Source organism: Magnolia sinica, chromosome 1 (genome assembly GCF_029962835.1).
Source record: "Magnolia sinica isolate HGM2019 chromosome 1, MsV1, whole genome shotgun sequence".
Taxonomy (NCBI): Eukaryota; Viridiplantae; Streptophyta; class Magnoliopsida; order Magnoliales; family Magnoliaceae; genus Magnolia; species Magnolia sinica.
In genome coordinates, this window is record NC_080573.1 from 121,758,693 (window position 1) to 121,830,781 (window position 72,089).

At 40.6% G+C, this 72,089-nt stretch overlaps 3 protein-coding genes across 3 annotated transcripts in view; all 3 read left to right on the forward strand.

Moving 5' to 3' along the window:
• Positions 1-41,004: 41,004 nt before the first annotated feature.
• On the forward strand, positions 41,005-51,295 carry LOC131256387 (phospholipase D alpha 1-like). The gene is made up of 3 exons (XM_058257314.1): positions 41,005-41,482; positions 47,574-49,470; positions 50,541-51,295. Exons 1-3 carry the CDS (start codon positions 41,375-41,377, stop codon positions 50,972-50,974), a joined length of 2,439 nt encoding a protein of 812 aa, XP_058113297.1. The 5' UTR covers positions 41,005-41,374; the 3' UTR covers positions 50,975-51,295.
• A 15,054-nt stretch (positions 51,296-66,349) lies between these two features.
• On the forward strand, positions 66,350-67,061 carry LOC131248857 (uncharacterized). Its single transcript, XM_058249344.1, has 3 exons — positions 66,350-66,543; positions 66,640-66,791; positions 67,035-67,061. The coding sequence occupies exons 1-3, from the start codon at positions 66,354-66,356 to the stop codon at positions 67,059-67,061; spliced, it is 369 nt and encodes a 122-aa protein (XP_058105327.1). The 5' UTR covers positions 66,350-66,353.
• Positions 67,047-72,089, forward strand: part of LOC131256401 (inactive protein kinase SELMODRAFT_444075-like) — a 7,614-nt gene continuing 2,571 nt past the window's right edge. The window contains exons 1-5 of the mRNA XM_058257317.1: positions 67,047-67,140; positions 67,948-68,699; positions 69,565-70,200; positions 70,618-70,781; positions 71,055-71,131. Of these exons, the coding sequence (XP_058113300.1) occupies positions 67,082-67,140; positions 67,948-68,699; positions 69,565-70,200; positions 70,618-70,781; positions 71,055-71,131 (1,688 nt within the window). The 5' untranslated portion in view covers positions 67,047-67,081. The remainder of the gene's footprint in view (positions 67,141-67,947; positions 68,700-69,564; positions 70,201-70,617; positions 70,782-71,054; positions 71,132-72,089) is intronic.

Below are 72,089 nucleotides of genomic sequence, written 5' to 3' on the forward strand. Positions count from 1 at the left end.
AAATCAATCCATGACTAAAAGGAAAAATATTAGCAATGGAGTTCGTTTGATTTCCAGCCATGCTCCATTCACACTAGGACCCACGATCAAGATGGTTCTGAATTAGCGTACATGTATGCCATGTCACGATGAATCAAGCTTTCATTAAAGTGTGGCAACTGCATGCAGGAGCCATCATTTTCAGGTCCATGAAATGTCACGTAAACCTGCCTATAATGCAACCGATCGCAGGGCCCATGCTCTCTCTGTGATCGTTCAGATACCAGGTAGACTGCCTGCCCCAAAGGACATGCTGATCAACAGATAAGGTGGTCCACACATGCATATTGAATGTGGACCGTGATAAGTATGTATCTCTTGCAACCGTTGTTTTTCGTGCTTTTACATCACACCTTATGAGTGAGGAGACATGATATTGATTAGGCTCTTCAACTACAGGTCTGGGATAATGAAAGGCCTAGGTCTCCAAAACATACCATGTTTTCATGGTTTGGCTACTTGCCTTTTCTATTTGCAGCCACCACACGGAGCATTCTTCAAACTGGTCATTTGAATGCTATCATGTTGCAGAAAAATACCCACACATGACAGATGCAAGTAAAGCAAATTATAAAATGGAACTAATGTTAAAAAGTTTAGAAAAAGTTTACAAGTGGCACGAAGATTTACATGATTTGCTAATATGCATCCCTAAAACAGTTATATAAAACTTTCTACTTCAATTCACCCAAATAAGAATAATCTCTCTTCCACCATTCTATCATCTAAGATATCTCTTATTGTGGAATAGCCCAAAGGTGACTCCATCTCTCAGCCTGTTCTTCTCCTTATATAGACAGACATCATATAAAAAGAGCATTAACCAAAGCCTGAAAAAAACTAGACTTCCTGCATATACATACATACATAGGTACAAATGCAAAGAGGAGAGGCAGGAGTTGTTTCCTCTTTCCTCTTCTAGAAAGAGGAAACACTTCCACCCCCCACTGATTATCCAAAGCAATTAATATTTAATAAATATCGTAAGAGGAAGCACTTCAACGCCTCAACTGACCATCCAAAGCAATTGTTATTTTATTAAAGTGAGGAAGAGGAAACACCTCCACACCTCAATTTATTCTCCAAAGCAATTGATATTTTAATAAAAGTTATTTATGGAAATCAACCTATCTTTTAATCTATTTTTCGAAAAGAAATGCCTACTTTAGCCCTATTTTGTGTCGGCTGCCTACCTTTCTTGCGCTGTTATTATATTACCGTCTACCGTTTACAACCGTGTAGTTAGTTCTCATACGGTATGAGGACCATATTTTCCAAAAGACCAAACTACCCCCACATATAAATACAGAAGAAATTAGATTTTTACCATCCTATCCTCCCTCACTAAGCGTTCTCAAAGCCCTCTCTCGGATCGTCTCTCTTGGATCATCTCAGATCCTCTCTCTCGGATTGTCTCAGCTCTCGGATCATCCCAGTTCTTGAATCATCTAGTTCTCGGATCATCTCTTTTATATCATCTCGACTTTCGGATCATCTCTCTCTCTATCTCTCTCTCTACTCAGAGATCTAAACCTCGATTAACCTCAAACCCCCCCTCTCGTTCTCTTTCTCTCACCTCGAAAGGTAAAAATCCTGGCCCATGTGCTTTTCAGCATCTATCGCTATATTTATAGAGTCAGTGTGTAACTGCAGAGCCCGTGTGCTTTTAAGCATCTATCACTTTCGAGATTTAGAATTTTTTTACTACTTTTGCAGGGGTCTTAGGACTTCCTATTTCTTTACATCGTAATATGCCAGGTGCGTGGGACATGATGACCTGAGCACGCACTGACAAAAGGAACGTGACCCCTTTACATACGAAAACTTTTTTTTTTCTAATTTGGTACCATAATCCCATCTCGAATTTAGGGTTTTGAACTTGGGAATTTTTGTGCCCAAATCCCAAATCAAATTTAGGAGTTTTGAAATTGGAGATTTTGGTGGCTTACTCCCACTTCAAATTTTAGGATTTTTAAATTTGGGGATTTTGGTACCTGAATCTCATAATTGAATTTGGGAGATTTTAAAATTGGGGCTTTGGTACCCGAATCTTAAAATTGAATTGGGAGGTGTTTGAATTTAGGAGTTTTTTAAATTGGAAATTTTGGTACACTTGCTCCCTCTTCGAATTTGTGGATTGTTGAATTTTGGAGTTTTTTAATTTGTGATTTTGGTACCCTAACCTCAAATTGAATTTGGGGGGGTTTCAAATTTAGATGCATGCAATCTAGTGGATTCTTATATATGTATGCAGTCCATATCTACCTCTTGTAACTGATATCTGGTATAGATATGTCATAGGTGCCTCTTGTAATGCATACCTAATATGCCATCTATAGTTGTCTCTTGTAACTGATACGTGGTATGTGGTTCATATCTACCTCTTCCAACTGATAGTATGCAGTTCATATCTGGTTCTTGTAACTAATACTTAGTACTATGCAGTCTATATCTGCCTCTTGCAAATGATACCTGGTATATACATTTGTAACTATATAAACTGTCAGTCTATGTAACCGTATGTAACATGTGTAACTGTTATGACTATTTTAACTGTAGTAACTGCTGCAACTGTTGTATTGTTTGCATCTTAAGTGACCCAAATTTATTTTTGTATTCAACATGTGTAATTAACTATTATAAATGTTGTAACTGTTGTACTATTTGCATCTTATGTGACCCAAAATCATTCAAGTTTGTATGCAACATGTGTGACTGTTATAACTGTTGTACTGTTTGCATCTTATGTGACCCAAATACATGAGGTTTTGTAAGATGACTTCACCTGAAGACATTGTTGTGACCCAAATACACTATGGCAGAAAGTTTGCATCGACACCATCGAAATTGGAGTGTGTTAATGGTCATATGGAAGAATTTGATTTAGACATTGAGCAAATATCTTTTATAGACCTAAATTGTTAAGCACGTAATCTAGTGAACTGTGCAAAAAATGAGACAATTGAAATGAAATACATGTTGACAGGAAAAGGTCTTGAATCAGGAAGAGTATGCCGATCTAATCCTGAGATGATTCAGATGTTCCATCTCTATAAGAACAGGAATATAACACTATATTTGTACGTTGCAGTATTAGGTGCAACATCAGAAGCATGTGGAGAAGGATCAAGTACAAGAGGAGTATGTGAATAGGAAAATGCACAGCAAGTACTTGAAGCTGACCAAGATAGTGATGAAGATCGAAATGATGCAGAAGACAATGTTGAAGACTTGGAGGATAATGCATATCTTCCAAATTGGGAGGATCTATCTAAGCTCGATAGTTCGCACTACAGATGAAGAGCTAGTTGATGATCTACCTTACAATAATGAGGAAGGTGATGAGAATTCAGAACTTCATGGGTTCACTAGTGATGATCCAAACTTCTACATTATGCAAGAGTTTGATGATGTGTGAGCCTTCCGTGCTGCATTTCGACACTATTGCATTGTACGTGGGATTGAAGTGACATACATAAATAACGATCCAAAGCCTGTTACCATAAAATGCAAGAAAGAGAAGAGCCCGTGGAGAGTATATGCTAGCCTTCATTAGAACGGTAGGAATTTTATTGTCAAAACACATATGGATCAATATATGTGTACATCCATCAATGATACAGGAAATCAGATGCCTACATCAGCTTGGGTCTGTACACAGATTGAAAACATGGTACGCGAAGACTTGAATATCAATGTACGTAATTTGATTGCACATTTAAAGAAACAATTTGGGGTTTAGTTACCTTATCAAAGAGTGTATTACAGGAGAGAATTGGCCTATAAAAAGATTGTTGGATCTACAGAAGGTTCTAATAAACTATTACCAAGATTCGCTTATGCTTTATTGGAGTACAACCCAAACATTATTATACAGTATCATTTTAATTAAGAGTTGTGATGATCAAAGATTCAAAAGATTCTTTTTGTCTTTCTGAGTGTGTCTCAATAGTTTTGTTACCGTAGGTAGGCCGTTCTTCGGCCTTGATGAACATCCTCTTAGGCCGTACAGATTTGAGGTTTACACATGTCTGTTCAGATAATTTATATTTATTTGGATGATCATTTTATGATTCAAGTTGGGTTTTAGATTTGTGTGGCTGCTAGTTTCATGTTTGAATGTTAAATCATTATTTGGATTCTCATTTCAGATTTTGGTTTGTATCAGTATACAAGTTTGAAACGATTGTTTTGGTTGTTCATTACAGGTTTCACATTTACATATGTATGTTGAATTTATTTATTTATTATTTATTTTTATTTTTGCTACTCATTTCAGGTTACGGTTTGTAACATCTTATAAGTTTGAGTTCAAACGATGGTTGTTTATTTTGCCAGCTCATTTTAAGTTTTGGTTTGAAATATCTTACAGGTTTAGCTTGATCATCACAGGTTCAGTTTTATATTTGTAACTTCTTCACGTTTCACTTTATAAGCAATTTTTGTTCCTTTCCAAGACAAGTTGCACATATTGAGTTGAGTGATGAGTAGGATGCATGAGCGAAGTAATTGCCATTTTTTTTAATTTCCTATTGTTGTACATCATGTAATAGAAGAAAAAATAAGTTATACTTTTTTGTTCTTGTTATTGATTACCTGCACAACTACTTTTAATGTATTTATTCTCGTTATCAACAAAAAAGTGTTTTCTTGATATATATTTATGTCCGTGAACTACTTATCGAGTGGTCCCATCATTGTGTATGTGCATGATCTTAGTCGTTCATTTATTTTCGCATCTTATATCGGGCCATCATGTATAAATTCGTTACATCAGAGCCATACATGACTCAGAATAGCTAAATTATGTTAGGCAGGCCCTTGCCCTTTTGGTTGGCCCCACCTTTATGTATATGTAATCCACCGCATCCATTTATTTTGGCAACTCATATTGGCCTCACGCAAGACATAAAACCAAATATGAATGATGCACAACATTGGAACCTTCCTAAGACACATGTGATCAGTCTATGAAATGGACTTATAAAACAAATGGACAACATGGATCACTTTGTATGTTAAAGGTAAGCTATAAACTCTCCCATGAAAGTAAGCACAGAAAATTGAGGTCCAACTGTAAACATGACAGGTATCAGGGGAAAATGGTATTTTGGAGCCTTAACAGCGCCTTTATGTCAGGAATGGTTAGTCAAAGTCGAACATGCTGTTTTTCATCATAATTTTAAATGCAAGGTGTGTATTGATAAATATTTCTAAATAAGTAATATTAAAAAAGAGAAAAACCAAAATAAAGGTATGTTTATATAAATAATTATTTTAATATATAGCATTGCGTAGCATAGGATTCTTTTTCAGAAAAGGAAAATTATGATACTTTGAAAGAGTATTAGGATGATGCACATGCACTCAGAAATTGTAATATGAAATATCCATCAATCAAATCGTTCACATGGCTGTCCTCAATTTAGATGGTTTCTAGAAAAAACAAATACCAAAACAAGACAAAACACAACATTTATATTGAAATGTTGTCTAACAGGTCGATCATCCTGGGCTAGGAAAGTGCACTGATAGTTCACCCAGACAACGTAATGACGTATGGTCTTCCACGGGAGATCATATCTTTCTGATGCAAGCCAATTGCGTGGTGTGCCACACACCACTGAACTTTGTAGTGAGTTGACATCACTAATTTTTATGGGCCATCATGATGTATATATTATATCGACGCCATTAATTCATTTTGCTAGATCATTATAGGATATGGGCCCAAAAATGAAGCATCTCCAAAGCTCGAACAGACCAGACTACAAAAAGCGACGAGGATCCAGCATCTACCGTTGAAAACTAATTTAGAGCCACAAAAGTTTTGGATAAGCGTATATTTCTGTTCTCCCTTCATCCATGTCTTTATTACCTTATGAACAGGTTGGAAGGAAAATAAACATCAAAGTCGGCCTCAGGAAACTTTCATTGGTGAGCGTCATTGTTCCCGCTACTTTCCATAGTGTGGTCCACTTAAAATTTGGATCTGCTTTATTTTTGTTCAATACCATAAAATGATCTCGTAAAATAAATCAACGGTGTGGATATAACACATACATCATGATGGGCCCACAGAACTTGGTGACATCAACACACCACATGTTGGTGGTGTGTGGCCCACCACGAATTTCGCTTCCATTTCTAATCGATAGACAGATCAAACCACAAAACTGTAAATGATATCTTTCCGATCCATGGACAGATCAAATAATAAAACTGTAATGATTTACATTCAAATTCATTTCAATGGTTACGTTGAGAAAATCAGTCACTATCTCCTACTAATGGCCTACTTCGGAATAAGTCAAATCCTACCAGCCGGCAATAATGCAAAACGTAATAAAGAGAATGGCCCAGTTGTTTTAATAGATCTGTTCAACCACCAACACGTGTCATCTTAACAATAGTCATTTTGACGTGAGACCATAGTTCCCCCACATCTCAACTTTTCGGGCGCGGATTGGATCCTGACAAGTTCAGTATCCAAATCCCCACTGAAGTGACGTCACCAAGCTCAGTGGACCCCACCATGATGCATGTGTTGTATCCATACCGTCCAACCATTTGTAGAAATCGTTTTATGGCATTACAAAGAGAATGAGGTAAATTTAAATTTCAAGTGGACCCACTATGGAAAACTGTGGGAGCAGTCACACCCACCGTTGAAACATTTATAGGGCCCACCATGATGTATTTTTGAAATACGACCTATTCATAAGTTAACAGAGATAGATGAAGTGAAAATAAAAATTATCAGCTCCATCGGAAAATATTGTAGCCCCTAAGAAGTTTTGAACAGTGGATGTATGTCACTGTCCCCACTATTTTCTATGGTGGGGTCCATTTGAACTTTAGATTTGTCTCATTCTCTTTGTAATGCTATAAAACAATGCCATAAAACGATCTCTCAAAATGGTTGGATGGTACGGATACAACACATGCACATGGTGGGGTCCACAGAGCTTGGTGATGCCACTTCACTAGCGATTTGGCTACTGTCCTTGTCAGCATCCAATCCGCGCTCCAACTTTTCTCGTTCCTGACCTTCTAGTTTCAGCAACGTTGCAGTCGGACGCGGATTTCCGGCGAAAGCTTTTCGCAGGAAGTTCCTGCGCTGGAAACCTAGGTGGGGTCCACTGTGATGTTTGTGAGAAATCCACTCCGTCCATCCGTTTTCTGAGATATTTTTAGGATAAGAGGACAAAAATAAACCGTATCCAATACTCAAGTGGGCCTAAAATGTGAGTATTGAACGTACACAGTTGAAATATTCGTGGAGCCACAGAAGTTTTGAATCAGGCTAATATTTATGTTTTCAGTTCATCCCAGTAGGAATGACGTTATTAACAGTATGGATGGCATGTAAACATCACTTTCTACCCCAGAGAATCTTCAATGGTAGGAATTTTCTTACCCACCTTTTATTCTTGTGCGGCCCACTTGAGTCTTGGATCCTTCTCACTTTTGGTTTCAAGTCTAAAATGTTCTCAGAAAATAGATTTACAGTGTGGATTGCTCAAAAACATTATGTTGGGTCCCACCTAAGTTTCCAGCGCAGGAACTTCCTGCGAAAGGCTTTCGCAGGAAATCCGCGTCCGTTGCAGTCTAGTTTCAATGGACACATGTAGATGTGGCAATGGGCCGTGAAAGCCCATGGGTCATGAACCTGACCCAACACGGCGGGGTATGGACAGCCCGCATCTAATTAAAATATAGGAAATTTTACAAAATAGTAGCTTATTAGTATGGTATTTATATTTTGGTACTTTTTTAAATTAATTTTCCATTAAGCTACATGGCTAATCAAGTTATTTTAAATGGGTTCCTTCTGCTAGTTTTTAAAATAGTTTAAAGTAAGATTTTTCCTAAAATGATGAAAAAATACCTATCAATTAATGAGGTTGCTTAAAAAGAATTAAATAAATTTTTCGATGTTATTTTAAAATTTTTCTTAAAGCTGGAAAAATAAAAATAAAAATCAAGAGTTAAGGAAATGGATACTGGTTAGTGGTATGTGAGACTAACCATGATGTGTGTGTTTTATATGCGCTGTTCATCCATTTTACCGGATCATTGTAGGGCATGAGCCCAAAAAAGTAGATCCAAGTCTCAAGTGCACCACACCATAGGAAACAATAGTGATTGAATGTCCACCATTAAAAACTTCCTAGGGCCCACTATAATGTTTATTTTCCATCCAACCTGTTGATTAGGTCACACAAACTTGATTAGAGGAAAAAATATCAGTTCGATCCAAAACTTTTGTAGCCAGAGAAGTTTTTAACGGTGGGTATTCAACCCTATTGTTTCCTGCGGTGTGGTCCACCTGAGAATTGGATTTGCCTCATTTTTGGGCTCATTCCATAAAATAATATGAAAAAATAGATAAACAGCTTAGATCAAACACATAATCATGTTTTTAGTGTCTCTAGCGTCTTTGCCAGAGGGAGATTGTTACTATAGTAAGAAACTGTGTGGGGCCCACAGATATGAGCGTAACAAATCCACTCTGACCATCAGTTTTGTAAGACCACAATAGCAGAGGAGTCTAAATATCAAGTAGATCCAAAACTCATGTGGGCCACCCCACACAAAACAGCAAGGATTTGAACACCAACAGTAGGAAACTGTGGGGCCACGTAAGATATGTAACAAGATGTTATTTGTGCCTACAATTTATCTGAGTGGTATTCACCGTATGAACGGTTTGTACGGACTATAAGCGTCACAGTCGACTCCAAGGAGGTTTCTACTTATTGCATACAGTGCTCTTTAGGCTCCACTCTTATGGATGCGTTTAATCAACACCGTCCATCCAAATTTTCAGATAATTTTAGGGCATTATCCCAAAAAATGAGTCGGATCCAAGTCTCAGGTAAGCCACACTGCAGGAAACAGTGGTGATGAACGCCCACCATTAAAAACTTCCCATGGGCTACAAAAGTTTTGGATCAAGCTGGTGTTTGGTTTTTCCCTTCATCCAGGTCAGTATGTCCTTATCAACCGTTTGGATGAAAAATAAACATGGACATTACGGTGGGCCCTAAGAATTTTTTAACGGTGAGCGTTTGATCAGCACCATTTCCTATGGTATGGTCCATCTGAGATTTGGATATGCTTAATTTTTGGGTTCATACACTAAAAGAATCAACAAAAATGGATGGACGGAATAGATATGCAATATATACATCAAGGTAGGCCCCCACACGGACGTGGATTGCCTGTGCCCTGGGACTTCATGTAGTGGGAAGCTGTGTGGACCACAGATTCCCGTAATAAATACAATCTGTTCATCAGTTTTTATGACAATAACAGGAGAGGAGTATAAAAATCAGGCAGATCCAAAACTAAAGTGGGCCACACAACACGAAATAGCAGGGATTAAACGCTCACTATTGGAAACCTTGGGGGAAGTTTTGTGCATACTGTTTAACTCGGTGGTAATAAATCTATGAACGGTTTGGATAGCCTATAACCACTACGGGAAGGTTTCAACGGTGGACGTTTCCATTCCCACTGTTTGGTATGGTGTAGCCCACATGAGGTTTGGATCTGCCTGATATTTAGGCTCATTACCTATTGTGGTCTTGCAAAACTAATGGACAGAGTGGATTTGTGAAGGGTATCTATGTGGGCCCCACGCAGTTCACCACAACAAGAACTGCGGTGTCCTGCAAAGACACCGAAGGAGTGCCTTTAACCGGATTGAATCCGATCCTATGTGGGTCCCATTATGTATGTGTTTAATCTTCTCCGTCCATACATTTTTTCAGATCATTTTAGGGCATGAGCCCATAAGGAAAGGCAAATCTAAATCTCAGGTGGACCACACCGTAGAAAATTGTGGTAATGAATGCCACCATTAAAAACTTCTCGTGGCGACCAAAGTTTTGGATCAAGCTTATATTTGTTTTATTTTTCCTTGGTCCAGGTCTATGTGACTTAATCACTGGGTTGGATGGAAAATAAAATATATGATGGGCATTATGATGGGCCCTAAGAAGTTTTTGAACGGCGGGCATTCAATCAGCACTATTTCCTACGGTGTTGAAGGGCTTTCAAGCTAGGATCTCGATTTCCCTACCTCTTTACACTTTAGGAACTTTTAATATCGATGACTCCATTGCTCCACTTATTTTTTTAGTAAATTCAATTTTCTAGAAGTTTATAAATGTGAAAAACATAATTTTCATAATATCACTCTTTTTTAATATTTCATATTCAACATTATTTTAATCTTCAAAATCAACTAATACCATGACTGCATAAATTCTTTTTCAACGGTCACTAGTAGATATAGACTTTCAATTCAAAGCGTGAAAGACCAAGATATTGACACTTATGATATTTCCATGCTACAACAAAATCTTTTTATCCATTATTCTACTCGAGCTCGAACTATTAACAAATCAATGGATTATGCATAACCAAAATCATGGTTGATATTTAGGTTATATACTATGCATCACATGTAAAGGACCAAATATAATTTATTGTTGACCCTTAACACTACTCCTAAATAGACGGTTTTAAAAGTGATTTAATGGTCCATTTTTATGCGATTTGTGGACTAATAGATGGTTCATACTTGGGTTTATACATCCATTTGGTTTATTTTCGGTTCACTTGTACACACCCAAGGTTGACTAATCTTGGTCCTATTTTGTACAATTTAACGGTTCATGATGGATAGCTTTGAGCCCTAATCTTGTGGTTCAAAATACTCGTTAGCCCAAATTTCACTGTTCAAAATAAGCAATTTCGAGAGCAAACTCATTCTCGAAATGGGACAGATTGGTGGCCCAATCTAGACAATTTCGTGGGTCCAAATATGGCCCAACTAGGACTGATTTGAGTGTGAAAATGTGGTCCAAGTAGCTTTCATAATTAAGTCCATACATGTCAAAAAATTGGACTGATTTGGGCCAAGACATTGCATAGTTTTGTGGGCACACATGCTATCCATTTTTGGACAGCTTTAGAATTCCAAAAGCTGGACCATGTTGGGTGCCAAATTTGCTTGTCAAGTTGGTTAGTATTGGGGTCCAACAGGCCCTAATTGGAAAGTTTTGAGACAATATGTTTTGTCCATAATAAATAATTTTGAGGGCTTGAAATGTTGTCCATGTTGGACCGTTCTGAGGCCCAGAAATGTGGCCCAATATGGACAATTTTAAGTGCATTCTAAGAAAAGAGACATGTAGAAATGTCCAATCGGTTTAAAAACAGTGAGGTTTAACCATTAAATAATAGTCCAAAAATTGAGAGATTTAAACACCCATTTGCTGGTCATTTTAGATAGTATTATTCATAAGATCAAGGGCTAAGTTTTAAAGAGTTTGGCTGTGCAAAACATCTTGTGGAAATTTGGACAGGTTGTGGTTGTACCTTTAATCGATGTTTAGTTTGGACATCCAACCTCTCCAAAATCTATGTATAAAAACCATAATTTTTTCGTAACAATTCATTTACCACAACAGTTATAAATAATAATAATAATAATAATAATAATAATAATAATAACAATGACTTTAAAAAAAATAAAGAAAATGAGTAATGGAAATCACCTGCAATTGGATTCCTCTCTCTCTCTCTCTCTCTCTCCCTCCCTCTCCAAGGGTTGGGTGTGCAAAGCTATGAAGAGAGGTATTGCGGAAAAAATACCGGTACAAGATCAATGTAGGTGAAGCCAAAACCACGAGGAAAAAAGTCAAATAAAAAGCCAAAAAATAGTCAAACCAAAATAAGAAACATGAGGCATAAGTATTTCCGTGGTTCAACAATATGCCTAATTCATGGCATAGCAACACGTAGCTTTCTTCTCTATTAAGATAAAAGATAGAAATATAAATCTCTCTCCCGCCCATACAAGAAATCTAACACCAAGGAATACTCGGAAGATGATCTAATGGAATATGATGTTTTCTCCACCCATACTCCTTATGTAGACAATACCACAAGGAAGAGAGAGCCAAAAAACTAAGGGAACTAAGGCTTCACCTATACGTACCTATGAACGTAAAAGGGAGGGGCATCTCCTAGTAGAACATAGTCATCAACTCCACTGACTCAATAAGAGGGGTCGTAGGTGATGGGGTTTTCCTCCTCAGTTTAGGGGAGAGACAGTGCAGCGGGTTGAAAATTCAGAGTGTTTCACTGCGCTGCTCGACCGGTCGAGTGGTCTGCTCGACCGATTGTGGGTGGGGCTCAACTTAAAGTCCAGTGACCAATTGATGATTTTTCTCCGAGGTGCTCGACCAGTCAAGGGAGGTACTCGACCGGTCGAAGACACTGCTCGACCAGTCGAGCTTACGCAAATTCGAGTCCGAATCTTATGCGGACTGCGGAAATCCAAGGCCTTTCATGATAGGGTGCAGAATGGAGTTTCCTAAACTATAAATAGGGGTGCCTAGGGCCTTTTTAGGCAATGCAATAGGGTTTCCTAAAGCTTTATAAGGGTTTGTTAAAGGGTTTAAGGCTATCAAAGGTGTGTGTGTGTGTGTGTGTGTGTGAGAGAGAGAAAGAGAGAGATGAAGCTTGTGGAATGGAGGTTCTGCTTGTAGAAGTGATCTACGGTGCAATCAACATCTCAGCGCTTCTACGTCCTCATGATCGGTGAGATCTCTCCGTTTTTCTTTTATTTTCTTATTGTTTATCCACTCATGCGTGAGTGAAGAAGGTTGTAATGTTGCACATCATAGTAGATTGTTGATCTAGACGAGGTCCCGTGGTTTTTACCTCTTTGAGGGTTTTTCATATAAAAATCTCTTATGTGTTGTGGTTTATGCTTTGATTTATTTCATTACTTTATTATTTAATAATTCTGGTTTGATTTAGGAGGCTAGATTCTAAAGTTTTGTGCAAGGCCCTCCAACAAAGTGGTATCAAAGCTAAGTTCATTGAACAGAGTGAGATCGATTCTGCATTATGGAAGGTGGCTTATCAAGAATGATCAGCCTCAATGGTTCTAACTAGACCATATGGAAAGCTAAGATGGAGGACTTACTTTATTGTAAGGACTTATATTCTCTAATTTTAGTCATATCAGCAAAATTCAAGGACATGTCTGATGATGATTAGAAGAAGATGGACCGGAAGGCGGTGGGGTTTATCAGACAATGGTTGGATGATTTTGTATTCTACCATGTGTCTACAGAGATCTCAGCCGCTAGCCTATGACTGAAATTACAAGGGTTGTATGAAAGGAAGACAGCCGGCAATAAGATTTTCTTGATACGACAACTTGTAAATCTCATGTTCAAATATGGTAGTTCTGTGGCTGAGCACATGAATGAGGTCAGTAATATAGTGAACCAACTCTCCGCTATGAAGATGGTCCTAGATGATGAATTGCAGACTTTGCTATTGCTTAGTTCATTGCCTAATAGTTGGGAGACATTGGTGGTGTATCTAAGTAACTCCGCCCCAGACGGAAAGGTATCCATAGAACAGGTAACTAGCTGTCTCTTCAATGAGGAGACAAGGAGGAAGTCTCAGGGGTCTACTCAGCAAGAGGCCCTTATGACACAAGAACGGGAGAGAGGAAAGAACAGAAAGGGCGGGAAGGCCCGAGATAAATCAAGAGGTAAGTCGAGTAGCAGGAAGGATGTTGAATGCTGGAATTGTGGCAAGAAAGGCCACTATAAGCATGAATGTTGTAAGAATAAGAACGAAAAGAAAAGAAAAGGAAAGGAGAAGGAAGATGAATCAAATTCCACTGCGGTCGCTTTAGATGGCGACGTTGTAGTTATTCTTTCAGCAGAATACGATATGTCTCACGGCTACGAGTCAGGACACCGGCTGGGTGATTGACTCAGGAGCTTCTTTTCATGCGACTCCACAAAGGGACTTCTTCACAAGCTACAAGTCAAGTGACTTTGGGACCGTGAAGATGGGAAATTCTGGCATATCGAAGATCGTAGGGGTCGGTGATATTTGTGTGAAGACCGATGTGGGCTGCACATTAGTTCTCAGGGATGTGAGGCATATCCCAGACCTTCGCCTCAACTTCATGTCGACGGGAAGGCTGGATAATGATGGCTATGAAAGCTGATTTGTTGGTGGGCGCTGGAAGCTCATCAAGGGTTCATTGATCGTGCCCAGAGGAAAGAAGTGTTGCACCCTGTACAAGGCAAGTGTCAGTGTGTACAAGGGTGGGTTGAATGCAGCGAAAGATTCAACTATTGACATGTGGCACGGGCGTCTAGGCCACATGAGTGAAAAATGGCTTCAGATACTAACAAAGAAGCGACTCCTTCCAGATGTGATATGTATACCTCTTAAAACCTGTATTGATTGTTTATCAGGAAAATAGCATAGAGTTTCATTTGTTAAAACTACTTCTCATGTTAATAAAGTACATGTATTAGATTTGGTTTATTCTGATGTCTGTGGTCCTATGAGGACAAAACCCTTGGGTGGGGCATTGTATTTTATCACTTTTATAGATGATGCATCTAGTAGGGTTTGGGTTTATGCTTTGAAATCCAAGAACGAGATCTTTGGTGTGTTTAAATTGTTTTATGTTATGGTCAAGAGAGAGACAGGTAGATCATTGAAGTACATCCACACTAACAATGGTGGTGAATACATCGGTGACTTTCATGAGTATTGTAAGTCCCTAGGTATACGGCATGAACAGATAGTTCCCAAGACCCCCCAGCATAATGGTGTTTCTGAGCGAATGAATCGCACAATTGTAGAGAGAATCAGATGCATATTATCCCATGCGAAATTGTCCAAGATGTTCTGGGGAGAAGCAATGCACACAGCAGTGTATCTGATAAACAGGTCTCCATTAACCCCGTTGAATGGAGAAGTGCCTGAGAAGGTGTGGATTGGACAGGATCCATCGTACAGTCATCTCAGGGTGTTTGGATGCAGGGCATCCGTTCATGTACCAAAGGACGAGAGGTCCAAGCTAGATATGAAGATCAAGCAGTGTGTGTTCTTGGGGTACAATGATGAAATATTCGATTACAGATTATGGGTTTCGACCGAGAAGAAGCTCGTCAGGAGCAGAGATGTGGTTTTCTTTGAAGATCAGTGTATAAAAGACATTGGTAAGCCAGAGAAAAACTAGCCTAGTTCAGGTGAGCTCGAGGACATGAATCCGATTATTCCTCCGTGGTGCCTGATGACGGGGGAGTACAGCAAGGTGCAGAGGACGAGGGATTTTCTTCAGAAGATGGACCAGGGGAGCAGTCTCACTTGATCCACCTGTTGAGCCACATGTGAGGAGGTCATCTAAGGACAGACAGTCGTCGAAGAGGTACTCATCGCATGAGTACATTATTACTAACTGATGGGGGAGAGCCAGAAGATTATTCTAAGGCCCTAGATGATGAGCATAAAGGGGACTGGTTGAAAGCTATGCAAGAGGAGATGAAATCCTTGCATAAGAACAACACCTATGATATGGTGAAATTGCCAAAGGGCAAGAAAGCTTTGAGCAATAAGTAGGTGTTTAGAAAGAAGGTTGAGCAGAAGAATTCACAGACGATGTTCAAGGCCAGACTTGTGGTGAATGGGTTTGGTCAGAGGAAAGGTATAGACTTCGAGGAGATATTCTCACCAGTGGTGAAGATGACATCCATACGAGTATTGCTTGGGTTGGCGGTTAGCATAGATCTGGAGATAAAACAGTTAGATGTTAAAACTCCCTTCCTCCATGGTGACCTGGAAGAAGAGATCTACATGCACCAACCAGAGGAGTTCGAGATCAAGGGCAATGAGCATATGGTGTGTAGGCTAAGGAAGAACGTGTATGGGCTAAAACAAGCTTTACGGCAATGGTACAAGAAGTTTGACTCGTTTATGTTGAAGCATGGTTATGACAGAACGGAGTTAGACCACTGTGTGTTCACTTGCAAGTTCTCAAATGGTGATTTCTTAGTTCTGTTATTATACGTTGATAACATGTTCATCATGGAAAAAGACATCAAGAAGATCAACATGTTGAAACAGGAGTCGGGCAAGTCGTTTGCGATGAAAGACTTGGGCCCAGCTAAACAGATCCTAGGAATGGAGATAACCCGTGACAGAAGCAGTAGGAAGCCTTGACTATCACGAGAGCGGTATATTGAGAAAGTCTTATAGCGGTTCAATATGAAGGCAGCGAAGCCGGTCAGTACTCCACTGGATAGTCACTTCAAATTAAGTGACAGGCAGTGTCCCAAGACGAAGGCAGATGTGGAAGAGATGTAGAAGATACCCTACGCATCAGCTATAGGAAATTTGATGTATGCTATGGTGTGTACACGCCTAGACATAGCATATGCAGTTGGTGTTGTCAACCGGTATCTTGTCAATCCTGGCAAAGAGCATTGGGCAGCGGTGAAATAGATACTACAGTATCTAAGAGGCTCATCCAGGTTGAGTCTATGCTATGGTGACGAAAAATATGTATTAGAGGACTACACAGATGCAGATATGGCAAGCGATATAGACTCCAGGAAGTTTACATCGGAATTCATGTTCATGTTTGTAGGGGGAGCAGTTTTTTGGCAGAGTAAGCTACAGAAAGTCGTAGCATTGTCAACGACAGAGGCCGAGTACATTGCAGCCACAGAGGCATGTAAAGAGATGCTTTGGATGAAGAGGTTCCTATAGGAACTTAGCCTGAAGCAAGAGCAATACGTGGTCTATTGCGATAGTTAAAGTGCTATACACTTGAGGAAGAATCCAAGTCAGCACTCCAAGTCGAAGCACATAGAGATTCGGTATCACTGGATTAGGGATACTTTAGAACAGAAAGTGTTATAGCTTGAGAAGGTCCACACGGATGATAATGGGTCAGACATGATGACCAAGGCTTTGCTCAAGGGCAAGTTTGAGGTTTGTCTAAACTAGGCTGGCTTGAATAAGGTGAATTCCTCTTGAGTCGGAAAGGGAGAGATTTGATGGGATTTTCCTCCTCAGTTCAGAGGAGAGACGGTGCAGCGGGTTGAAAATTCGAAGTGTTTCGCCTCACTGCTCGACTGGTCGTGGGTGGCGCTCGACCAGTCGAGTGGGGCTCGACTCAAAGTCCAGCGACCAATTGATGGTTTTTCTCTGAGGTACTCGACCATTCGAGGGAGGTGCTCGACCGGTCGAGTGGGCCACTCGATCGATCGAGGACACTGCTCGACCAGTCGAGCTTACGCAGATTCGAGTCCGGATCTTGTGCGGACTGCAAAAATTCAAGGTCTTTTGCAACAGGGTGTGGAAGATAGTTTCATAAACTATAAATAGGGGTGCCTAGGGCCTTTCTAGGCAATGCAAGAGGGTTTCCTAAAGCTTTACAAGAGTTTGTTAAAGGGTTTAGGGCTATCAAAGGTGTGAGAGAGAGAGAGAGGAAGCTTGTGGAAGGGAGGTTCTACTCGTGGAGGTGATCTACGGTGCAATCAACATCTCAGCGCTTCTACGTCCTCGTGATCGGTGAGATCTCTCCGTCTTTCTTTTATTATCTTATTATTTATTCACTCCTGCGTGAGTGAAGAAGGTTGTAACGTTCTACTTCATAGTGGATTGTTGATCTGGACGAGGTCCCGTGATTTTTACCTCTTTGAGGGTTTTCCACGTAAAAATCTCTTGTGTGGTGTGGTTTATACTTTGATTTATTTCATTGCTTTATTATCCCATAATTCTGGTTTAATTTGGGAGGTTAAATCCTAAAGCTTTGTGTAAGGCCCCCCAACAGTAGGTCCTTTTTAAGTAGAGGTGAGAGAAGTGGCTTTTATGGGTTTTTGGGCTAATTTAGAAAAACGAGGAAACTAAGGAGAAGGGATGGAGGGGGAGAATTTGGTAGAGTGAAGAGAAAGCGAGAGGGAAGCGTGGGAATTTGTTTGCTCACACACGGTGTTGATTGTTGTCTTGATGAATGTTAATTGTTTTGTTGATATTGTGTTGATTGTTATCTTGATGAATGTTAAATGGGTGAGATATGCATAGGTTCAATCATTTGTTGATTATGATATTGTTAGCTTTGGTTGATAGAGAAATGAGGTCAAAAACCGAATTTAGCCTCGGTTGATGCCAAAAGAGGCTAAATCCATCTTTAGTCTCGGTTTTGCCTTAGTTACATAAACTGAGACTACAACTCCCGTGGCTAAAGGCTTTAGCCTTGGTTGTTGAGAACTGAGGTTAAAAATAGTTTTAACTTCGGTTGGAGGCAACTGAGGCTAAATTTGGATTTAGTCTCAGTTGGAAACAATGGAGGCTAAAATTTCGATTTAGTCTCATTTCGAGAAAACTGAAGCTAAAAAGACTTTTTTAGCCTCACTTGATGAACCGAGGCGATAAAAGTCATTTTAGCCTCGTGTGTTAAAACTGAGGCTAAAGCCTTTAGCCACGAGGGTTTCAACCTCGATTTGGATAACTGAAGCAAAACTGAGGCTAAAGGCTTTTGCCACAGTTTTTAACCTTTTTAGCCACAGTTTTGAACCGAGGCTAAAGCCCCCTGTTCTTGTAGTGGTGGTGGGTATGCACTTGAGTGGTGTGTGTGCGCGCGCACGCCCGCGCGCGTGTGTACAAGGTGTGCATGTGCACAGTGTGTGTGTGATGGGTGTGATAGGCATACACGTGTATGTAGCGTGAGTAAAGATGTATGATGTGCATCTGTGATGTATATGCACATGTGGCGGAATGTGTGTGGTCATAATATACAATGAGTGGGTGGATGATGCTTTTGAACGGATGGATGCTACATTAAATGGTCGAATTACAAGATGAATAGGTGGATTAATGATCTAATGGATGAATGATGAATTAACAGATGAATGAATATATAGATAGCTAGATGAATGGATGGATGCTGAAACGTATGGTTGGATAGAAAATCTAATGGGTGGATTGTTAAATGGACGGATGGATGATCCAATAAATGTACAGTTAGATTTAATGAATAAATGAATGGTTTAACATAGGAATGCACGATCATATTATTTGATAGATGGATAGATAGTTGGACGCTTGGATGTATAGATATACAATTAAATATATGCATAAATGAATAATTTAACAGTTCGATGTCATGATTAACAGATGGATGATATATGGATCAAGGATCTAACAATTGTATGATTCCATACATGCATGGATGGTTGAATATATAAATGAACATGCCAAATTTCTTTTATTTCTTTTTTTTTTTAAAGCCCTAAAATTTATAAGGCCATCACAACTATGAGCCACAGCAAATGAATGGCTGATTAGACCCACTACTCCATAAATGATTTTTGACCGTCCAATTTTATTACCATAATCACATTGCTAAGGCCATAGGTTAGAGTATGGTTTTTGTGTAGTAGCAAAAAAAATGAAAGTGTTTATGTACAGCATGAGTCAATTGACAAATTGAATTATCCAAAGTCATTGATGCAACTAAAAAGGCATGGGCCTACCATGAAAAGGCTAAAATTGTCATATCATACCAGAGAAAACGAATGTGGGGTTAAATAGGGTGCATGCTCGTACCTCGTGGATATAATCTGTGTACCTTGTCCCCTAAGGGCCTGTTTTATTTTCTTAATTGCTTATAAATAGACAGTAAATAGATCATTATTACTTTTTACACCTAGTTTGATTTGCCAAGAAATTGCTTCATCGTGTGAATTTTTTTATTCCATGACTTTCTATACACACACAAAATATGGAGCCCATCGTGATGAATATGTTATATCCCCGCCATTCATCCATTCCACATGCACGATCATTTTAGGGCATGTATCAAAAAATGAGATAAATTCATAATTCAAATGGACCACACCACATGAAACAGTGGTCTTAACGAACCTCATCTATTGAAAGTCAATACCTTTGTAGGGCGGCCGACATGGAAGCTTATTTGTCATCCAACTTTTTCATGAGATCATACAAATATGGATAAAGGGAAAACATAAAAATCAGCTTGATCTAAAATTTGTGTGGCACCCAAGTAGTTATTAACATAGGTGTTCAATTCCCACTGTTTAATTAATGCATTATAGTCCGCTTGAGCTTTAGATATGCCTCGTTTTTAGGCTCATGCCCTAAAATGTGCTAGTGGAATAGATGGACAGCATTGAGATATAAGACCTATACATCACTATGGGCCTCATAGTTTTTGTATCCAAAACATATCCCCGCACCAAAGGATTTATCCTATCATTGTCAACTTTAATCCAAGAGCTGTAAATACAAGGGGAACTAATGATGACTATTTTACCATGCATTTCCATTGTAATTTGGAAATCAAACATGCCCTAAATGAAGATTTACTTCCAAATAGCCTGTTTGGATAGAATGTAAACTGGGGATTGCCACCAATTTGCATTAGCAAGACATTTACACCTGCTTGCAAAGCAACGTATACTCTAGTAAAGTGGTTGCATTTGTATTTTCTTCAACAGTACATTTTTTCAAAAAGTGAGATGGAGGAAAAAAAATTTACCTACAATAATATTTTAAATAACAATTTTAAAGAGTCAAAAAAGAAATAGTACATGGTGGAAGAAATGAAGAACTTTGAAATGATAATATAATATGTTAAGGGAATGACTTCATTAGCAAATGTTTTTTTTTTTTTTCCTCTTTAAAGTATGATACTTAATTTATATAGAACTGGAAGGGACATGTCTCTCCAAAACATCTGCACACATTCACAACAACCAATCACTCTAATTTAAATGAGCATGACCCTGTCTTGTGATAATTATGTCTTTTTAATAAAAACAATTACTACAACTATAAAAAATTGTTACCACATGTGACCTAAATTCTAATTATCACAATTACTGCCACATACATGATACATGACATCATTGCCATGTGTAGAACCATGGCTTGGTTATTCTCAATCAACGCTATGGTTAAAACTGTAGGTGTCGGCGGGTTAAACCTCTGGCTCAACCCTAATTCACCATAAATTGCGCCATAGCTCATAAGGATTTGAAGCATGTGCCAGAGAAATGAGCTCTTTGAGCTCCCAGCATGAATGTATACATGGAAAGTGTAAAGTACACTTAATAAAGCATTTAAACAACCCTACATCCCGCCAAGCAAACCCACTCTTACCACTTAGCCGTGTGAAAAGTTTTCATATAAAATATTTAGTTACTTTCTAAAATAATTATTTATTTTTAAATTTTATTTCTGCGAAATACAACAAGTGGTTATGAAATTATAATCAAAACATTTACAAATACAGAAAATAAGAATTTTCACAAACGGGTGCAAATGGTCTTTTCATCATGCGGAGAACAGTTTACCTCCGGCGTATGTCATGTTTTTGCTTTCCCTTGTGAACTCATATTTGATAATGACTCATCCAGTATGCATGTTGGTGCTGGTCGATGCTTGAAACTCTATGGGCCTCACCATGATGTATGTGTTTTATCTGGTCTGTTGATCCATTTTGCTAGCTTATTTTAGGGGATGAGCCCAAAAATGAGGGAGATGCAAATCTTAGGCAGACCAGAGCAAGAGAAACAATGGTGATTGAGCACCCTCCATTAAAAACTTCTTATGGGCCACAAAAGTTTTGGATCAAGCTAATATTTATGTTTTCCTTTCATTCAGGTCTATGTGACCTAATAAATAAGTTAGATGGCACATAAACGCTACAGTGGGCCCTAGGAAATTTTAATGGTGGGTGTTTAATCACTGCTTCCTATGGTGTGGTTCACCTGAGATTTGGATCTGCCTTATTTTTGGGCTCAATGTGTAAAATGGGCTAGCAAATTGGATGGACAGTGTGGATAAAACACTTACATCATGGTGGGTGCCTTTTAAACACGCATTTTCCTAGTTCACCTTGAATCCAAATAGGCTCTAAATTGCCATAGCCCTCCACTAGTACATGTCATGCGTGGTAGGCCACTGGATGCATAGATAGATGATCCACACCGCTCATCAGCGCATACCATGATGGATGAACGATGTTTATATTTTTCTCAAGTTGTCCTTCAAAAGGGGAGCATGATCATGACTTGGCTGGGACCTCAAAACCAGCTATGTAACAACTCGTTTATTTTTTTTACGGTGGAAACGAAATCACACTCTTTCTTTTGGTGTGGCCCACTTAAGCCTTGAATCTACCTCATTTCTTGGCTCATGTCCTAATATTATCCAGCAAGACAGATGGACGGAGTGGATTTTCCACATCATCTTTGTGGATCCCACCATGTTTTTTTAAAGAAAAAAAAAAAAGTAAAGAAAGTGGCGTGCATAAGCACGTCACCAACCCCAACTCCCTTCCCGATTTCTCTATCCTCTCCATCCTTCCGTCTTCTTCACAGCTCCAAACGTCCGCACGACTGGACCTAGTCTTGCACGTCATCTTGCACATGGGACCCATCTCACTGATCTAAACCATCTATCAAATTCAAACTCCAGAGAGAGTTTGAGAATGAGGGAGATAGGGTGTGAACTCCACACAGCATCCGAATTGACCCATTGTCATAGGGTTCAGTCGATGCACCACCGACTTCAACGCCTTGCATCAACCATCTAACAAGGAAGAAAGGAGAAGGTGGAAGAAAGAGAAGGACTACAGGAGATAGAAAGAAGAGATGAAAGAAGCAAGAGAGACAGATGGAGAGGGAGAGATACCAAGAGATAAGGATTCTCCAACCATTTGCCGACTCAGCATTGTATTTTCGAGAGTTGACTGAATTTCAGAGTGAAATTTGGGCTCTTAAGTGCCTTACAGCAGGTAACATTCTTCCGATTCTTTTGATTCATAAATAGCGTGATAGTTGTGCCTTCGACTCTAGTGGCTTATCTAGTTGACTCGCTGAGTCAAGGCACTGAATCAATTCAATAATTTTTATATTTAATTTCAGAAATATGAAAACTCTAGATCATTAGGCTTATAATCAAATTATGTATTTCCATATAGAGATCTCCATCAATTTGCGTAGAAACACCCATTGAGTTGCATCAATTATGCATGTGTGCTTTGAATTGAGTTGAACTTGAGCATAGTCGGATTGTCAATATATATGTTAAGACCAATCATACATCAAATTATAACACACTAGATCAGGTAGGTGATCTTCTCGATTGAAAAGACTATTTGTATATATATTTGATTTCATTGATTATTTATTTCGTATTGCTGATTTAAGTTATTTAATTTTGATTTTAAGTGATGTAGAATACATTTATTTGATTTCTGATATGTGGAATAAATTCATTTGATCATTGTTAATTGCTTTAAATTGTATTTAAATTATGGGTGTTTTGCCTTAAAAGGATCATTACATTATATTTATTACAGGTGCTCTACCCAGAGTTATTCCTGAAAGGATTGGCACGATACGGGTGTTCTGCCCAGGGTCATTCCCGAAAGAATCGGCACGGGTGATCTGCCCTGGGTAATTTCCTAAAGGGATTAGCACACACAGGTACTCTGTCCTGGGTATTTACCCTAAAAGTTTATATCGGTGCTTTGTCGAGGGTCATTACCTAAAAGGATTAACACCAATACTCTGCCGAAGGTCATTCCTTGAAAGGAACAACATATACGAGTGATTTGCCCTAAATTGAACCAGAAAAGATGTTGGATGATTGTCTTTATCTTATTTTGTTATTATGAATACTAAATCATTATTATTGTCATATAAAATTTCAATTTAATAATTGATTATATTTATGTTATTAAGTTATTTTGATATTATGGTAGAATTTTCAATATTGGGAAGGATGTGACCCTACGAGCTGTCGCGCTCACACCTATACAAATTATTTTGCAAGATTTGTATATGAAAAATCAATTGGGCAAGATTAAAGACTTTTTTCCTTACTTATTTAGAAATTAATTAAAATTCAATGTATATCGTTATTATTTATTTTTGAATGTCAATGTAATTAAATATTCAAGGATTGATTTATGAATGTTATTCAATGATAATTATTTTAACTATATTAGTTTGATTCTGATTACCTTGAAAATGTATGAAAACTATGTGGGTTGCGTTGTATATTTTGTTTAAGTACAACTCACAATCCTAAAATTCAGGTTTGCAAATTTCGGAGCGTGACAAGTTATGTAGGTGGTACCCCGGCTATTGGGCCCACCTCTATGTATGTGTTGCATTTTTACATGGTCCATCCGTTTTGCAACTCATTTTGTGGCATGAGCCAAAAAATGAAGTAGATACAAATCTCAATAGAGCACACGGGAGCTAATTGCACGGTATGCCACACACCACCAACCTCTATGGAGTATTGACGTGACAAAGTCTTGTGGACCCCATCATGATGTATGAGTTAAATCTCAAAGTGTACTGCACAAAAAACAGTAAGGATAATGTCACCCACTGTTGAAACCTTCACAGGGCCCACCATGATATTTATTTTCCATCTAAGCTGTTCATAAGATTACACCACCCGGGTGAAGGAAAAGCACAAATGCTAGTTTGATCCAAAACTTCTGTAGCCCCCTAGAAGTTTCCAATGATAGGCATTCAATCCCCACTGCTTTCCTTGGTGTGGTCTACTTAAGCGTTGGATCTGCCTCATTTTTAGGCTCATGCCTAAAATTATCTCGCAAAATAGATAAACAGTATAGATATAACACATACATCATGGTTGGACCCACATAAACACCACCAAGATTGGTGGTTGTATGGCACACCAGGCAATTGGCTTTGGAACCATACCGCGCAAAACAATAGTAAACTACTGTTAAAAACTTTTGGCGGGCCACAAAAGTTTAGAATGAAGCTGATATTTGTGCTTTTCTTTGGTTCGCATATATGTGACTTCAACAATAATGCCTGGCTATTAAAAACTTCTTATAGACTACAAAAGTATTTTTAATCAAGTTGATATTTGTGAGGTCCCTTCATCCTATGACCTTATCAAGGTATTAGATGGCAAATAAATATTCTGGTGGCCTCAAGCAAGTTTTCAATGATAGGTACTCAATAACCACCGTTTCGTCTAGGGTGTGGTCCACCTGATCAGGTTTGGATTTACTTCATTTTTCGGATCCTACCCTAAAACGAGCTGTAAAAATGTACGAACCGCATGAGTAGAAGTCACATAAATCAAGGTGGTTCTGTAGTTAAGGATCCACCCAAGCTGCGACCAGCGTTGCCGAGTAGGAGTGACTCGTAGGGAAACGGATTGGCTACTCCCCCTGCCACCAGCCAGGTGGCTAGTGGTCGGTGCTCTGTGGGCCCCACCATGATGTATGTATTTCATCCATTCCGTTCATCCTTTTTTACAGATCATTTTATCGATTGATCCCAAAAATGAGAGGGATATAAATCTCAGGTGGACCATACCAGAGGAAAACAATAGTGATTGGATAAACACCATTAAAATCCTCCTAAGGCCCACTGTACTGTTTATTTCACATCCAATCTGTTGATTAGGTCATGCAGGCCCAGATGAAGGGGAAAAACAAATATCAGCTTGATAAAAAACTTTTATTGCCCCCAAAAGGTTTTTAATGGTCGATGCTCATTCAACACTGTTTCCTGTAATGTGGTCCACTTCAGATTGGCATATACTTATATTTTGGTCTCAATTGTAAAATAATCTGTAAAAATAGATGGACGGCATGGATGAAACACATACATCATGGTGGGGTCCCCAGAGCACCGACCACCAGCCATTGGCTGTTGCGTGATTTTATTTCAATGCAGAGTGGGGCACGAACAGATTGGCTGCTCCCCCTGCTACCAGCCCTGTGACTGGTGGTCGGTGCTCTATGAGCCCCACCATGATGTTTATGTGTCATCCATTTTTAAAGATCATTTTAGTGCTTGATCCCAAAAATTAGAGAAACATAAATCTTAGGTGGAACGCACGACATGAAAATAATAGTTATTGGATATCCACCATTAAAATCCTCATAAGGTCTACTGTATTGTTTATTTGACATCCAATCTGTTAATTATGTCATATAGGCCAATGGTTGATATTCATTTAAAACTGTTTCCTGCAACGTGGTCCACTTGAGATAGATTGATATATATCTCATTTTTGGTTGCATAACTTAAAATGATCTTTAAAAATACATCGACAGCATGGATGAAATAAATACATTATGGTGGAGCCCATGGAGCGACCACCAGCCATTGGCTGGTGTAGCCAATCCGTTTCCGAGTGGGGCACATCAACTTTTACAGAGTACGTACTCGACCCATTTCTGCCTGCGAAGAAAAAGCGTGGCACGCGGTGTTACCCAACACCTGGCAACACTTCTGGGGCATAGAAATTTGCTAATTCTAGGAAACGGATTGGCTAGTGGTCGGTGCTCTGTGGGCCCACCATGATGTATGTATTTCATCCATGCCGGTCATCCATTTTTACAGATTATTTTAGGGCCTGATTTTTTTTTAAAAAAATGAGAGGTATATAAATCTCAAGTGGACCACACTACAAGAAAAAAATTAGTGATTGGATATCCACCATTAAAATCCTCCTAAGGCACACTGTAGTGTTTATTTGACATCCAATCCATTGATTAATTCGTACAGACCTAGATGAAAGGAAAAAAAATAAATATCATCTTGATCCAAAACTTTTATACGCCCTAAAAAGTTTTTAATGGTGGACGTTCATTCAACACGATTTTCTGTAACGTGGTCTATTAAAGATTGGGATATACCTTCTTTTTTTTTTTTACCTCAAACCTTAAAATGATCTAGGTAAATAAATAGACGGCATGAATGAAACATATACATAATGTGGGGCCCACGGAGCACCGACCACCAGCCCTTGGCGGGTGGTAAGGGTGTAGCCAATCCGTTTCCACTGGGCGCACATGCAAATTCGAAATTCACGGGGGAGGTTGGAGGCTTTCACGAGGATGTAGATAATGATCAGATATTCTGTGTAAAATATGGGCGCGGCTTAAGCGGAACGCCGGATCCACCGAGGTGGGGTGGGTCGGATCCCTAAGGAGGCCTGCATGATGCATGTATCTAACTAAATCCATGCCGTACATCCGTATTGAAAGCTTATTTTAAGATATGATTCAAAAAATGAAGTAGATTTAAATCCCAGATGAACTATAGTACATGGAAAGGTGATAATTGACCATTAAAAACTTTTTGTGGGCACAAAAGCTTTGGATCAAGATGATATTTATGTGCAATAGGTTGGATGGTAAATAAATATTCTAGTGGAAAGCATGAAGTTTTTAATGGTAGAGATTCAATCAGGACTGGTTTTTATGGTGTGGTCCACTTAAGATTTGGGTCAAGTTTATTTTTGGGTTCATGCTTTAAAATGATACGTCAAAATGGTTGTGGATTTAAGACGCATATATCATGGCAAGACCCATAATCAAGATCTCACCCACCTGCGTGGTTCTGGAACCTGGTAAAGTTGCGCCTGATTAAAGATAGGTAATATTACCTTTTTAGATAGGTCATCACAGTGTACATGTAAGGGCCTGTTTGGCCGGGTGGATTGAAAGGGATTGAAAGGTATTAGGGTGGATGGCATGGATTTCCAGGTAATGATGGTGTTGTCAGTGGATTGTCTTGAGATCCATGGGATTGCTATATCCAGTCCGTTTGGCACGCCCGGCCAATCCCGGGATTAAACCTTCCCGACACTTTCAATCCCTCCGACGATCAGAGAGGATTGAATGGGATTTAAAGGTAACGATGGTGTTGTCAGTGGATTGTCTTAAGATCCATGGGATTGGGATCAGATCACCACCGAATTTGTTTGGCACGCCAGGCCAATCCCGGATTTAACTTCTGATCCCTTCCGATACCATCCAGTCCCTTCCAATCCGACCGGCCAAATGGGCCCTAAATCTATGCAAAAGTTTTCTTTTTATATACCCATTTGGTTGTTCGGATATACTGTAGACAACCTAAAGGGGCATGGATTCGGTATCACCCACACCAGCACATACCTATTGATGAACAATAATGTTTAGGGCCAACATGATTTATATGTTTTCTCCGTGCCGTCCATCTATTTTGAAAGATAATTTTCAACCATGAGCCATAAAATTAAGCATATAGAAGGCTTAAGTGGACCACACATGAAGTAGTAGGGATTGAACTCTTATCATTGAAAACATCCTATGAGACATCGTTATGTTTATTTATCATTTAACTTATTGACTTGTATGAAGGAAAACATAAATATCAACTTGATCCAAAACTTGGGTCCCTTGTTTGGTCAATATCTGGCAGTTCTAGATGAACGGTGTAGATTTGGCTACGTGGCACGCATGATATCTCTATGCGATGGGCTAAATATACAAAAGACAATTCATTGTTGAGCAAATATTTGAAGAAGCATGTTGACCACATAACTTGAAGGTAAAGGCTTATAGCTATTAAGGCTACATTAGCATGATATTGTGCATGAGGTTCTTGATAGAATAAGAAAGCACTTGAGAAAGGATAAGCATGATCAAATGCAGGTAAGCAGTGTTTTCCAGTTGTCAGCATGAAAGATTTTCATATAGGCAACAGTTACTCTCATGACTGCATTAAAAAATCTATAAATAACAGAAGAAGCATCAAGAGAATGATCTACAATCAATCAAACAAACTTAACCAAATCAACTCCAATGCAATGTTATTAATTCTCTTGATCTACAATCAATCAAACAAACTTAACCAAATCAACTCCAATGCAATGTTATTAATTTATTCAGTCCTTTCGGACATTTAGTTTAGCTCTCTCCACTGCTCAATAGTCGTGGAAACCTTACATTAGGAGTAGTTTCATCCATCTATGCGATTACGTCGGACCGACTTAATGATAGCCAGTAGCTATAATGCACTTACATGTATGTCTACATGACTGACTTAATGATAGCCAGTCGCTATAATGCACTTACATGTATGTCTACATGCCATATCTGAAGGAATATCATAACTTTACGAATTGTCCGCTTCTACTCATACATTGGGTTGATATTAGGCTATAAATCTGACATTACTCTATCTTTACTCATCAGCACGCTATTCTGCAAAGCACCCAATTACTCTCTGTCAAGTCAGCAATCCCAATTTGGTGGTAAGTATTTGTTTTCTCTACATTCATCTTTCAACTTATTTTTGCTCACCCATGTAATTATTATACTTTAGTATTTTATTATCAAGGCAAAAAAGAACCCATCGGGAAAGTATTTCCAACTTTCACAAATCACTTGATATTGCACTTGTTAGTTGGTGGAATAGATGGTTGTACTCTCAACCAAGCTCTGCTATATCTTCAAGCAAGGGGCCAATGGTTTTGATTTGAATCAGACCAGTTTGTTATATCATACATATAAATTTCGCACATGTACCACGTCGCCGAATTCCAAACCAACAAATCTCGAAGAGTTTTTAATGATAAGCTTTAAATCCTCACTACTTCACGTAGGGTTGTACACAAATCGGGCTAGCCCAGGTAACTCGCTCAACTCGGCTCGATCCGGAACTGAGTTCAGGTCGGGACGGGCCATTTTCTTCAACCCGAAACTGAGCTCGAGCCAGGACGGGCCATTTTCTTCAGCTCGAAACTGAGTTCGGGCCAAGTTCAAACATGTCCTAGTTCGGCCCAACTTGGTCCGAAACCCGACTCGGCCTAACCCGACCATTTATATATATATATATATATATATATATATATATATATATATATATATATATATATATATATATATATATATTCTAAATCCTTATCCTAATCATTTGAAATAGAGAAGTAAGAACATCATCCGTCCCTTTGTAGATAGAACAGGCCCAAAATTGGCCCGAACTCAGCCGATTGCTGACTAAGCTGAATTCGGACTTGACATGTTGGCCCGGTGACCAGGCCGGGCCGGGTTCAGGCTGGGTGTGCTTGGTGTAACATCCCGTCCAACCAGTACAGTGTCCTGGGGCGTCCACGTAGGACTTTCCTCAGGACCGTTCATTTAAACCATGCGCGGTGGGGTACCACAAGCAAATCAACCTAGGATTAGCCTATTAGAATAAACCAGACGGGTCATGACAGGACCCGGTGTGGGCCGTCAAGCTAGATGGCTCGTTTGCACTTAGCAACAACCCGTATGGGCTACACCGCGACGCAGGAAGGTCAGAAAATTCTAAAAATGAAGGGAACCATAAATCTCACTGGGTTTGTGGATCATCGCGGATCACGGACCCAGCAGACACCCAGAAGTGAGATCTTCACTGACCAAATGCACCCCACCAATGCCAGGACCGAAATCTGGCGCTTGCAAATGAAATTGAGATACCAGGCTATCCAGCCGTCAGATCTCTTCTACATTTACGGTGAATATCTAATAAATTTTCCTACACCCGCCCACAAACTCTGGGATCCGATCGGGGAACGGTGACCGTCACTTACAAATTAGACCCGTAAGACCAAACCCCAGATTTGATCGTCCCCAAATTTTGCATGGCCCTTCATCGGGCCATGGAGTATCTATCCTATAAGTTTCATGGCCAGAGGGCCACCAAAATCGCTCCAATCACTAAAATGGACCCCACAGGGCCATTTAAAGATCGGAACCGTTGACTCAAACCGTACAACCGTTCATCCGTTTGTTCCTAAATTTTATATGGCCCTTCATTGGGCTATAGAGCACTTACCCACCAAATTTGGTAGCCAAAGGAGTGTTAGGGCCGCCCCTAGACCAATAGGGAGCCCTAGAGGGCTATTGTAGGCATTTAATGAAACTTAGGGCCAAAAGGGCCTAGTCTAGGAAATAAACCCTAGCTCACTCCCTCATTTTTCCTTTATTACTCTTTTCAACAATCAAGCTCTCCCTCATAACTTCCTACCTTCCCCAAGTCATCAAGCCCTCTCCCTCATCTCCTCCTCCCTCCTCCAACAACAAATCCTCCTCACAAACTCCCACCATCCACCAACAACCAACCTCTCTTATCTCATCACTCCCGCTACCATAAAGAGAGAGAGAGAGAGAGAGAGAGAGCAAGCGAGTAAAGAAAGGAGAAAGAGTGGGTGAAGAAGAACAAGGTGGACCCTAGATCGAGGTGGCGCCTGAGGGAATCAAACCCCACAACTCTCTACCTCTTCTTCAAGGAAAAGCTCTCCACTACAACCACACCATTCATTCCATGATCGTTTAGGTAAGATCATTCATCTTTTTTTCTTGAAACCCTTGAGTGGAGAAGAGATTTACATGGGGTTCTAACATACAAACATATGCTTTAGGGATTCCGGCCATTCAACCCCAAAGATCCACGCTCCTAGGTCGTTCCCAAGCCTTCAACGAATTCGAAGGTGCGGACTATTGTTCTTAGGTGGCCTAGCACCAATTTTAGTACGAGATTAATAATTTTGATTACTTGGATGTCATATTTGGAGAATCTAGAGGAACCCTAGGAATTGTAGGTTTGTTGAAATAGTATGGAATTGTTGGTTTGACTCTTATGATGATTGTTCTTGCCTCTCACATGATTTGATGTATGGATGATTACACGTTCATGCCTTGTTTAATTTTTCCATGTGTTGTTGCTTCATAGGATGTATGATTTATTACCTTTGTACATATGATTTCTCAAGATGGAGGAAGTGTTTAACTTCCTCACAAACTCACCCTATCACATGCACTTTGTTCTTGACAATGTTTGCTTGCTTGGGGGAATATCCATTTTTGTATGGTTGAGATGCCTGTGAATATGATATTATTATGCTTGTTGTTAACTTGGATGGTTGACATGTTATGGATTCCCTCACCCTCTTGGGTTGGTCAGGAACTTGAGTAGAGACGGTAGTCCCATCGGTAGGACTACGCTATGGTCGGACTCGTAGGTTTGGGCGGGTGTGTTCGGGTGGCTGTAGTTCGACTGCATGGGTCCCTTGTGCCCGATGTCACTCGCCTCACGCTAACCTGACTCGTGCGGTCTAGCCTACTGTCTGACCAAACTTGATTATTAACCATGTTTGCTCACACATGTATGGAACCTAGAACACCTTACAACCATGGTAGCCCATCAATAACCCACTTGAAATTGGTCCACAGCCTCGTGAGCCAGGCATGGTGGAATGGGACACTGTGTCCGAGCTGTCGGCCTATGCTGGGGTACCGTGCCTCCCCGCAGTAACCGCGAGCAATCCCTTTCTCCCGGTACTCCTCATATGCTTAAAGTTGGGGATGAGGAACCCGACGGGATCACGGACCGTGGGGTCTCGGCCTCACGCATTGGGGGTCTTGGCCTCGCAACCAGTTTAGGGCGTTGATACGTGGGGTGTACCAGATTCCCCAATCTGCTGGATGAATGGACCTAACTAATAACTCGGCTAACACGATCACATTACATCGCATTAGTTAGGGTGGCGACTCCGCAATCGAGGTCGTATTGTGGGAGTGTTGTTATATGCGATCGTTAGATGGAGTCACTCGAGGGAGAGTTGTGGCGAGGGCATGCATCATATCATCATACATGCATGCGCATTAATAAGATTAGTTAAATGTACATGATTGACTGTTTTTCATTAAGATCATATTATAATTGATGCCTGTGATAACTTAAGATTAATAGCACCCACTGAGTTGATCACTCACTCCCACTCTGGGACGGTGTTTTAAAACACCAACCAGACCGTTCATAGATGCAGGTGACTCAGGGGCAGAGGAGCCTGGTGAGGCGAGCTTCGAGGAGGAGGACGAGCTGTCCTATTTTCAGTTAATGGAGGGTTCTCCGCCAGCTTGAGAGGCGAGATTGGATTACTGAGCAGGGGGCTCAGTTTTATTCTTTTCGACTTACTATTCTTTTGTAATTTTGTTGAGTAGCGTCATGTGTGCCCCTTTTATTCTTTTAGACATGTATATAAATATATGTTTGATCACGCTCACATCAGTAGACTTGTGTGATTATGTTTCATGTTCCAGGAAATTTCAGGCTGCGCAATTAAACCTGATTAAACGCATTAATGGAAATCGGTTAAAAGTGACTCTCGGGAACTCGGGAGTCGAGCGTTTGCGTGACCCCCGATTTTCAGGGCGTTACAGTTGGTGACCAAGGCGGGCCGGGTTGAGCCCAGTTCGACTCGAATTGACTCATGTACACCCCTAATAACTTCAAGTAACGTGGTCCACTTTAGCCTTCGATATGCCTCCTTTTTTTAGCTCATGAACCAAAATGTGTCAAAGTAGATGAACGGCATTAGGGTTGGGCATCGGACCGAGTCGGATCAGATTCGGTCCAACTCGACCAAGTCCGAAATGTGCAAGGCCTTACCCGAACTCGTTTCGATCCGAGACTGAGTCCGTGTCATATGATTCGAACAGATCTGAACCCTTGTTGGCCTTAACCGATCCGAGTCCAATTCAGTCAGGAAAACCGAGTCGGATCGGATTGGACAGGGTTCGAATCCGTCCATTTCCCACTGTTTCCTATAGTGTGATCTACTTAATCACCGGATATACTTAAAACTTACTATCAACCCCTAAAATGATATGGAAAAGCTGATGGACGGTGTGGATAAACCAAAAAAAAAAATCAAATTGGTCCTACATAGTTTACTAAAAGGAAGCGGATGGGCTAGTGTACGTCACTCACACCAGCTATATATAGCTGTTGCAGGTACGTGTCGTGCCAAGACCAAAACTGGCGTTCCTCGAGCTCCGAGTTGTACAAACAGTTTAAAGGAAATCAAAATTACATGGGCCCCACAGTGATGTATTTATTATATCTACATTGTTCATCTATTTTTAGAGATCATTTTAGAGTATTATCCAAAAATTGAATCATATCCAAAGATCATCTAGACCACCCCAAGACTAGAAGCAGAAATAATGATTTTCACCGTTAAACAATTCGTAGGGCTACCATAACGTTTATTTTCCATCTATTTTCCATCCAATCCGTTCATAAGGTCAAAAAGACCTGAAGGAATATCATAACTTTACGAATTTTCCGCTTCTGCTCATACATTGGGTTAATATTAGGCTATAAATCTGATATTAGTCTATCTTTACTCATCAACACGCTATTTTGCAAAGCACCCAATTACTCTCTGTCAAGTCAGCAATCCCAATTTAGTGGTAAGTATTTGTTTTCTCTACATTCATCTTTCGACTTATTTTTGCTCACCCATGTAATTATTATACTTTAGTATTTTATTTTCAAGGCAAAAAAGAACCCATCGGGAAAGTCTTTCCAACTTTCACAAATCACTTGATATTGCACTTGTTAGTTGGTGGAATAGATGGTTGTACTCTCAACCAAGCTCTGCTATATCTTCAAGCAAGGGGCCAATGGTTTTGATTTGAATCAGACCAATTTGTTATATCATACATATAAATTTCGCACATGTACCACGTCATCAAATTCCAAACCAACAAATCCTGAAGAGTTTTTAATGATAAGCTTTAAATCCTCACTACTTCACGTAGGGTTGTACACAAATCGGGCTAGCCCGGGTAACTCGCTCGACTCGGCCCGACCCGGAACTGAGTTCGGGTCGGGACGGGCCATTTTCTTCAGCCCGAAACTGAGCTCGTGCCGGGACGGGCCATTTTCTTCAGCCTGAAACTGAGTTCGGGCCAAGTTCAAACATGTCCCAGTTCGGCCCAACTTGGTCCGAAACCCGACTCGGACTAACTCGGCCATATATATATATATATATATATAGTCATGCTCCCCTGCGCACCTACGCACACACGCACCTTTGCACACGTGCCATGGGTGTCTAATCTGAACGGTCCATGTGATGCGGAATCCCATAAAACCCCCTATGGGAAATTTTCACCCTGATCTAATATTCTGGTGGGCCATAGCAAAGAGAAATGCAAAGCAAGGGAGGAAACTGTTTTCATTTTTCATGGCCCACCAAAGTTTCATATCAAAGTAAAACTTGGGCCCGGGGGGTTTCAGGAGGTGCTGATTCACATGAACGGTTCAGATTTTGGATCCACATCACATATGATGGGTTCTCCAAAAAGTTCGTACGTAGTACGTACGAACTGGTTCGTAGGTGAGCGTTTTCGTATATATATATATATATATATATATATATATATATATATATATATATATATATATATATATATATATATATATATATATATATCCTTATTCTAATCATTTGAGATAGAGAAGTGAGAACATCATCTGTCCCTTTGTAGATGGAACAGGCCCGAAATTGGCCGGAACTCAGCCAACTGCTGACTGGGCTGAATTCGGACTGGACATGTTGGCCCGGTGACCAGGCCGGGCCGGGTTCGGGCTGGGTGTGGTTGGTGACCAGGGCGGGCCGGGTTGAGCCTAGTTCGACTCGGATCGACTCGTGTACACCCCTAACTTCAAGTAACGCAGTCCACTTTAGCCTTCGATCTGCCTCCTTTTTTTAGCTCATGAACCAAAATGTGCCAAAGTAGATGAACGGCATTAGGGCTGGGCATCGGACTGAGTCGGATCGGATTCGGTCCAACTCGACCAGGTCCGAAATGTGCAAGGCCTTACCCGAACTCGTTTCGATCCGAGACTAAGTCCGTGTCATATGATTCGAACAAATTTGAACCCTTGTTGGCCTTAACTGATCTGAGTCCAACTCAGTCAGGAAAACCGAGTCGGTTCGGATTGGACAGGGTTCGAATCCGTCCATTTCCCACTGTTTCCTATGGTGTGATCTACTTAATCACTGGACATACTTAAAACTTACTATCAACCCCTAAAATGATATGGAAAAGCTGATGGACAGTGTGGATAAACCAAAATAAAAAATAAAAAATCAAAGTGGTCCCACATAGTTTACTAAAAGGAAGCGGATGGGCTAGTGTACGTCACTCACACCAACTATATATAGCTGTTGCAGGTACGTGTCGTGCCAAGACCAGAACTGGCGTTCCTCGAGCTCTGAGTTGTACAAACAGTTTAAAGGAAATCAAAATTACATGGGCCCCATAGTGATGTATTTATTATATCTACACTGTTCATCTATTTTTAGAGATCATTTTAGAGTATTATCCAAAAAATGAATCGTATCCAAAGATCATCTAGACCACACTAAGAGTAGAAGAGGAAATAATGATTTTCACCGTTAAACAATTCATAGGGCTAGCATAATGTTTATTTTCTATCTATTTTCCATCCAATTCGTTAATAAGGTCAAAAAGACCTAAATGAAGAGGAAAAACAAATTTCATATTGATCCTTATCCAAAACTTCTGTGACCCCAAAAAGGGTTTCGATGGTATACGTTAATCCCCCACTGCCTTTTGCAGTGTGGTCCACCTGATTGTTAGATATATCTTACTTTTCGTCTCAAGCCTTAAGATGAGCTCATCAAATAGATAGACGGTTTGGATATAACATATACCTCATGATCAAACCCATAGCACTTGTTGTCGTGAGTACATAATGAAGTTTTTTATTTTTTTAATAAATTTATATATTTTCGTACTGTTGAATAGCTGTCATGATAACTCCCATCAGGTACTTGCCTTGGGGAATGGATTGGCTACTCCCCCTGCCATGGCTGGTGGTTCGTGCTCTGTGGCCCCACCATGATGTATGTGTTTCATCAATTCCGTTTATCCATTTTTAAAGATAATTTTATGTGCTGATCCAAAAAAATGAGAGGAATCTAAATCTCAGGTGGACCACACCACATGAAAACAATAGTGATTGGATATCCACCATTAAAATCCTCCTAAGGCCCACTATGCTATTTATTTGACATCCAATTTGTTGGTTAGGTCATACAGTACTAGATGAAGAGAAAAAACAAAGATTAGCTTGATCCAAAACTTTTATGGCCCCTAAAATATTTTTAATGGTTGACCCTCGTTCAACACTATTTCCTGTAATGTGGTCCACTTGAGATTTGGATATAACTCATTTTTGGACTCACATTATAAAATGATCAGTAAAAATATATGGAAAGCATGGATGAAGCAAATACATCATGGTGAGGCCCACATAGCACCGACCACTAGCCATTGGCCGGTGTCAGCGGGAGTACCTAATCTATTTCCCTTGTCTTGCCCTTCAAGCAAACTTTCACCTCCCTCTCTCTTCCTCTCCCATCGAGTACTTGCCTGCATGTCAAGTAACCCCTCTCTCTCTCTCTCTCTTTCTCTCTCTCTCCCTCTGCAGCTATGTAAAACCAATGTGAGATCTTAAAACCCATCCGAGTTCTTCTCAACACCCCTTTTTCCATTTTCATTTATATTTTTTATTTCTAAAAAATTACAAAAATTCCATTCCCTTTCTAATACCTAGTACTAATCTCTATTTTTTATCTCAAATGATATAATACTAATCTCTCTGTCTTCCTATCTCAAATGATCGTTTATATATAAAATAAAATAAAATAAAATACATACCATGCAGGGCTCGGATCGGATCCAAACGGATTGGATTTCGGATCAAGTTGGTTCGGAGCGGGACTTATCCGGATTCAACCGAAAATATTTTGGATCTGGATGGGGCTACCCGATCCTGACTGATAGTGACCGTCGTGTTCGAATCAAGTCGAATCGGGTTGGATCAGGTCAGATCCACCGGTTCAGGTCTGAAATGCCCAGCTCTAAACGGCATGGATCAATCATACAGATACCGCGGCCTCACAGAGCCCCTGACTTGACAGTCGGTCTGTACCTCTATCACGGTGGGTAGTATTCAATCCGCGCCCAACCTGAGGTGTGAGATGGCCTGATATTTCTTGTCAGGAGATCTAACCAGTGTTGCCCACCTAATGGAAAGATCAGATCTCACACGTGTCTCACAGTATGACACATGCTCCCCCGTGTAGACGTGCAAGGCTCCGAACGCGTGTGGAATTAGCAAACCTCCAACATGCTATATGCAGGGTACTGCATTGAAAATTAAGAACAGGGACCGGTGCTCTAGTTGGCGGTGCGGATGGGCTCCGGCCAAAATAACAGCCATGGAGGAACAGTTGAGGGAAACGGATCGACTACTCACCCCGCCACTAGCCAATGGCTAGTGGTCGGTGCTCTGTGGGACCATCATCTATGCCGTCCACCCATTCTTCCATATCATTTTATGTTATGAGACCAAAAATGAGGTTGATCCAAATCTCAAGTGGGCCGCACAGTATTGATTGAACGCTACCATTAAAAACTTCCGGGGGGCCACAAAAGTTTTGGATCAAGCTTTTATATATATATATATTTTTTTTCCCTTCATCCAATGGAAGCGGATTGGCTGGTGTACCACACACCAGCTATATAGCAGGTGTATTGACGTCAGCAAGTTTTGTAGGTCCCATCATGAGGTATGTGCTATATCCAAATCATTCATCCATTTTACGAGCTCATCGTAAGGCAGGAGATGAAAAATAAGACAGATCTAACTATCAATTGGACCACACTGAAAGAAACAGTGGGTGATTGAATGTCTGCCATTGAAACCCTTTTGGGGTTCACAGACGTTTTGGATCAATATGAAATTTGTTTTTCCTCTTCATCCAGGTCTTTGCGACCTTATGAACAGATTTGATGGAAAATAAACGTTATGGTGGGCCCTACGAAATTTTTAACGGTGAAAAACATTATCTCCACTACTATTTGTGGTGTGGTCCATTTGATCTTTGGATATGATTCATTTTTTGAATAGTACTCTAAAATGATTTCGAAAATTGAATGAACAGTGTGGATATACTAAATACATCATTGTGGGGCCATGTAACTTTGATCTCCTTTGAACCGTTAATACAACTAGAGTTCGAGGAGTATCAGCGCTTGTCTTCGCACGACACGTACCTACACCAGCCAATCCGCTTCCTTATCCAATTCTGCATGACCTAATCAACAGGTTAGATGTCAAATAACCATTACAGTGTGCCCCAGGAGGTTTTTAACGGTGGACGTTCAATCACTACTGTTTTCCTATGGTGTGCGGTCCACCTGAGATTTAGATCTACCTCAATTTTGAGATTAACCCTAAAATTATCTTTCAAAATAGATGGACGGCGTGGATAAAACACATACATCATGGTAGGGTCCGCATGGCACCGATAACTAGCCACCGGGATAGTGGCAGCGTCACCAGCCAAACCGCGTGCAGTTGTGAGTATACCGAATGTGGTCCCCCTGCCCTAACCGTCCGTGCGCAGGAAACTCAAAAAGGACAAAACACGAATCTCTTTGATTTGGATATACGGCTAATCCACCTGGGGTCCACCACGACGACGCCTTAGTTGTTTGCCACGTGTACAAATGAAAAGGATGCGGCTTCCGTGAATCTGCGGATCTACGGAGGCCGGTGGATCCCTGACTGTGGGCCAACTGTGATATACGTGCCTTAAATCCACGCCGTCCACCGGTTTTGAGAGAAAATTTTAGTGCATGGTTTAAAGCATTAAGTAGATCGAAATATCAGGTGAACCACACTACAGGACACTGTTTTGATTGAATACACACCATTAAACTATTCTTAGGGCCACCGGAAATTTTATTTTCCATCCAACCTGTTGATAAGGTCAAAAAGATCTGGATGAAGCGACCACACAAATATCAACTTGATACAAAGTTTTTGTGGCCCACAAGAAGATTTTAATGGTCAATTAACTGTGTTTACTTTTATGTGGTCTATCTGAAATTTGGATCTGCTTAATTTTTTTATTAATGCCTAAAATGATCATTTGAATCTGATGGGCGGCGTGGATTTAAGGAATATACACCATGGTAAGCCCATAGTCAGCGATCCACCGACCTGGGTACATCCGGGGATCAACGGAAGCCGCGTCCGAGTAAGGAACCGCGTACGAAGAGAAACGCTACGGCCATTCGCCGCTCGAGACACGTGTCCTGGGCAGAAAGCAAATGGCTGCGTGTGGGACCCGCGGTGATGGGAAGCGGATTGGCTGGTGGACCACAAACCACCGATGTGGCTGATGCGTTAACGTCACCAAGTTCTGTGGGTCCCATCACGAGATATGACTTATATCCAAACCGTCCGCTCACTTGGTTAGTTAGTCGTAAGGATTGAGCTGAAAAGTAAGACAGATCAAAAAATCAACTGGACCACACTGTAAAAAGCAGTGGATGATTGAACGCCTGCCATTGAAACCCTTTTAAGGTGATATAAATTTTCTATCAATATTATCCACGTCTGTGTGATCATATGAATAGATTGGATGGAAAGTGAATGTTACCATTTACCCTACCAATGTTTTAATGGTGAAAATCATTGTCCCACTATTATTTATGGTGTGGCCCATTTAAACCTTGAAAATTACTCTTTTTTTGGGATCAAGATGTAAAATGATATAGATAAATGAATGAACGGTGTAGATATGATAGATACATCATTGTACGGTCCACGTAACCTTGATATCCTGTGAACCGTTCGTACAACTCGGAGCTCGAGGAGTGTAAGCACTCGTCTTCGCACGACACGTACCCACACCAGGTAGGTTGCTGGTGTGTGGATTATTTAACATCAAAGCTCTGAGTGGGACACACCACAGGAGACTGCCTGGATGGAGACGCACACCATCAAAACCTTCCTCGGACACACGGCAGTCCTGGATTGTCGATGTGTTAGGTGCCATGGGGCCCAACGTGATGTATCTGTTTTATATATACGCCATCCGTCCGTTTTGCCAGCCTCATCTTAGGGCATGAACCCAAAAATGAGGTAGATCCCATACTCAAATGGACCGTACCACCAGAAACAATAGTGAATGAATGCTCGCCGTTAAAAAATTATCGGACGTCACAAAATCTTTGGATCGGGCTGGTATTTGTGTCTATGCATAATTTAGGTCTGACAGACGTTATGAACAGGTTGGATGATAAATAAATATTACCATGGTCCCAAAAAGGTTTCAACGGTAGGTGTATTGTCCAAAATGATACCTGTGGTGTGGTCCACCTGATCTACGGTTCCAAACCGAACCGGCGAATCGCTGGCACAAATGTCAATGACATTGGTTTTTATTTTGTACTTTTGTCCACGTAGGCTACGTGGACGGTTCATATCATCCGATTCAAACAGCCACAGCGGCGCATCAAAGGGTTTTTTAGTCAAGCGAGACGGACCTCAGGTGCGATTGACACGAAGCGTCCGCCGATCTCTTCGTCCCTTTCATCTCCTTCCCTGGGCTTCTATAAAAAAACATCAAAACTCTTCTCTCTCTCATTCCTTCCTTTTCCATATCTCTTGCATTTCTCCCAGGGAAGATCGCATCAGATCTTCTTCTCCATCCATTTCCGTCGCTTCTATATTTATTTCTCGCAGACGGTCAGATCTCTTTCTTCTACTTCAGATCTCTTAACGTGAGACTCTCCGTAGAGCTTAGCATCAGATTCCCTCTCCAAACGTATATTCATCGTCCTTTCAAATCTCTTTATTCGAGTTCAGATCTCTTGATAATACTCTCTACAAGAGTCTCAGATCTCGTTATTCCTGTTCGATCGCTTCCCGAATTCCTCTGATCTGAGATGGCGCAGATCCTGCTGCATGGAACGCTCCACGCGACGGTCTTCGAGGCCGATGGACTCTCGAATCCCGGCAGAACTACCGGAGCAGCACCGAAGTTCTTTCGGAAGGTATACTAGTCTTCACTAGAGTCGAAAGGATCGAAAGAAGGAAAAGGACTAGTTTTCATGTTTTGAATTATGATTTTAGGTTTTCAATATATTTCATTTCTATCCTTTGAGATTGATAGGAAGGATCAGGATTTCGACAGCATTTGGAGATATTTTATGAAAAGTGTATTGATTTTTGCAAATTTAAATGCATCGATACTTACAAATCCAATTGGGTAATTTATTTTTTTTTCTAAGGAAAGGATCTTATGCTAGTTGTCTCTTTCTGGAAAGTATTTCATTGCGTCTGTATACTTGGATCTTGATTCATCTTCAATCATGGTTATGAAAAATATTGTAGATGATCTGCTTGAAAAACGTTTTCATTTTGATTATCCAAAGATACTGAAAGTGAATGCGTGTAACGTTTGGGAAGGACATTGTAGAGCATTTCAAGATTCTTGAAAAACTGGCTGAAGATTTTTCTTTTCCTAGACTTCGTTTCTTTTCAACATTCTGAGCCTATTTGAGATTCTAGATTTCATTATTTTCTTGTAGAACCTTTCCAAGTCGAATCAGTTGGGCTGGATTTGTAGTAGCGAGTCCCTACTCTGTTTCCTTAATAAACGGGAATTATAGGATCCTTTGCAGCCTGTAGAGATGTGGTGTACTAGGACCTTGATCCGTACAAGTGTAACCATGTTTCGGTGGTCTAGACTTTTGATCTGATGGGCCCACCACTATGAAAGACTGTGCTCTGAAAATCTCATGCTAAGACAATCCTAACCCTTCAATTGGTGGCCTGCTAGAAGATGGTTATAAGAAAAGGAAAAAACAGCAATGGTACACAACTCCACATTCAATGTAAAAAATACCAGAGATTGGATTCCCCAGTATCACCCAATCTAGAGATTATCTGGAGTGTGGTCTGGCCAGCAATCAATTATGCAGATCAGTAGTGGTAGATTAGGGTCTTTTGGATGCATGTAAGTTTTTAAGTTGTGACTTTCATGTGTAAGTTACTTACATGCTTGGTGTGCCGTAAAGGCCGTTGCGTAAAGGTAACGGTGGCAACCGTTACACGTTGCGGGGTTGTAATGGCCGTAACAGCCGTTATGGAAAAAAAATGACATGTAATTGCCGTTAACAGCACGTTACATCCCCTATAAAGGCCATAACATCCTCGTAATTGTCTGTTATGAGGCAAATATAAGTTTTCCATACTTTTTAATCAACATTACGGAGCAAATACAGGTTATTCAGGATTTTTTCCTCAATTAAAAAAGAAACCGTAATGGCCATTACGGCGGCCATAACAGCCGTCATGACCCGCATCGTAAAGGTAATGGTGGTGGCCGTTACGGCTACCGTTACCATTACAAAACACCTTGTTTACATGCTACCTATTTGCATGTATGTTGTGAGCCACTTACAAGTAAATAAATTGTTTTTTATTTTTAGCAACTTCTAAATTGTTTATGGGTAAAAATTGTTTATTCACATTAAAGAAAGCTTGGAGTAGTGAGTCACTCCAAAATCTTCAAATCAAATAATAAAAAGTTTGGCATAAGATTTGCCACTGAGTTAAGCCCATTTAGATAAATCTTTGTATTGATTCTTAGTGGCTTACAAATTCAAAATACTAGTAATGTGGAGCGGCTATCTAATATAAGCAACAAGCAAATTAATAATAGTAATAATAATAACTCCAAACATAAATTTAATTACTATAGTCTATTACAAACAAATAAAGTACGTCAATGAAAATATTACACACTCTTGAGTACCAAACGTTGCATGTTATCTGAGTGTTAAAAAAGGAGAAAAACATTGATACACTGGTGGAGTGTGATGATGATGTGCAGGGCCACGAGCACTTATAAATTATTTAGATATTACACACATTACATACAAGTAACCAGATTAAACCATCCAAATTATGTTAACCAATAACGAGTGTAGATGTGTCATGAAATGAAAATGAAGCTTATCTGCTCATCTCACTGTTGAATTGGTGGAAATTTATTGGATGGTTAAAAGTGAAAAAATCCAATGGTTCTATTTCCATGAACAAGTGTCCACGAATCACATGTAGCCTAAGTATCATATAACCCTGTGGTTCACAGTGTCATATGCATGAGACCGTATGATCCAAAGCTCTATGGGGTCCACCGATATGTTTGCATGAAATCCACTCCATCCAACAGTTTCGCTAGCTCATGCTAGGATAGGAGACAAAAAATGAGGCAGATCCAAGACCCAAGTAGGCTACACCATTATAAACAATGGGGAAGCAAATGCCAACCATTGAAACCTTCCTAGAGCCCATGCCCTTTTTATTTTTAGTCCAAGTAATACGTTAGGTGGTTCTCACCAGGATGAAGGGAAAACACAAATATCATCTCGCTCCAAAATTTCTATGGGCCACAATAGGGTTCCAATGGTGGGTGTTCAATCCCCACTGTTTCTCATGGTGTGGCCCAAGTTTTGGATTGGCATCATTTCTGGGCTCACGTTCTAAAATGATATGCTAGAACTGATAGGTGGAGTGGATGTTAGTTAGACATTGTGGTGGGCCCCAAACCGCTTTGGGACACACGGCCTTTTCCATCAGGGCTACATGCAACTCATGCTGCCCATCTTCTTCCAAACCCTCTCTCATCACAACCCTCTTAAAAAGAAAAGAAAAACGCAATAGAAGGAAAGGGGCCGGAAGGGGGTTACTTGAATTGGGAGGTCACCGGAAGGGACAAAGACAATAGAGCTTGCCAGAAAGTCGTTGGAAGGGACAGAGACGGTGGGGCTCATTGGAAAGGGGCCAGAGGGGACAATGACAGGAGCTCACCGGTAGCAAGAAGCTCGAGCTTTTGAGAAAGACGGTGTTTCTCCTCCACCTGTAGCAATTTCATAAAACAATGACCGTTGGGTTGTAGGTCTCTTACCTGTAGGTAGTATTCGAAATATCGGTATCACATCACGTATCACACCCTTGAGTTACAAATACATATTAGTTATCGCATGTGATATATCTATTATATCACGTAATGTATCACTGTTGTTGGAAACATTGGGAAATTGGTCGAATTTTTCAATGGAACTTCAGTGATTGTTAAAAAGGAATCAATATACACTTATAAATCAAACATTATAGAAAAAAATACACATAATAGGTTTTTTTTTGTATGGAGTCCTAATCTATATGTTGTCTAACTGAATTGATGCAAGTATATTCAAAGTCTATTCATATAATTTATAAATCTAAGAAAACACGTGGAAACACAAGCAATACATTGAAAAGCAAAAGAAGAATCACTAGATCAGGTTACAGGTTACAGGTTACGTACATGTTTGATTTTATGTTTGGATACAAAGATTGCAACTGATTTGTGAGAAATTGGGAAATTTTGATTTTTTTCAATTTTCCACAACTCGGCCCATCTTCTCTAAATCTCGAAATCAAAGCTCAGCATGAAAGAACTCCTGAGTACTTGAAGATGTCAGATCCGGAAGTATCATGTAGAATGATTTGATGGTAAAGTTACCTGATGTAGATGTGGTACAAACCAAGGAATCCTTAGAATTCGAGACAGGCTGGCTGGTTTGAAGATGCACCAATAACTTAGCATATTCCTCCACCTCCGACTTTTCTTCCTACCGACTTTTGTTTCCGGTTTCACCATTGAAAATATCACATAGTTTCAAGGGCAAAATGGTGTAAATATGGGCTATATAGGTCGATACAACCTGCAACTAGAACTATCCGATCTGTCCTATTAGAAACCCCAACAAATCAGAAGATTTCATGTGAAATGTACAATATTAAGCTGACAATTAAAGAAGATATTTCAACAATTTCATTAGGTGTCTTTTCAATCTGTTTTTTTTTTTTTTTTTAATAATTTTTTTTAAGGGCATGCTTGGATGCGCCATCGAATTGAATTGCAGTAATTAGCATGTAAAGTGTAAATTTACCACAGTGTGATTTGCTTCCATGGCATTCGTATTGAGGATCTGGACTCCAAATTGCATGTCGTATGTTATTTTCAAGTTGACCTTCCAAATAAATTCAGCCTTCTGAAAAAAATTGATACTTGAAAGATACATAACTGCAATTTGAGACTTCTAAGTCCACATGAATATTAGGAAACGTTGTTAACCTTTTTCACTTCCTCTTGGTTAAATGAATGTTCCTAAGTGAATTCATTTGCGCATCCAAATGCTGCCTAAAATTGAATAGGAGATAGGAAGGAGCTTTGCGAGCATTAATTAAGCATGGTGCTCTCTTTTCTGATTATTTGTCTGTGCCTGTATTGTAAATATGCAAAGTTTGCAGATCTGGCTAGGCTCACAAACTCCTGTGATTTTTGATTTTTTTTTTCTCAATTTTGAAGACCTCACAAATTGCTAATGTTTAAAGTTTTTGTTGTAATCTGTGACTTTTGCTTGAGACCTGTACAAAATTGTGAAGGATGCCTTAGAAATGAGAGCAAAAGGGTAGAGAGTGTTTCTCAAGGGCTACATTGTTAGTCTTCGAGTGAGCTGTCAATGGTTCAAAGCTTAAGGATTGTAATCTTGACTTTCTTGGGATCTAGCCGGGTTGCCACCTTAGTGGCTCTGCGTTGTAGCTGTTGTTTCTTTTCTTTAGCTTTCTTTTAATATAATTTTTCGTTATCTCTCAAGAAAAAAAATAAAATTGTGAAGGATAGAAAGAAGAACTGCTATTATATTTTTTGAATTTGTTAATTTCTGGCCATGATGTCTTCTGGCTTTTGTTTGGTATTTTTTATATGATAGGCTTTGATATTTTTCTTATTGTGAAATGCTGGAGGTCAGAAAATGTGGGCAAGAACCTTCAATTGTTTAAGAATATGTTAACATTTTGTTAGTCCTGAGCTTTGTATCATAAATTATTTGTAATGAAGAATTTTGTTCTTTTTTCAGCTTCAAAGTTGTAAATTTTTGTATTTTTCTTAGTACCATGCCTTCTGTATTTACTGTTTTATATTTCCAAGGCACTTTTTGTTTCTTTTACATATTTCTCTACATTTCCTCTTTTCATGGAAAATTTTTATCACCATGCCTAAAACTTAGATTTGATTTTTGAAGATTGATAAACGTTTGAAAAGTCTCCTTGTATATCTGGGAATAGTTGGAAACTTGCACTGTTGTTTTGCTTTCTATTTTTCTTTATCTGTCAATCCATATGCCTTAATAAGCATGCAAATGGAATATCTCTGCAATTTTCTAATGTAAAATGCTTTTTTGCTGAGTTCTAATTTTCTGAAGAACAGTTTTATCTGAACTGAGCTTAGTCTATGATATGTAATGAGATTTATATCCAAGAATTCATTATTTTTTTTCTTGTTTCCTTTTTTGTTTTAGTTTTTTGGTTTTTTTTTTTGTTTTTGTTTTTGTTTTTGGACTCTAAAGTCATTTAATAAATTATAGCATTATTTAGTGTCCAATAGAAATTTCCCTGCATTTTTCTCTCGTAACCCATGACATTATTTTCTTGTTCTGAGCTTTATTCTGTTTCTTTCAAAAAAATCTATAGCAGACATGATTTACATATTTTCTTTTAATCCATTTTGTTATATTTGTTTTACTCCAAATCTTGATTTTGTTTTCTCACTGGAAATTTGGAGACTGAAACAGTACCGAAGGGAACATTTGAGAGAGGAATTTCTTGGATCAAGAGAGTGTGTTGTTGCCAACCTATGGTCTTCTTATCTTAATTTGACACTAACTTCATCAGTTTCTTGCTGAGGCGCTGTTTGGAATGGCACTGGAATGCAGGCAGATCATTATGTCCACCACTTTGAATGTGATTGTGATTATAAATGGTCCTGCCTGTCATTATCACATTCATATTTCAGGGTGCTTATAGCGGACAGAAGCATTTTGTGCATCTTGCCATTCACAATTTGCAGGATTGCTGAATGCCTCTACCCTGCAGAATGCAGCTGGGTCAGATCTCATCCTCATTCTGGGTTCTCCAAACAAGCCCCTACTCTTTTTTCACTTTTCTTTCTTTCTTTCTTTTTATTATTATTATTATTATTATTATTATTATTATTATTCTCGTATTTTACACCATCAATCCCTTTTGTAGCTTGTAGAAAACATTGAGGAGACTGTTGGTATTGGCAAGGGGACAACAAAGGTCTATGCGACTATTGATCTGGAAAAGGCTAGAGTTGGCCGCACCCGAATCCTTGAAAACGAACCTGTTAACCCCCGCTGGTATGAATCATTTCACATCTACTGTGCCCATATGGCCGCTTATGTTATCTTCACTGTCAAAGATGATAATCCAATCGGAGCAACATTGATTGGAAGAGCTCGTGTACCTGTCTCGGAACTCCTAAATGGCGAGGAAGTGGATAGATGGGTGGATATTTGCGACAAAGACCACCAGCCTGTAGGAAGTTCTAGGATTCATGTGAAACTGCAATATTTTGATATTTCACAGGACCGTAACTGGGGACGGGGAATCAGAAGTCCTAAATTCCCTGGTGTCCCTTACACATTCTTTCCACAAAGACAGGGATGCAAAGTCACGCTGTATCATGATGCCCACCTGCCGGATAATTTCATCCCGAAAATCCCTATGTCCGGTGGGAAGTACCGCGAGCCACACCGATGTTGGGAGGATATATTTGATGCAATCACTAATGCAAGACACTTGGTTTACATCACCGGATGGTCCGTATACACTGAGATCTGCTTGAGAAGGGATTTGAAGAGGCAAAAGCCAGGAGGAGACATAACTATTGGTGAGCTCCTCAAGAAGAAGGCCAGTGAAGGTGTTAGGGTTCTGATGCTCGTCTGGGATGACAGGACCTCTGTGGGTTTACTGAAGAAGGATGGATTGATGTGTACCCATGATGAAGAAACCGAAAATTACTTCCATGGTACAGACGTGCACTGTTGTTTGTGTCCCCGTAATCCGGATGATGGAGGGAGCATAGTTCAGGACTTGCAGATCTCTACCATGTTCACTCATCATCAGAAGATTGTTGTGGTGGACAGCGAGATGCCAAACAGAGGATCACAGCAGAGGAGGATCGTGAGTTTCGTCGGGGGTCTTGATCTTTGTGATGGGAGATATGATACACCATTCCATTCTATTTTCAGGACTCTGGACACAGCTCATCATGTTGATTTCCACCAGCCCAACTGTCCAGGTGCTTTGATCACGAAAGGCGGCCCAAGGGAACCCTGGCATGACATTCATTCCCAGCTGGAAGGACCCATAGCTTGGGATGTCTTATTCAATTTTGAACAGAGATGGAGGAAGCAGGGCAGGAAAGATCTGCTAGTTCAGCTCAGAGACCTATCAGATATCATCATCCCGCCTTCTCCTGTTATGTTCCCTAGCGACAGTGAAACATGGAATGTTCAGCTTTTCCGTTCGATTGATGGAGGAGCTGCATTTGGGTTCCCAGAGACACCTGAGGAGGCAGCTCGAGCTGGGCTAGTTAGTGGGAAGGATAACATCATTGACCGGAGCATTCAAGATGCTTATATACATGCCATTCGTCGAGCGAAGGATTTCATCTACATCGAAAACCAGTATTTCCTTGGTAGTTCGTTCGGGTGGAAAGCAGATGACATCAAGGTTGAGGATATTGGTGCGTTGCATCTCATTCCAAAGGAACTTTCACTGAAGATTGTCAGTAAAATAGAGGCAGGAGAGAGGTTCACCGTCTATGTTGTGGTTCCAATGTGGCCAGAGGGGGTGCCAGAAAGCGCGTCAGTGCAGGCAATATTAGATTGGCAGAGGAGGACAATGGAGATGATGTATACTGACGTTGTTCAGGCTCTCCATGCGAAGGGGCTTGAGGCGAATCCCAAAGAATATTTGACGTTTTTCTGCCTTGCAAATCGGGAGGTGAAGAAGGAAGGTGAGTACACACCTCAGGAGGAACCGGAGCCCGATTCAGATTATCAAAGAGCTCAGCAGGCCAGGCGGTTCATGATCTATGTTCATTCCAAGATGATGATAGGTAAGAAATTTCATTGGCTTTGAATTCCGGAGCGATGTCTGAAAAACTTGGAATCTAGTCAGAAATCAGTCTGTTGATTAGGGATATCATAGGGCCCATGCATGGGATTGAGATTCCAAACTGGTCGGACCACAGTTGCCAGGTTGGACTATTTCCAAATCTTGGTCTTTCTTGGTCCAGGCCTGGCCCATTGACACCCTTCCAAGGTTGGCAATGACCAGATTCTGGTCAGGTCAAGGTCAGCCCAAGCCCATTCCATTTACTGTGCATTCCCAGAATCCAGTCCCAAGCCCAACCAGATTACTGAACATTTAAAAATCCAGGCTCAAGCCCAACCAGTTTACTAGAAGTCCCAGAATCCTGACCCGACTTCGACCCATGCTGTTCTCATTATGAGGTTATCAGACATGATCAGCGAGTGTGTACTCAGTCCACCCATCCCAACCTGAACTGACACACTTAACAGCCCCACCCCAATAATAATTATAACAACAACAACATTGGGAAGGCTGGAGCTTGAAACCTGCATTTATCCCTACTCCAATGAAGCAAGCACACTTTTTGTACAATGCTCACTTATTTATGCATAAACATAATATATGGGCAGTTCAGGCAAGGGTCAAACACACTTTTGCTTGCTTGCGCCCAACCCTAGACCGATGAAGTCAGCCCAAACCTGCCCTTTATCTTTATGCCTTGTTACTTCTTATTGCCTCTCTTTCAGTTACTTTTTAAACTTGCTATGGGTTTGTGATTTCACAAGTTGGGCCAGGCTTTGAATACCATGTCAAGCCTTTGATCCTGTTATAGTACAGGAACTTTTTTTTTGTGATTGATTCAGTGGGAAATTTTGGAAAAAGGAAGACTTGAGTCTGATTCAAGTTCTAGAACAGTTAGCATTCATAGTATATGAACAGATTCTGCATGAATCATATAATTGTCAGGAAGGAAATCTAATTACTCCTTTTAACTCATAGACAGATTTGCTCACTGAGTCAGGTCATCTCAGTGAGTCAATCTGTTTTAAATTTTGGCATTGTTTTTTGAACTCTGATTTATGGTGGTTGCAGTCGATGATGAATACATAATAGTTGGGTCGGCAAACATCAACCAGCGATCGATGGATGGTGCGAGGGACACTGAGATAGCCATGGGAGCTTACCAGCCATACCACCTAGCAACCAGGCAGCCAGCCCACGGACAGATCCATGGCTTCCGGATGGAATTGTGGTATGAGCACCTAGGCATGATCGATGAAACATTCCGCCAGCCGCAGAGCGTGGAGTGCGTGCGGAAGGTGAACAAGGTCGCCGATAAGTACTGGGATCTCTATGTAAGTGAGTCACTTGACCGTGACCTGCCGGGCCACCTAGTGAGCTACCCGATCGGAGTCACGAGCGAAGGACAGGTCTCGGAGATGCCAGGGACGGAGTTCTTTCCAGACACAAAGGCCCGTGTTCTAGGGGCCAAGTCTGACTATATGCCACCAATCCTCACCACATAAATGCAGCTACTGACATTGAATAATCTTTTCTTCTTGTCATTCTCATTCACTACCATCTCCCTCTCTCTTCTTCTTCTTCTTCTTCGTTTTTTCCTTTCTTCTTTCTTTCTGTAGTAGTAGTCATTTGGGATTGGGGAATAAAATTGCATCCTTATGTCTAATGCTGGACCTGTTGTGAACAAGGCAGCTTCTTATTGCAGCAATGTCAGTCTTTGAGTGTTTCTTTTGTACTCTGAGACTGATTCGTGTCTTGCTGATGTGAAGATGTGTATTTGAATTATCTGCTTCTGGATTAGTAATTCAGGTATTCTTTTAGAGCAAGCTTTGCCAAGCATCACTGCGGAGGTTGGTGCCCCATTTCAATAGCATTCATGAACATTTTGCTCCCCTTTTTCCCCTTCATTTAAAAAAAAAAAACCAAAAGAGGAAGTACCATGGCTTTCCATGCCCAATCGTTCGGTTACAATACCATCGCCAACCATAAGTTCAGAATTCTGTGATAGTGAACAACTTCATGCTGTTAGCACGGCCCAGAGTTTTGGACCTTTCACCTTTCATACAGAGAGAGAGCCTACCATGGCACCGAAAATCACTCAGGTCAAGTCCATCTGCCCTTTTCCTCCCCCATTGTTTTGAAGTCTGGATTACCATCACCATGATCTAAGCCTTTATCCTAACCAATTGGTATCAGCTAAATGAATGTTGTCCTGCCCTTCCTCTCTACTAAGGACCATGTCCTCATCTAAACCATTGGTCAAGTTGTTTCTCACTGGCTTCCCCCGTCTTTTGAGCCTTCCCACCAAGTTAGAGCCTTCAACTTCAACCAACTTACTCCTAACCAGTGTGGTTCTTGGTCCTACATATTGCCAAACCACTTTAGTGTACTTCATTTTATTACCTGTTGGTGGTGGTGCTGCTTCTAAATTGGTTTAAATATATTGATTTCTAGTTCTACCCTTTGTCTTGCCACTAATCAATGTTGACATCCTCATTTTAGCTATGGTCATCCTATGAATTTATTTTTCTTTAATTGTCCAACATTCTATCTCACAAGTAAAGCATCATTGGTCTTATAGCTATCCCATAAAACTCCTTCAATTTAATTAAAGTATGTATACATGCAACAAAATGAAATTGAGTGTGGTAACTTGATTGTCAGTGCCATTCACTTGTAAGAGAACACATTGTGGGCATGGGAAGTGGATTGCAAGATGGAGAAAAATATATTATATAAGCTAACTTTCCAAATGTCAGATTGATTTGATGTTTCTAACATGCAATTAACATGAATTTATTTGTTGAATTTGGACGACCAACTGTTTTCATCTGACCATCTATTAAATATCCACCAATGAGCCAGTTGAAAAAATTAAATGAATACAATTTTTGAATGATATTCATCTTAACATAAAACTATGATTTAATTTCAGTTCATTGTCTTGCACGTAGGTAAGGTGTCCACATGATTTCCTATTACGATATTGCATTCATTTTTATTTATTTTTTGGCATGGCCCAACGGTGGAAAGGCCCTGCTGACCATTATTGCTGAAACATGGCCCACTTGTACAATGCTTGCATATAGCATCTAGTCTATACCTACTAATTAATGCTTGTCTTTAATGGAGCTTCCAAGTTATTTGCTAGAGAAGGTTGGTGACTCCGCCGAACAGGTCGTGATACACATTCATCCAGTCGGCCCCATCATACAACTCACATTTGCAGAATGATAGTGATCACTGATCGAGTGAAAATTTCCCATGCTGCCCATCTAAGAAGGAACCTTTTAGATGAACCCCATGGATCATCACATGGCAGGCAGAATGGCAAATGTCTCTAGTATATCTCTTTCGAAATGAAATTTGTGGAGGTAGGAGATCGAGATACCAAGAATAAAAAAGTCGGCCACAATAAGAGTCCAAGCATCCATCGAGAAGGTACTAGAATGGAAAATACCAGTGACTCAGTTGGGGAAACAAATGCTGTTAATTGAGAACAATTTTTTTTTAACTCAATTTACTAAAAAATGTGATATTTTAGAAAATGAAATTAGATATCCAAACACTGTCACCAAGGATCTGCCATCGTACATATAATGTTACTTTATTTTTTGATTTATACCTCATCTAAAGTGGGACCCACCTTTGATTGCCCATATCCATAAAATTTACTTTAATATGATGCTCCTAACCATCTAATCAATGGTGGGAAAATGGATGGTTTGAATTGATTATAATATAAAAGGGCATATAAATTGTGGATAGCCATCTTATCAGTGGATAAAAACTAGATGGTCCATATTGGTTCTAGTAAAGAAATGTTTGATCAGTGATCTAGATGGTCCATCGTGCGGGGCCAACCATTGATTGTGTATCTCTCAAAAGACACTTTGATCTAATAAATCTAACCATCTGATTATTAGTTAGGAATTAGATGGTCTATATTGAGTACCTTATAAGGCCTTGTCATTAATATGAAATGTCCATTATGTGGGGCCCACATAATGGATGGTTCACATTAAAGGTTGGCCCTTAATGATGAATGACACACATCCGGGTGAGCTTGCGTGATGGATGGAACACTTCTAAGGTGGGACCCACATGATGGATGGTTGCTGTCAAAAGTAAGCTTCACATGATGGGCAATAGACATTGAAGGTGGCCTCACATGATGTATGACCCCTCATCAAGGTGAGTCCCACATAATGGATGGTCCACATTAAAGGTCAACTATAATAATGAATGGCTCCCATCCAAGACAGGCCTGCATGATAAACGGCCTACTTTGAACATGGGGCTCAAATGATGGCCCAAATGATGGACGGTCCACATCAAAGGTGGGCTCCACATGATAGACAATGGCCATTGAAGGTGGGTTCACATTATGGACAATTAACATTGATAGTAGGCCCCATATAATGGATGTCCCACATCAAGGTAGGCCTCACGTAATGGGTAATATAGGTCAAAGGTCGACCCCAATTGTGATGAACGGCCTACATCCAAGGCGGGCCTTGCATAATGGATGGTCTACATTCAATGTCCAACATAATGGACAACCCACATCCAAGGTGGCCCCATATGATGAATAACCCTCATCAAAGGTAGGGCTTATAAGGTGGATGGTCCATATTGACACTAAGCCCACAAGATGGACAATTCGCATTGAAGACACGGCCAAGGTGGCTCCAACATGATGAACGATCGACATTGAAGGTTCGCCCCTACATAATGGATGGTAGTTATTAAGGGTGAACTTCACATGAATAAGTAAAAACTTGAAATTATTTGAACTAAATATATTTTTATTTTATTTTTTAAGGAAGAGAAAAGAGAGCGGAAAAAGAAAAATTAATGAAAGAGATTTAAAATTTATTAATTTAATATTGGAACCAAATAAAGTTTTCTACTTTTAGCCAATAAGATTGATTAAGAATGATATACACGAAACATAATCATATATTAGTAAAAGTTAAAAACCAAAATCATCTACTTAATATATAAATAACTTAAGCAAAACAGCTTACAATCTAAACAAGCAAATAGATGAGCAACATTTAAGAAATATTTGGAAGTTGCATACTACGGATATCTTGGATTTTCGCCGCCCTACTTTGTGCATGATTAACCTTAAGCATGCTACAAATTAATCATGCGTGGTATTGCAGATAAATAATCTTAATCTTATAATATTAATATAAAAGTTAAGCATGCTACAAATTAATAAAAAGTGTAGATAAATTGTCCACCGGTGATGACATTCCCTTTTTATCATCGAGCGTGGCTATACACGTCCCCCTTTTTTTTTTCCCTCAATTTTTTCTCCTCCTAAAGTCTCTCCTTCCTCCTGTTTCTCTTCCTTTCTCTCCAATGGCAATTCTCACGCCCGAACTTTCACAAGAAAGATTGTTTAAAATAAAATAAAATATAATAGCCTTTTTAGTTTAATGGATGGTCATGCATGAATGAAATAGCCCTTGTCTTCCTATTATTATAATAGAGGAGTTGGTCTGCCAGGTCATGACACTTGATACACGAGCGTTTACGCTCCCAATCCCGGAAGCGCCCAAATCCCACCAAAACTCTGGCTGCTAAAGCTTGATGCACAGGAGCCTATAAATGTACACGTGGCATATATTTACTGACTAAATTGTGAAACCTACTTTACACAATCCTAAATCTTGATTAATGGAAACTTGTATGACACATATATAATCCTACGGTCATCAATTTAATAGCTACGTAATCAAATAGTTCTGAGTTTTGATCCACAATATATGTTTAATTCAAATTTTAAATAATTTTTAAAGTACCGGCGTATCATCTATCATAATCTGCCAGAGTATCAAAGGTTTTCCAAACTGAAAAGCGACAGAACACCATCTCTCAATCACATCAACTTCATCACCTTGTAGACAAGTCAAAGCAAAAGACAGTTTCCAAGTGTATCATATTAGAGGACAAAAGGTTCGTAGTCCGCGGCATACTGAAGTTAAATCATAGTCCCCCAACTGTGCCACTTCAGAAGGTAGGCCTCACCGTGGATAGGAAATGGATGGTCCCCGTTTCCTGTAAAGATCATCTTAGTCCCTCGAAAAATGAAATCTCGACATAGATTGAATGGCTAGGATAGTTAATAGAAACCTAATACTTTCCCCATGGCCTATCCACCATGGGACTCACCTCATGAACGGTTTGGATTGCTCATAAGTGCTTCTCAACCGTTGGAATACGATTCACGTAACTAGTCCGCAGACTACGAGACCAGTAACATTGTAATATGTGGGAAGAGAGGGATGGGATGAAGGTTCGAAAGCCGTTCGATATCTCCCGCCAAAAGCAACGGGACAAAAGGCGAGGTGGCCATATTGCTAGGAATCTGCCTAGTGGTGTGCTTTCGAACCTTCATGACCCTTTCATACCAATGCAAGCTGTTCTATCTGCCGTTCGTAATGCTGTTGCTGTTTAGTGTGTTTCCCACCGTTCTTTATGGTGGTGATTCATCCTTAGCCTGCATGGCGTGCTGGTGCGTCCATCCAGACCGTCCAAATCGTGGGTCACACTGTGGATGGGGCATGGCCCTAAAAAAGCATATTTAGGGATGATTTTGACAATCTAATTCATAGATATTATATGGATGGTTAGGAAATAAATGATTAATTATGCAAATTCAATGGCTGAGATCTGATGGTAGTGATAGTCTCCAAAATACATGTGGCATATATGTACGTCAATCCAGACGATAGAAATTGTGGCATCCATTCTCGACGGATCATATGCAAAAAAAGGACTGGGATTGGTTAGTGGTCCATCCATTGCCAAGTCGGTGGTGTTAAAGCTATGTAGGCCCCTCCATGATGTATGTTCTTTATCTAGGCCGTCCATTCATTTTTCCATCTCAGTTTAGTGCATCAGCTTAAAAAATGAGGTAATCCAGAGCTCAGGTGAACCACACCACAGGAAACACTGGGGTTTGAACGCCAACTGTCGAGAACCTTTTAGGGCCACCGCAGTGTTTATTTTTGCCATCCAACCTGTTCATAAAGTCATATAAGCTAAATGAAGGGAAAACAGAAAATATTAGCTTAATCCAAAAGTTTTATGGGATGACGGGAAAATAAGAATATTAGCTTGATCCAAAACTTGTGTACCCTCCAAAAAGTTTTGAGCGGTAGGCATTCAATCCCTGCTGCTTCCTGTGGTGTGATCCACGTGAGCTTTAGATGTACCTCAATTTTAGGGTCATGCCTTAAAATTAATTGACAAAATGAATGGTTCACATGGATAAAACACATGCATCTAGGGTTGTTCACGAGTCGAGCTAGCTCGAAAAGCTCGCTCGGCTCGGCTCGAGTCAGTTCGGATTGACTCAGCATGAATGGCCGATTCGGGCCGAGTCAAGCTAATTATTTAAAGCTTGAGTTGAATTCGAGCCGAGTTTGACCAGGGGATTAAATATTGTATATTATATATATATATATATATATATATATATATATATAAGTTTTAAGTTTTAACTTTAAAAAAAAAAAAAAAAAAAAAAAACTCTAGAGTCTCTACCCAACCGCACGCACCCCTTTTCCCTTTCCCTTTCTTCTCTTTCTCTACCCGCTGCCAGTCGCCCGCTCGCTCGGACCACCACCACCAATTTTCATTTCAGCTCCATAATAGTATGATTTCAATCTCTTGAGATCTACTTCTTGGGTGAGAAACCCAAGAAATCCGAGATGGATTCTTCTCAGATTTGTTAGAGCTTCAAGGAAATCCAATGATCTGATTTGTTAGAGCTCTTTACTTGGATTTCTGATCTGTGTTCTGCTCTGTTTCTTTTTTAATACTTGGATTTCTGTTAGTGGAAGAAGATCAAGAACAGATCGATTCTTACGGGTTTCCTCATTCGATTCGAAGCTTTGTTTGGTTTTTTCATTGGGTTTTGCTTTGATTCTCCTAAGATTTTTGAATTTTTCATCAATGGAGGAGGATCAAGAACAGAATCCATTACTCTCTCACCCAACAAGCTCGAGCTCGACTCAACGTAAACTCAACTCGACTCAAACCACTAGCTCGACTCGAACTCGACTCGACAGCTTTGGCAAACAAGCCAAGCTTCAATGTTAAGCTCGAGCTTGAGCTCGAGTACAACATGGACAAGCCGAGCCGAGCTTGACCCAACTCAACTCGACTCGGCTCGATGCCCACCTCTACATGCATCATGGTGCACCATTGACTTGGGCAGTGGATGGTTACCATCAAGTCCACTTCCAACGAACAAACATTATGGTGGGCCCATGCGGTTTGGTTGGTGATGGGGGTACTGCCCCATCAGGACATAGAGAGACGGACGGTTCTGTCAAGGGATCTATGGATCCATCGTGATGTATGTCACACCCCAAACTCAAAAATCGGGCTCACAAAATTTTCGATCGCCGAATCCGGCGCCGACAGCCTCCGTAGAACCCCATTCTCGGCTCCCAGCGCCTATTCGCCAGGTTCCGATCCTGGGATGCTACGAGGAGGATTTTCTTACACTAGTTTGATTTGTAATAAGCATAACTAAAGGCATAACCCACAAACAACAACCAAAAACTCCATCACATTTTCACTATGATAAAAAACTTTAAAAGTACAATGAGTATAAAAGGAAAAATACAATGATAATAAACAAAAAACTCCAAAATGATCTGCAAAGCGCTCCTGCCTCAGCGCTGCTGCGCTCCAACGTCACCTGCACGCAACGGTCGTGTATAAGCTTATGGAAAGCTTAGAGGGCGGTGAAAGTGTGTGCACAAGGTAGCAGTTATGCAGTATCAGAGTAATGTGGAATATGCTAATGAATCTATGAATGTTACTAGCCGTACCAAAGCTATGCGATGCGAGGTATGGATGATGTCGACCATACCAAGGCCATGCGGTGCGAAATACAACTCAAGCATGCGAATCCTCATCTAAGTCCACATATCAATACAGCTCAACTCTGAAATATCACCGGGGTCTAGTACACTCTAAGCCAGATTGCCGCCCCATCGCGCGCAATAAGGTGAGTGAAAAAGACCTCATTATCCACCTGCCAATATCGGGCTCGGCTCGTCGATAGCGGACTCATTCCTTGAGCTGGTTAGACTCAGCCTAGCTTTGCCCCCTTCTCTCGGGCGGGTAAGGCCGCACCCCCTTCCAACCGACCATAACACAGTGGAAAGCGCAACCGTCTGGTAATCGGCACTCGGCGCTCTTGCACCCACTCGGTTTAGACGTTGGAGCAACATCCTGGTACCATAAGGGTTTAGGGACTTTCACCCAGGGATATCTATAGCACCCCATGTAGAACAAGATTTTCGGTATCCAATCCTGCCAACCACGATACGCCTGTGGAGGCTACGGCCCTGATGTCGCTAGGGCGTACAGTACCATATCACACAATACGAATGCATGAATCATACTATCCAGTCATGCAGCAGTCCTGCGCGTATCGTGCGCTCATGTAGGGCAGCACCGCCTATTCGGGAGCCTATAAACAATCTGCCCAAAGGCATATGCTATGATTAGTCACTTCTCATATCAAGCATACATATGATGCGTATGATCGTGAATCATGGAACTATACTAAGCATGTTATATGGTAATGGATTCTGTTTGCAACGAAGATGGGCCTAGACGACCTACACATTATATGTACGTGCCTATCAATGGGCCCTAGGGAGAGTCATAATGCGAACATTTAACCAACACTATACTTGCAATGTGGACGTCAAACCACCATTGCTCCCAAGGCATAACCCGTCGTAAACATTATTACATAAACCATGTTGGGATCACACATTGCAAGGACCTTAGGTACATCTCATTGGGCCTTCAATATATCAAATGGGCCGTATCACATAGGCCTTACATTCGTCAAATGGGCCACATTAATGGCCTCACCAACGGGCCTTATGTACATCGCAATGAGCCATAGCCCATGGGCCTTAAAATACATCACAATGGGTAATCACATGGGCCTTATGTATATCAATTGGGCCACATGCACATCCAATGGGCCACAAATAAACTAAGATGGGCCTCATACATATATCAAGGTGGGGTCTCAATGGGTGGCCACAATTAACTCAAGATGGGCCCCATACATATAACAAGGTGAGGTCCACTTGATTTATAGATTTGACTCATTCCTTAGCTCATCCCATAAAATGAGCTTCTAAGATGGTTGGACGGTTTTGGATGCAACACTTTCATCATGGTGGGGGGGTGTTCACATGAAGGCCTACCACCCAGTATATTATATATAATATAATATATAATTTATATATAGTATATACAATATTATATATAATATAATATTTTATATATATATATACACACACACACGCACACGTACACACCCACCGTCCCCTGGACGGTGGTGATAGAACACATATATCACAGTGGGCTCCACCGTTCGCCTGGATTGTGGGAGTAAAACACATAAATCACTGTGGGCTCCATGTGGGGCCCACCATAATGTTTACATACCATCCAATCCGTTGATAAGGTCTCATGGACCCAAATGAATCGGAAGAACAAATCTCAGCTGGATCCAAAACTTCTGTGGCCCAGAAAAGGGGTTCCAAGGGCAGATGTTTAATCCCACTGTTTCCTGTGATGCGGGCCACCTGAGCTCTAGATCAGGCTGATCTTTAGGGTGGGTCCACTTCAAGGAGTGGCACACCCAATGAACGGGTTAGATGACAGATATACATCATGGTGGGGCCCATAGCTGGGCCCGTGGGCTGCTGCCCGTCCGCCCGTCCCTGTGCGCAGGCAGCGCCTGCTGTTTTCTGACACAGCAGTAGCGCCTGCTGCTGCTGATGTTTATATTATTTTTTTTATTTCTTGTGGTTTTTCACAGGTGGGGTCCACATCTTGAGAATTCACTCCGTCCAATGGCCCTTCATGGCTCAAGACAAGCAAAACAAGCCCAATATTGAGCCTATTTCGGTGTATAGAAATAACAGGGGATAATTCAACGGTAAACCCGCTGTTTGCCATGCTATGGCCGCCCGAAAGTCAGATTGACCCCATTTTTTGGCTCAACGCTTAAAATAGTCTGAGGAAGAGGATGGACGGCGTGGATTGAACAGATGCATCAAGGTGGGGCCTACATAAGTGGGCCACCCATAAGCTTGGAAACATGCTGATATTTGTGTTTTCCAAACCACGTCCAGCGTCCCTAGACGCTGGACATTGCACGTAACAAATAAATTAGAGGTGGGCCCTGCTTAGGTGGGCCACCTCATGGAGGATGGTGTGGATACAGCACACACAAAGTGGGCCCCACATGTAGATGGTTTGGATAGAATACATGCCTCATGGTGGGGTCCATTCAAGTGGGCCACACAACCATATCATGATCTTATAAAAGAAAATGAAATAGAGAGGGAGAGAGAGGGATAGGGAGTGGGACACGTGTGATGGAGGACCCCGACACTATGGGCCCTCCCTTACAACCAATTATACATCAAGTGGGTCCCATTACACATGGGCCCATTAAATCAAAATCCAATGGTGGAGATCCCTTCTCCACTAAAATAGACGGTCTAGATGACCCTAGGTATACAAGAAAAATAAACATCATAATGGGGTCTATGTCATGGAATGGTCATGATAATCAAAGTGGGCCATCGGCCACATCTTAGGGTCCCAAGTGAGATCCAAATTATTGGTCGATTGGCCTCACTTGGCTCATCTTAAAAATATTAAAACTACTCTATCAAAACACTCACCGCTTGATCTTTTTGCTCCTTTGGCTTCCTTAGCTCCTTAGCTTCGATTCCAACGAAGGAGATGAGGTTTGGATGGTTGAGATGAGAGATGAAGGGGTAGGAAAGGTGGGTCACACTTGTGGCTCTCTTGGAGGGCTTGGGAGGCTTGGACGTATGGTATTTTCTTGCTTGGGAAAGAGAGTTTTGAGAAGTGAAGATAAGAGAGAGGGTTGTAAAGGGAGAGAGAGTGAAAGATGGGTGATGGATGATGGATGTGCTGGGTGATGTATGTAAGAGCTTTTTTACTTTTATGGTTGCTTGGTGTAAGAAAGGCATGGGTGTGTAAAAGACTTTTTAACTTTGGAGGTTGCTTGGGAATGGGTGAAAGGTGATGTGTACTTGACATGCACTTGACATGATGGGATTGATTGATTGATTGATTGATGTGACATCTCGTAGAGATTCTCTCGTAATTCGCATGCGCGGCTTTTTCCTCGCACTGAAAGCTGGCCCACATCTCCTGGCCAGACTATCGGATCGGCGCGAGAGTCGCGGCATCGGAACCGCGGCGACGGCACGGTTGCTAGAGTACAAGTCTCGGTTTGAGTCGACTCGGGTTGACAGCGTGTGAATCAGGGTCGCGCGCAAATACTGGTTAAGGGTCGAAGGTTGCCGAAATTCAACCGGGAAGACCGCGGAAGTCTATGGAACAGTACAGTCTAGGATACGGGGCTTACAATGTATATATTTTATCAAGCCAGTTTATTCATCTTGAGAGATTATTTTAGGGCATGAGCTTAAAACGGAGGTAGGTTAAAGCCTGCGGTGAACCACACCAAAAGTAGTAGTGGGGATTGAACGTTTATCATTGAAAACTTCTTGTAATGCATGTGAACCACACCACAAGTAGCAGTGGGGATTGAAAGTTTATCGTTGAAAACTTCTTGCAAGGCATGGAAGTTTTGGATGAAGCTGATATTTTTTGTTCTAAATGGCATTGTGTTGTAACATGGTTGTGATAGGAGCCCTATGGATTAGACTTAAGGCTTTGTAGCTCTAAAATCACTTTTTTTAATGATAAAAATGCCCATCTACCACAGTTGTCCCTCATACAGCAGGCTCTTGTCTCAAAAAGAAAAAGATCTTTTTAAAACAGGATGTGAGTCCCACAAAAAATTAAAATTTGGCACACCCATTAACCAATCTGATCAATTTATTTTAATTGGACAGTCGTGAACCTGCAATAAGATTTTTTTTCCCTATTTTCTGTTTACCTACAATCGGATAGTTCTATATGGCCCACAACTACACTAATGTTGTGGGTTAATTATGAAATGTTTTCTCCTGTGTGATCCATTACTGATGAGTTGTACCCTCAAACTTAGACTGATAACATAAAATTAAAACCCCTTACATGTGGACGGGTTGGATTTATTTCACAAGAACCTAGTGGGCTCCAAATAAGATGTGGATAGGTTTAAAATGCGCGGCCATTCTACACGAGGGTCATTTACCTGTTTCCTTCTTCATTCCTTGATTATTTCTTTTCACAAGAGAGGAGGATGGTGTTTTTTGTTCCCTTCCATCTTCCTTCTTCTTTCATTGGTTTTCTTTATATATAGTTGTTTTTAACTCTTTTTTTTAGCGTCAATGGTGGGAGTTTGTAAAAGGGAATGAGATGTGAAAGAATACTTTAATAGATGAATTTTTATAATGGAATGTTATTAGAATGGATGAATTTGTAATAGAAGAATGTTGTAATGGATAAATGTTGTAATGGATGAATTTTTATAATAAAAAAATGTCGAGATGGAAGTATGTTCTAATGGATGAATATTGTCTGGTGGATCATCAATATTTACCGTAGATCGCCCATATTCACAATAAATCGCCGATATTTTCATCATAGATCGCTTATATTCAGTATAGATCGTCAATATTCACTTTGGACCGTTGATATTAAGAGCGGACTACTGATATTCACCGTGGATTGCTGACATTAAGAATGGACCGCTAATATTCATTGTATACCGCTATTATTTTTACTGTGAATAGCAGATATTCACTGTGGGTCATCAATTTGACAAAAATGGCCACAACTCCCTCATTACATGTCTGATTTGGATGATCTTGTGTTGTTAGAAAGGTAATTTGATGTACTTTAAAATGTTATTAAAATCATCTCATTTGTAAATTATTTGATTGCACAAAAGTTGGCCCAAAGTTCATCAATATCATTATGGATCGCCGATATTCATTGTGGGCCATCGATCTGAAAAAATGGCTATAACTCTCTTGTTATATGTTCAATTTTTATGATATTATGCTCGTTGGAAAGGTAATTTGATGAAATTTTAAATGGCTTTGAAATCAACTCATTTGAAAACCAATTGATTACCCAAAAGTAGGCTCAAAGTTTATCAATAGCATTGTGGATCGCTAATATTCACTATAGGTCATCGATCTGACGAAAACAACCACAACTCCCTCGTTACATGTCTAATTTGAATGATATTATGCTTATTAGAAATGTTATTTAGAACTTTCAAATGTTTTTAGAATAATCTCATTTGGAAATCATTTGATTGCCCAAATGTGGGCCCCAACTTCATCAAGATCATTGTGGATTACTAATATTCACTGAGGCTCACTTTTGGGCACTCAAATGGTGCCCAAATAATATTATTCTAAATATATTTAAAATTTTATCAAATTATCATTCCAAGGAGAATAAGATCACCCAAATAGAACATATAACGAGAGAGTTATGGCAATTTTTGTCAGATCAATTGCCCATACTGAATATCAGCGATCTACAGTGATCTTGATGAACATTGGGCCCACTTTTGGGTAATAAAATAGTATTCAAATGATATTGTTCTAAATCTATTTAAAAGTTCATCTAATTACCTTTTCAATAAGTACGAGATCACTCAAATCGGACATGTAACGAGGGAGTTAGGCCATTTTCATCAAATCGATGACTCATTCACTATATTTGCAATCCACAGTGGAAATATCAGCGGTCCACTCTTAATATCAATGTTCAACTCTTAATATCAGCGGTCCACCCTTAATATCAACGTTCCACTCATAATATTAGTGGTGATCCATAGTGAATATCAATGATTTATACTGAATATTAATGATCCATAGTGAAAATATCGACGATAAATATGGGAGATCTACAGTAAATATCGATGATCCACCATACAACATTTATCTCAACATTCTTTCATTACAAAAATTCATCCATTAAAACATTTATTCATTCAACATTTATCACATTCATCCATTATAATATTCTTCTATTACAAAATTCATCCATTAGAACATACTTTCCTTATAAAAATTCATCCATTACTGTATTCTTAACACCCTCTTACCTTTTATAAACTCCCACCATTCATACCAAATTATTAAAAAAAAAAAAAAAAACAACTATTAAAGAAACTAAGGAAGAAAAAACGAATGAAGAAGGAAACAAGAATGGAGCAAAAAAAAAAAAAACAACATCCTCCCTTTCCGTGAAAAAAAAAGAAAAAAAAAAGAAAGCAAGAACGAAAGAAAGAAGATACCCAAAAAACATCATCCTCCTCTCATGTGGAAAAAAGCAAGGAAGGAAGAAGGAAACAACCAAATAGCCCTCTTGCAAAAGGGCTCCACATTTTCAACCTATCTACATTTTATGTTGGGCTCACTGGGTTATCTTCAAGCAAATCCATCTTGTCCACTTGTAAAAAATTTTAATTTCATATCATCGGTCCAAGTTTGAGGGTAAAACTTATCACAGATGAACTACACAAGAGAAAATAGTTCAGAATTAATGCACAATATTAACGTAGTTGTGGGGCCACGGATAAATCCAAACATAGAACTAAAAAAACCCTTTCATCAGTTCACAGTTGTCCATTTAAAATCAGCAGATCTGATTGTCCAAGGGATAAGTCAAATTTCAATTTTGGACGGGGCTAGTGTCCCTACCGCACGAGATGCAACCATGACTGATGGGTATTTTTGTCCTCTAAAAAATGGAAAAGTGAATTCATGACTACTAATTCTCAAATTTGATTTGTATATACTCCTGTCATGACCACATCTCAATATAGGACCATTTGGACTAAAAATTCCCTACAATTATGGACCTTATGCATAGAATAGGTTCGATGGCAAAGAAACATCACGGTAGGCATTAGTTAGTTTTCAATTATATGAATTTAAACCCCACTACTTCATGTGGTGTGGTCCACTTGAAGCTTCAATCCGCCTCCTTTTTTGGGCTGATGCCCTAAAATGATCTATCAAAATATATACATCATGGTGGCCCCACAGATCCCTTATAGGACCGTCCTTCCCTCTGGCCCCAGTGGGGTGGTACCCAATCCGCACCCCTGATGAACCCAACACCAGCCAGCTAGCTGGTGTCAAAGATATGTAGGCCTCACTATGATGTGTCTACCATTCCTTTTTTTAAGCTCATTTTAGAGCATGAGCCCAAAACTAAGGCAGATACAAATTTCAGGTGGACCACACCACAGGAAAACAGTTAACACTGAATGTCCATCATTAAACACTTCCTAGGGCCCACTGTAATGTTTATTTTCCATCCAATCTGTTGATAGGTCCATACAAACCTGGATGAAGAGAAAACATAAATATCAGCCTGATCCAAAATGGCCTCCAAAAAGTTTTCAATGGTAAGCATTCAATCCCCACTATTTCCTATCGTGTGGTCCACCTGCGATACGTATCTACCTCATTTTTGGGATCAGCGCCTAAAATGAGCTCGTACAATGTATGGACGGCATGGATAAAATAGATACATCATGGTGAGGCCCACAGAGCTTTGACATCAGCTAGCTGTCTAGTGTTGGGGTCACTAGCCAAACCGAATCCGTACTGCAGCTGATCTTTCCCTACGTGTAGTGTCACCACCACCATGTAAGAAACCGTGAAAAGCACAGGGAATACTCTAAAGTCTCTAGACCTTCCTAAATCTTCTCTCCCCTCATACATATTTATAACTCAGTTCTTCTTACCACTGACAATATCTCACAAAGAAACCAACCTGGATTTCAATCCCAGGAACACCACTGACCAAATCGATCTTCATAGTCTGATCATCGTTTATTAGCCGTTGATTTGAATGGGACGGCGATGGGGAGGCGATGTGGTCGTAGTAGCTGTGGACGCGAGCAAGGAAATCACCGATTACGCGCTTGAGTGGGCCGTGCGCAACGTGATCAAAGCCACAGATACGTTGATCTTGCTCGCACTTCTACCATCTTCCGTTGGCGTGAACGGAAACAACCATACAGGGTTCCATTTTCTCACCTGTAAGATTTCATTATTCTTGGTTTTATATTCGCCGTTGATTCTAGTCACTGGGTCACGGTTACATCCTGACCGTTTGTTGAATTTGATTGTATCAGCCTTGCTAAAGAAATGGGGTCTTCGGCAAGAGAAGGAGGTTCCTTCTTATCAAGCAACCGTTGGGAATGGAGGTGATAGTGGGGCCCACAAGATCAACGAGGTCTGCGTACAGATGATTAATCAACTATGTTCAGCACACCAGGTTAAGCAGGTAATCAAATCAATAAGACCAATCCACTTATTAGGTGGTCCACGAAAAAGTGGACGGTCCTAGCCCTAATCAGGTGGGCCTGATGTGTACAATAAATGGATGGTTAAAACATGATTGACTGTGGTACACGACCAGACAACTCACGTGTATGGCCCACCTGATAAATAAAATCCGGTTGGATTTTCTTGCTAGGGGTCATTCACCATGGAGACCACCTAATTAACGGTCCGGATCTCATGTTAGAGATGGTGCAGGTGGAAACGCATGTGAAGGTCGTTGCAGATGCGCAGATGGGATCCGTTGCTACAAAAGCCTCTGAACTTGGAGCGGCATGGGTCATCCTTGATAGGTATACTTATAGAAAATCATCTGAATTATCCCAATTATATTGTATTTATATTCATCTGGTCCATTCATCTGCTGGGCCTATCCTTTCTGGGCATACCCAATGCCGTTCAGATAATCCTAGGTACTGGTTGGAGAGCTTGGACCTTCTTTCTTTTTTGTTTTACTGACCGTCCACTTACAATTCTCAAAATTTCTGCAACTAGGATCATTGGACTCGTGTGGTTTTTGGGTTATGGCCCATCTATGGTAGGTTGCAGCAGATAAACCGTTCGGATCTCGTACATGGATACCACCCTCATAACTAGCTTAGATACAACCTGTCAGTAACTGAGCGGTCCTGATGTATCAAGGTCTCAATTGCGTCCTGATGGACCGGTCTGATAGAGATGGGCCATGGTTCATCGATCCAAACCGTTTATCTTGCGAGCCACATCGTTGATGGGTTTTGCTCCAAAATTCTTCCAGATTGGAAGATCGTTGACCAACAATCACTTTTCCTTAGCTTGCCCAAGTTGCAAGCGCAATTGGGTCCTACTGTGGATAGCCCATAGTCCAAAATTACACTATTGGACAATCCTAACCGTTCATCTGAAGTACTTAATTTCTTTTTTCTATTTTTTAAAATGAACGATTCGGTTGACTTAACCACCTCGTCTTCCAAACGTATCGTTAGGATTGTCCAATTGGATCTTGTACACACGTGCCACGTGTTGCTCCATCCCCAGTGAGGCCCACCATTTGGACGGTCCAGATTGACATACAAGTTTCCCCATGTTTTACTGGACCATTTTCTCTACACTATATATAGGCGCTTGAAGAAGGAAGGTGATTTCTGCTTAAAGCAACTGGCCGATTGCAACATCATACTAATAGATCACGCCATCCCAAAGATCATAAGGTTAGCAAACTCACGATCGCAACCATCGGATGAGATCGACCCAAGTGGGCCCCACAATGATCCTACGGCTGTAGACATGTCAAACGTGCTTCCCATCTACCATTCTGATTCTAAAACCACAACCACCCCAAGTAGTCTTGGCTTGGATAGCCAGAGTGCAAACACGGACGAGTGGGGCACTATATCTAGCGAAGAGAGAGAAGATGATCGTCGGGCCACACCTTTCGTGGCGAATTATCAGCCGTCCAAGTCCTTGATCAACCAAAATGAAAGTAGAAGTCCAGCCATGTCCCGATTGACAGCTTCTAGTACTACTAGATCACAAGAACTGAGAAAGGTATCAAAATTCGACGGTGATGATCAATGCAGGAGTTCAGATGGGTCCCACTCTACTGCTTCTAGTTCTAAACCACAAGAACTGACAAGGGTGTCAAAATTGGACGGTGATGAGCAATACAGGAGTCCAACCAAGCCACGCCCTACTGCTTCTAGTACTAAATCACATGAGCTGAGGCGGGTCACGAATTTCAGCGACGATGATCAATGTCGAAGTCCAGCTGTGTCCCGATCAACGGCTACTAGAGCTAGATCACAAGAACTGAAGTGGGTGTCCAAATTCAACAATGGTGGGCCCACACGAGAGACGCCCATCGATAACTATGGTAAGTGTTATTCTCTGTTTCCTTGTCATTGTATCTTGATTAAATCTGTTGGACACTTGTGCATCTGCAGCCGTCCAATGTAACTGTCCCACATGTACCGATTGTGTACCACACACTAGCGATCTAGCTGGTGTGTTGACGTCAGCAAGTGCTGTGGGTCCCATCATTAGTTATGTGTTATATCCAAACCGTCCATCCATTTGACGAGCTCGTCGTAAGGCTTGAGCCGAAAAGTAAGACAGAAGTAAATATCACGTAGACCACACTGCAAAAAGAAGTGGGGGATTGAACGTCTACCATTGAATCGCAGAAGTTTTGGATCAATATGATATTTGTTTTTCCTCTTCATCCAGGTCTTTGTGACCTTATGAACAGATTGGATGGAAAATAAATGTTATGGTGGGCCCTACGAATGTTTTAACGGTGAAAATCATTATCCCCGCTGTTATTTGTGGTGTGGTCCATTTGAGATTTATATATGATTTATTTCTAAATTAAAGGATCTCGAAAAATGGATGAACGGTGTGGATATAATAAATACATCATTTTAGGGCCCATGTAACTTTGATCTCCTTGGAACCGTTGGTACAATCGGAGCTCAAGGACCATCAGCGCTCGTCTTCGCACGACACGTACCCACACCAGCTATATCGCTGGTGTGTGGTACACCAGCCAATCCGCTTCCGATCTGGGCCACCTCAGGTGGGTCCCCAAGTGAATTTAGCCTTGCTAAAAAATCAAGCATGCCCACTCATCTGTTGGGCCATCCATGTACATTTAATCACAGACGTTGGTCATTTTCACACTGGGGCCCACCCAACGAACGATCTGGATCTCAATAACATTCATGGACATGATGAAACAGGCAACAGCAGAAGCATTGGCGTCAAACAGATAGAGAAACTGAAGCCACCGAAAGTTCCCATCCCAGCCAGACGATCTGCAGATATACCACGGCCAAGAAAGCATTTAGATGGACCAGATGAATCAAATGCTCTAATCAACAGCAGAAGGAGTTTCAGTAGGGAAATCAAACAGGCCAAGGCCATCACAGTATCATCTTCACCTCGAATCACTGCACCGCTCGATCGGACCTCTAGCATAAGGCGAGCCATCTCTATCTCAATCAAACAGCCTCCAACCCCTCCACCCTTGTGTTCTGTCTGCAAGCATAATGCACCTATATTCGGTAAGCCTCCAAGGAAGTTCAGCTACGCAGAAATGGAGGCTGCGACGGATGGATTTTCGAATGAAAATTTCTTGGCGGAGGGAGGATATGGGCCTGTTTACAAAGGGGTGTTGGCAGATGGGCAGGTGGTGGCGGTGAAGCAGCACAAGATGGTGAGTGCGCAGGGCGCGTCGGAGTTCTGTGCTGAGGTGGAGGTTTTGAGCTGTGCACAGCATAGGAATTTGGTGATGTTGGTGGGTTATTGCATGGAGGAGGAGTGGCTGCTTGTTTATGAGTTTGCATGCAATGGGTCCCTCAACAATCACTTGTATGGTAAGTCTGGTGGGCCATACCCAGATATCTTTCTTATCAAATGATCCTATCCATCTGATCGACTGCTAGTAAATGGAGAATTACTGCCAATCGTCCATGTACAATGCTGACTCAAATCGAATGGCCCTCAATGGAGATTCATGGGGCATCTCCAATTTACTGTAGAACCCTACCAAGTGAATTTCCTGGATCACCAATGTGGGCCCCACATCACGGTTTGATGAGTTCTCCAATTTAAAATGGGCCTCACCAAGTGAATTTCCTGGACCACCAATGTGGGCCCCACATAATGGTTTGACGAATTCTCCAATTTAAAATGGGCCCCACAAGTAAATGGCCTGGATTGCGCATGTGGGCCCCACATAAGAGTTTGATGATGATCAAGAAGTAAACTGAGACGATGATTGATTGATACAGGAAAGGAATCAAAGGAGGTAATGGCATGGAAAGATAGGTTGAAAGTTGCAATTGGAGCAGCAAGAGGGCTACGTTATCTTCATGAAGATTGTCGTGTGGGGTGCATTGTCCACAGAGATCTCAGGCCTAACAACATCCTTCTTACCCATGACTTCGAACCTATGGTCAGTTTCCATCTTAGTATACAGAAATTATCCATTTTACTTTACTCACCAACAATAAAAACTTTTGCTATTGGTGATCATAACAAGTGGGCCACACAGGCTTCATCAAATAATTAGATGGATGGATCAAGTGGGCCTTCTTTTCACTATAGGATCATGAACTCACAAATAGCAAAGTTTTGTTATAGGTGTCCAAGTTTCATCTCTTCGGTCTATGAAATCATAGCCGTTCAAATAATAATCGTATTCAAGTGGACATGGCAATGCATGTAGGTTGGTGATTTTGGGCTAGCAAGGTGGCAAGCGGACGGGGACTCGGCTGAGGAGACACGTGTGGTCGGCACACTCGGGTAAGCGTAACTCCTCCCACCATCAAAACCATTAAAATATAATCCAAAGTGGGCCGATATAAACCGTTTCCATCATAAACGATACGGCTATATTGACCCCATATGGACTGAAATGACCGGGTTTAAGTGGTAACTAACAAAATGGGTGTAGCAACGGGCTGAGATAGGTCCGGGCCGTAATTAGCCCAGGTGCAGCCCTAAACCCCTAAGCTATGGCCCTGTTCCGGGGATAGTCTTACTGAGGCTGGCCTGGGCCTTAGGTATGCAGGACTGGAAAAGATTTAAATGAGCAGAGGTTTGAAATATGTCCATGAAGCAGTAGATAGATCAATGGTCCTTATCATCTTTGATATTATTAGTATACATGGTGGAGATGTTAAAGATGAGGTAGGCCACACCGGTTAAATCAACGTACAGTCGATGGTCTGACTCATCGTATGTGTTTGGCCCATCTGATGACTGGATCGTTTCGATTTCGGCACCAGGTGATCTGTCTACCTTTGCACGGCTCGGATGTTAAGTTGATGTGATCATTTCCTATTTGACAACGTCACTGAAGCGGTAGATGCCCGGCCAGTCCTTTCATCTGGTACGGGACGTCGATTTTTTTTTTTTTTTTGTTTTTTTTGTCTAAAGCATCTACGCGAGTCCCTTTTAAAGGGCTGACTCGTGGTTATAACAGTCGTGAGTCCGATACATCCCAAGACTACTTTATATTTGGATCTTTTGTTTGCTATAAACAGAAAATTTTTATTTTTCTGCATTGTAATTGATTCATGTTATGAATGACATTATATAATCTATCATGGCTCATGTGTTATCAAATGCGCCGGATTTTCTCCTAAAAATGTCTGGCATCAAGTAACTGCACAAGGATTTAGGGTATGGCCTACTGCTATGTTTGTGAGAAATTCAACCCATCCATCCATTTTTTGAGCTCATTTTAGGACATGCGAAT

Bases quoted from the DNA above. Each gene is read 5' to 3' on its own strand.
- LOC131248857 (XM_058249344.1), top strand. From the start codon at position 66,354: ATGGGACGGCGATGGGGAGGCGATGTGGTCGTAGTAGCTGTGGACGCG. The intron at 66,544-66,639 runs GTAAGATTTCAT...TGATTGTATCAG, and splicing joins AGGGTTCCATTTTCTCACCT to CCTTGCTAAAGAAATGGGGT. The intron at 66,792-67,034 runs GTAATCAAATCA...ATCTCATGTTAG, and splicing joins CAGCACACCAGGTTAAGCAG to AGATGGTGCAGGTGGAAACG.
- LOC131256387 (XM_058257314.1), top strand. From the start codon at position 41,375: ATGGCGCAGATCCTGCTGCATGGAACGCTCCACGCGACGGTCTTCGAG. The intron at 41,483-47,573 runs GTATACTAGTCT...TCCCTTTTGTAG, and splicing joins CACCGAAGTTCTTTCGGAAG to CTTGTAGAAAACATTGAGGA. The intron at 49,471-50,540 runs GTAAGAAATTTC...TGGTGGTTGCAG, and splicing joins TCATTCCAAGATGATGATAG to TCGATGATGAATACATAATA.